The sequence below is a fragment of the Silene latifolia genome, chromosome Y (genome assembly GCF_048544455.1).
Source record: "Silene latifolia isolate original U9 population chromosome Y, ASM4854445v1, whole genome shotgun sequence".
In the NCBI taxonomy this organism is placed as follows: domain Eukaryota; kingdom Viridiplantae; phylum Streptophyta; class Magnoliopsida; order Caryophyllales; family Caryophyllaceae; genus Silene; species Silene latifolia.
The window spans coordinates 142,537,848-142,609,936 of record NC_133538.1 but is presented as its reverse complement, the minus strand read 5'-3'; the positions used below and the strand labels follow the sequence as shown (position 1 = coordinate 142,609,936).

The 72,089-nt window shown below is 36.9% G+C and overlaps 2 protein-coding genes and 1 long non-coding RNA gene across 3 annotated transcripts; all 3 read right to left on the bottom strand.

Annotated features, from left to right (window-relative positions):
• Positions 1-38,183: 38,183 nt before the first annotated feature.
• Positions 38,184-40,104, bottom strand: LOC141629090 (protein FAR1-RELATED SEQUENCE 5-like). The gene is made up of 2 exons (XM_074442152.1): positions 39,477-40,104; positions 38,184-39,382 (listed from the first exon to the last, which is right to left on the bottom strand). Exons 1-2 carry the CDS (start codon positions 40,102-40,104, stop codon positions 38,184-38,186), a joined length of 1,827 nt encoding a protein of 608 aa, XP_074298253.1.
• Positions 40,105-41,627: 1,523 nt separating this feature from the next.
• Positions 41,628-42,567, bottom strand: LOC141626984 (uncharacterized). Its single transcript, XR_012536548.1, has 2 exons — positions 42,337-42,567; positions 41,628-42,243 (listed from the first exon to the last, which is right to left on the bottom strand). It is a non-coding gene; the product is annotated as an uncharacterized LOC141626984 (long non-coding RNA).
• Positions 42,568-50,479: 7,912 nt separating this feature from the next.
• LOC141629089 (uncharacterized) lies at positions 50,480-51,729 on the bottom strand. The gene is made up of 2 exons (XM_074442150.1): positions 51,000-51,729; positions 50,480-50,904 (listed from the first exon to the last, which is right to left on the bottom strand). The coding sequence occupies exons 1-2, from the start codon at positions 51,727-51,729 to the stop codon at positions 50,480-50,482; spliced, it is 1,155 nt and encodes a 384-aa protein (XP_074298251.1).
• Between the last annotated feature and the right edge of the window lie 20,360 nt (positions 51,730-72,089).

Genomic DNA, 72,089 nt, shown 5'->3' with positions numbered 1-72,089 from the left:
GAAGAATCTCTCAAAGAATTCCCTGGCAAGATTTATCAAAGAGAAGGTGGCCATTCCCGTGTGATGATGAAGAGACAATGTAGAAGCCTTCTGGCAAGGAGTCTTGCTTGACAGTGACATCTATGCAGATTTAACCAAAAAAGCATGCCCAACCTTTACCACTGTTCAATCCATCGCCTTAGAGCATGTCGATTGGAGGAAGATCTCAACTTCAGGACAAACTCATCCGGAGGAAAGCAAGGCTATGGACACACTAACGGAAAAGCTCCTACCGTAAAGGAGGCAACCCCAGATCGCACCCTACTCCGGGCCCGAACGATCCAAGTCAACATGACACAAGAACACAAAGGTAACCTTTCTAGCCTTCCAACTATTCCCGAATATAACTTCTCTATTAATACTGCAGATTAATCAAATGCCTGAAAGCCTGGCGATACGGTCGATGGCCCAAGAAATCCGACAACCCCAGGAAAGACCCAACGAGATGGTGTGACTTCCATCGGGACATCGGGCACACCACGTAAGAAGGCACCCAACTCAGGAAACAGGTGGCATATCTCCTAAAGAAAGGCTATTTGAAGGACTTAATCCAAAGAACAAAGAACAAAGATGAAGGACAAAACAAGAGAGATTCAGGGAACGGCTGAGATCCTCCTCCTCCTCCTCCCATCTATTAAGTCAAGTTCATAAATGGAGGATCGAAATCGTGGTCCGACTCAGGCTCTACCGCCAAAAGAATATCCAGAGTCTAGAATTCAGCCCCCTTCCAAGTCCAAGTCATTGCCTGCTATTACTTTTGATGACTCGGACCTGCAGGGAATATCAGATCTACACCATGACAGCTTGGTAATCACCATGCAAATTGGCACAGCTAAGGTATCAAGAATCCTGATAGATGGAGGCACGTCAATAAATTTGGTGATGCTTAACGTCCTCAAAGCTATGAAGATAGATGAAGAAAAGATCATCAGGAAATCCAGCGTCCTGGTTGGATTCAGCGGAGAAACAAAGAACACCCTGGGAGAAATTAGCCTGCCAACCTAGGTGGAAGGCGTGGCTTCATATGAAAGATTCGGAGTAATGGATTGCCTGTCCTCATATAACGTAATCCTGGGCAGACCATGGATCCACAATGTCAAGGCAAACCCATCAACATACCATCAATTTGTGAAAATACCAACCGAATGGGGGATAACCACCATCAGGGGAGAACAAAGGACAGCTCAGGAATGCTACACCCAGGCTTTGAAACCCTCAAAGTCAGGTAAGTCCCTTGCATAGCAATTAAAGTCACCTGTCAGGGAAGAATATATTGCACAAACACATATGGAAACAGGAGAGGCCATTTTGGACCCAGAGTTCCCTAACAGGAAGGTACTTGTAGGGTCAGATGCACCGGACTCGGTCAGACCCGATCTGGTCAGCTTTCTCAAAACTAAAATGTCCTGTTTTGCTTGGTCACATTTTGATATGACTGGTATAGATGCTGATATTATAACTCATAAGTTGAATATTGACAATTCATTTAAGCCTCAGTCAAAGAAAAGAGAAGAAAATTTGCTGCAGAGAGGCATGAAATCATCAACCAAGAAGTTGACAAGCTATTGGACATGGGAATGATCAGGGAAGTAATGTACCCTGACTGGCTTGCAAATGTAGTAGTCGTCCAAAAGAAAAACGGCAAATGGAGAGTCTGTGTAGACTACACCGACCTAAACAAAGCCTGCCCAAAAGATCCATTTCCCCTGCCACACATCGATGCAATGGTGGATGCCACCTGCAGCCACGAGATGTTAACATTCATGGATGCCTCCAAATGGATTCAATCAAATAAGGATGCACCCTGCAGATCAGGAAAGCACAGCTTTCATCACTGAAAGAGGAATATATTGTTATACTGCTATGCCCTTTGAATTAAAAAATGCAGGTGCAACCTATCAAAGGCTAGTCAACATGATGTTCAAAGACCAAATAGGAGATACCATGGAAGTCTACATAGATGACATGGTAGTCAAGTCAAAAAAGGCAGAAGACCACGTCAAAGACCTGGAAGTAGCCTTCCAAATACTGGAGAAATTCAATATGAAGCTCAATCCACAAAAATGCCATTTTGGAGTCTCAAAGAGCAAATTCTTGGGCTATATGGTGACAAAAAGAGGAATAGAAGCCACCACGAATGGATCAAAGCTATCCTGGAGCTAGAACCACCAAAGACGGTCAAAGACATACAAAAGCTGACTGGAAGAATAGCGGCCCTGAACAGGTTCATTTCAAGATCGTCAGAGAGGTGCAAATCATTCTATAGTCTTCTAAGGAAGAACAAAGACTTTCAATGGACCCCGATCATCAGTCGCTTTGAGGACCGAAAATATATCTATCCTCTCCTCCCTTGCTGGCAAAACCAGTCATAGATGAACCCCTGACAATATATCTGTCAGTCACAGAAACTGCTGTCAGTGCAGTCTGGGTCAAAGAAGCAGACGGACAACAACACCCTGTCTATTACGTAAGTAAAAGTCTACTGGATGCAGAGATCAGGTATGGCCTACTTGAAAAATATGTTTTAGCTTTAATTATGAGTTGCACAAAATTGAGACCATACTTTGAAAGCCACCCTATAATAGTCAGAACCAATCTTCCTATCAAGTCTGTACTTAGGAAGCCGAATTGTCCTGGACGAATGTGCAAATGGTCGACCAAATAAGCACATACAACATAACATTTGAACCAAGGACAGCAATTAAGTCACAAGCACTAGCAGACTTTGTGGCTGATTTTAGTCCGACCCTAGAACCCGACCTAATAAAAGAAGTAAATAAACTCACCAGCGACCAAACAGACCTAGAATGGACCCTATTTGTCGATGGTGCAGCCAACATGAGAGGCACGGGCACAGGGCGTACTAAAATCGCCACAGGGGGATAAGATAGTACAAGCCATAAACTGTGCATTTGAAACTACCAACAATGAGGCAGAATATGAAGCCCTAATAGCCGGATTAAAGGTATGTATTGACCTTGGTGTGCAAAACCTAAAGGTACGTACTGATTCCCTTCTTATTTCCAACCAAGTAAACGGAATATATACTGCAAAAGACTCAAAAATGATGCTTTATTTGGATGTTGTTCAAATTTTAAAATCAAAATTCCGCAATTTTTTAATATTGACCAAATTCCCGTGGACTTGAATACCTGTGCCGATGCCTTAGCCGGCCTAGGATCCAACTTCAGTCCCCTTGACTTCGACAAAATACCCATCGTACATTTATTAGGACCTGCAATAAATAAACAAGATGAAAGTTTCCCAATTTATGTTGCCAATTCTTAGACAAAACCCTACTACGATCTACAACAGGAATCCTTCCCTAAATAAGCAAGATGCCGAGCACTAAAAATAAAAGTCGCTTCATATATTATTATTAACAACGTGCTTTTTAATAAATCGCAGTCGGGCCGTACCTCGATGCCTGGAACCACAAGAAGTCGAATGATATTATCGTAAATCCATGAAGGATACTGTGTAAATCATAAAGACGGAAGGAGCCTGGCAAGCAAGGTACTCGAACAGTTATTATTGGCCCACCTTGAGGGCCGATTGCCTAGAATTCACTCTAAATGCAAAGCTTGCCGATTCATGGACCATATATCCATCACCATCCGAGGAACTATATTCCATATCCGCACCCTAGCCATTTATGAAGTGGGGCATGGATATAGTAGGGAAACTACCTCAAGCACCCGGACAAAAAGTTTTCATGCTAGCAATGACTGATTACTTCTCCAAGTGGATAGAAGCTGATTCATACAGACAAGTCAAGGAAAAGGATGTCATAGCATTCATCAAACACAACATCATATGTAGATATGGCATCCCCTCTGAAATAGTATGCGATAATGGCACGCACTTCGTGGGAAAAAGAACAATGCGACCTTCTCGTGCTCAATGGAACATCAACCTGGTAACCTCCACACCAGGATATCCAAAAGCTAACGGTCAGGCGAGAATCCAAAAGAACAAAGTAGTAATCAGCTGCATAAAGAAGAAGCTAGAAAGAAGGAAATGCAGATGGGTCAAGAGCTCCCCCGGTCCTCCTGGGGTGAACCACGCCTAAAACATCCACAGGCCAAACCCCTACTCCTTGGTCTATGGATGTGAAGCGAGAATCCCGGAGGTCAACATTCCATCACCGATGATGCGGCTGAACACAATAACAAGCAATACACCTCTATTGGAGGACAACCTGACTTAACGGAAGAGCTAAGAGATGCACGACAAGATTAGATTGGCGAATATCAAAGAAAGAGTTGCAAAAAGCTACAACAAGACTGTCAAAGCCAGGGTATTCAGGGTAGGAGACCTTGTCCTCAGGAAAGTCTTCCAAAACACAAAAGAAAAGAATGCTGGCAAATTGGCCCCAACCTGGGAAGGTCCCTACCTGATTGACTCAATAGTCGGCCAGGGAGCTTATAGATTACAAACCCTGGACGGCGAAATGATCCCAAGAGCTTGGAATATTGCACACTTAAAACTATTGCTCATATTTACTTTTACCAAGTAGAATCTTCAATACTTGTTTTACATACTGCATTTTATTTAAAAACAAATATTAAGAATTGGGGGCCACCCCACCAATATCCAACTGATACCCAATTTTCAGTTGCAAAGCAGGCCTTAAAATATTGAGCTCCATTATACAAATCTGGAAAACCTCTTCCCGACTTGTATAACATAGATGGGTCATAAGCCCTCCAGACAGGCATGGGACGTAAGCCCTCCATACAGGCAATAACCCCACCCATAACACGATGAACTGGTCAGATCCAGCATAAAAAACTGGCCCGATCCAGTCGAATAACTGGCCAGATCCAGTAAAACATCCAATACTACAAAAGTACCTTATCGAAACACAAAAAGGAACCAACAAAGACCAAATATTTATTCATCCAAAATAGCCGGCCTTGCCTCATACCTAATAATTATCCATTCCAGGGACATCCCCCCTGGATGGGCCAAAAAATACCTATATATCCATTCCAGGAACATCCCCCCTGGATGGGCCAAAACAAAGAAGAAAAACATAAATCTAAGTAGGTTTTGAGCCAGTAACCGACTCACAACCATCAACCATTTCCTAATCACCAGATTTTTCCTTGGAAGGAGGAGAATCCACTTCTTCTTCTTGACTCATGTTGGCCAAATCAGGATACTGAGTGTCCAGTGCTGTCTCATCCCGGTCCGGATCCCAATTAGCCCGGTCAGATTCCGGATCCCTCATAGCATCAACCCGGCCTTTCCCAAAGAAGTACTGAGCGGCATCAGCAAGCCGCGCCTCCACTAATTCCTTTTCAGCACCAAGCTCTTCATTCTTCCTCAGCTGATCCTGTATTGCCTGCTTCTCAGCAGCCAACTCTCCCTTAACAGCCTCCAACTCTTGCCTGACAACCTTCTCAGCATTCTTTGCAGCCACCTCACAAACTATAACAGCCCTGGATGCCTCTCTAGCTGTCGCCAGCTGGGATTGAAGTACTACTTCATTACCCCTGGATGTGTGCAGCTCGCGGTTAACCTTATTCAGTTTTTCTTCCAGCCTAGAAACCCTGGCCTGGGCATCCCTGAGTTGACAAGCAGTAGCCAACCCGACATCCAATCCCTACAAGAAACAAAATTAATCAGCCCAATATAAAGCAACACAAAGAGCACATAAACAATTAAAACATCCCTTTACAACCAACCTCCTTAGCTTGAGAAGCAAGTTCAGCAGCCTTTGTCACAAGAGAAGTTAGGATAGAAACCACCTTAGTAGAAGACTCAAGGGTATTAGCAGACAAAAGCTGGCCGTCCATTTTTGCAGAAAATTTATTTATCCGTGCCCGGGCAGCGTCCATATCGTCAATCCTAGCAGACACCTGCCTGATACTCCTGATTGGTTGAGCTTGAATAGGCTCTTTCTCTCCCCCCCTCCTCTTCAGGAATAACATCTTCCCTTCTCCTTTTAGAAGCCTGAACAACCTCTGGCGATACTAGCCTGGGCGGTTCTTGGGGAGGCTGGGCATCAGAAACCAAAATATCAAGCGTCTTATCACTCCCACTAGCCTCCTGGCTCTTGGACTGTTCAGCAATTCTAGCCACCCCAGCCTTTAAATCTTTTCCAGTAAAGTTGGCCAACCTAGCAGAAGACCTGAATACTGAATATATAAAGAATATACAAAAATATCAGATGAGAAGCGATAAGAAGACAACAATTGACATAAAGACATATAGAAGACGTACAAGAAAGAGCAGTGGAGCTAGGCTTGCCTTTGGGTACTTTGACCACACTCAGCTTGGTCTTCATATACCGGGGCAATAGATCTCTGCCCAGACTAGCAGGCCAGGCCCTCTCCTCCTCAGGAATAGCAAGGAAAGCCTCTATCCTGGAAATAGCTTCCTCGTCAAGAGGATCAGAGTTCCAATCAGGAGCTACAAAAGTCATCAAAAATACACAGGTGAAACTCAAAATATCCTAATTTTGTATAATATATATTGCAAATTAACAGTACAGGAAACCTACCACTTTCTAGAGGGGGATATCTCAGGTAATCAAAGCCTGACCCCAGACTCTCAGTCCGGATAAACAGGAAAGTCTTTGCCCAGCTTTTATCATCTCCAGAGTCCAGGTTAGTGATTAACGGAGACATTTCCGACTTGATTCTCAAATTAAAACGACCATTAACAGGATTTTTCATATGATATATTGCCTTGATATCATTAATAGTAATTACAAGATTGTGTTTAGCACATAAATTTTCAATGGAATGAACAAGTTTCCAAACCATTGGCATAATTTGAAAAGGTGATACTTCCATAGCACGAATGGTGTCAATCATTAAAGGAGTAAAAGGTAACTTACAGCCTGCTTTGAACGCCCATTCAAAAATACAGAACCAACCAGGTGACACCCAGTTAGCTCTGACTGGACAAGATTCAGGAATCCATACCTCAGTCGAATCAGGAATAATATTTTTCTCCCTTAAAACCCTATCATAGTTCATCTTCAATAAATTTTCTTCAAGGAAATAAGGATCCAGAGATTGAAGAGCAGAAAAAATAGAATCCTGATATTTAAAAGCTATAGCACGAGCAGGAGGATCAACTTCAATCACCTCTTCCTCCTGGACGTCTTTGGGTTCAGGTTCAGCAGCAGCTTTCTGGGGTGTAGGACGCTTTTTGGCTCCCATATCCTTTATTATTTAGTTTATTGTGATGAATTTTATTTATTGAAAAATTATAAATTGGCAGAGTAAGACTCCTGGAAAATAGGGGAGAATTTTAGAGAAAGTTGAGCAAGGAAAGTGGAAGAAATTTTGTGAAAAACAAACTCATCGCAAATACCATATTTATAGAAGAGAAGTAACGGTGCAAAAACCCTAGAAAAATGCAAAACTGTCAGCGTGACATCACACAACTTAGCCGTTGCAGTGTTTAACGGTAACTAGGAGTCTAAGAGTCATTGAGTAAATATAATTCCTTTTATTAATTAACCCGGTAAAGTTGACATCTCACCCCTGGCCTGATCCAGCACGCGTAAAATGTCAAGGGGCAATTGTTAGGCCCAGTTTAGCCTGGCCTGACTCTAACCTGGCCTGACCTTACTAGGCTGATTAAGGCAACCAGAGACCGGACAAATCTAAACACTATTTGGCAGATGAAGAGTATTACAGGATGAGTAGGCTACTAAATCCCAGAGGAAAAGCCTGATGGTAAGCACGGAATAGCCTGTCAGCACACCTAAGCTGGCTGGATTAAGCTGAAGAGCAGCAAAACGGTTATATGAAGATAAATGTTCATGTCCTATTCTCAAGGAAGACCAAGTCTAACTATAAGACTATATCATCCATGAATCTAGACGAGTAAAAGAAGAAAGGCTAAAGAATGGTTAAGAGTAGAACAAGTCAACCGGATTAATAGGGAGTGTGCCCTATTAATCCGGTAACAGCTCCGACAATGGGGAAGGATGTTGAGATCAATGCAACGTTAATATTTGTACACCTATAAATAGCATAATCAAACATTTGCAAAGATATTCATTATTCATTGATTTTTATTTAGCTACTTCACAATTTACCTTTCATTATTTCCCGAGTATTCAATTTTGTATTCAGCTTATCAGAATAATATAAGTGATATTCTCTATACTTAGTCTTCCTTTATTATTCATTCACAATATTCCAAACTTATAGAACTAGATACCCAAATTACTCTTTAAATCAAGCCGGACCTATTCAGGGAAAATCCTGCTAAAACATCTATCATTCAAGACTGCGTACTATTCTCTCCTTCACTGTAACTTTACTTTGGGATTTATTTCGCTCGGATTTGATAGTTCTTTACGCCGGATTCGCACGATTGTAATCTCTTTCTCCTTTCTTAAAAATAAACTTCATTTCATTTGCTTTAATTCTTCGTTTTGCTTTATTTACTTCTTGCCCTAATTTACTTTTTATGCAATTTAATCATCGTTTTAATATGTTGAATGCTGGTTATTTATCAGCTGTTAGTCTTGATAATATTAATAGCAATATGAAAAGCTAAACTTCTTTCGTGTTGGGATTAGGGGATCTACAGTATAAATGTGACGATGTAGTAAATAGGTTAGATGAATTAATTGTGAGATTCTGTCACCATAGAAATTTAATTGTATTTTACCGACTTAGTTGAGTGCACGCTTCTGAGTCATCCCTTTAATCTGGCTAAAATTAATCCTAGATCGAAAGATTGGACTAAATAGGCCTGCTATGAACAGTAGACTACCCTGACGAGGATGAAAGTTAAGTTAGTGGTAATTTAGGATAGAAAGTGGACCGAAAGGACCTTTCCTTATCCGTCTCGCATTAATCTGTCTAAGTTGTTTACAGTCGAGTCACTGGACTACCGTAGTGAACCGAACTCCTGACATGACCTTTCTCTATTTGATAGTTTAAATCTATTTTCCTGCTTTTACTGCTCTTTTCCATACTTCTCTTCCTTTAAACCTTTAGTTTAGAAAACAATTCAAGCAAACCCCCCATTTGTGACCAAATAGACGGACTTCTACAGATATCTTGCCTCCCTGAGGAGATCGACCTGACTTCCCTAGCTATATAGTTAGCTTAGTTAGTTTATTTTTGATAGGTATACGACAGACGTATCAATTGTTAATCTGATTCCCTTGGGTTCGACCCTTATTTCCGCTTTACTACTGTTTAGTATTTGGATTTAAGTGATATAAATTGTTAATTTGAGGCATACGACTTTAGCCTGTCAAATTTTGGCGCCGTTGCCGGGGAATTGGCATTAATTATTTTTGTTTTTTAGTGTAGGTTTATGCATAATACTCGTATTTCTAACCTGAACCTCGAGCCTTTCGATCCATAGATTGAGCATACTCTTTTCAGGTTATGAAAGAACAAACGAGGTGCAATAGTGGCTGTTCCTGAAGGCAGTGAGTTCGACGATCTACATTCAGATTCTGAATATTCTGAAATTTCTGAACAACCCGAACCTTTGAATATGGATAGAGAAACCCGCACTCTAAGGGAGCTCACAGCTCCAAACCTTAACGTTCAACCATTGTGCATCACTTTTCCAGCATTAGATAATGGAGTTACTTTTGAACTGAAATCTGGTTTGATACATCAATTACCAAGTTTCAGTGGTATAAGCATTGAGGATTCGAATAAGCATCTTTCAGACTTTCATATTGTATGCACTGGTATGAAGCCACCTGCTATTACTGACGAGCAGTTGAAATTGAGAGCATTTCTTTTTACCTTGAAGGATAATGCGAGAGACTGGTTAAACTATCTCCCACCGGGAAGTATCACTACTTGGGTAGGTATGAATAATCGTTCTTGGAGAAATATTTTCCTCCTTCTCGATCATCTCAGCTGAAAAGAGCTATCGGTAATGTTGAACAGCAAGACGGGGAAACTATGTATGAGTATCTTGAGAAATTTAAGAAGCTCTGTGCTAGTTGCCCTTACCATGGTTACTCTGATCAGGATCTCATTATGTATTTTTGTGGTGGACTGAACCAAGATGACCGTCGCATGATTCACTCTGCTTGTGGAGGAAATATAGCCAACAAAAATCTAGATGAGGCTTGGGAGGTTATTTCAGAGCTAGCTGAGACCTCTAGACAGTTTGAGAGGAAACCATCACGAAGAGGAGTGAATGCTATGGGTGTTAGTCCTGGTTTAGAGGAAAAGGTTGATAATATTGTTTCCACTCTCCGTGATATGTTATCTGGGAGATAAATGGCTACTGTTTGTGGCATATGCGCTACTGAGGGTCACCCTAATGATTTGTGTCCTTACTTGCGAGAAAATGGCCAAGAAGAAGTGAATGGTGTTTGGGAGAGTACTACAAATAACAGGAAATGGGATCCATATTCCAAGACCTATAATGAAGGATGGAAGGCTCACCCTAACTTTCGTTGGGGAAATTCTCAAGCCGGTTCATCGTCTGGCCCTCCTAGAGGTCAGTTTCTCCAAAGACCACAAGGACAACAAATTAATCAACAAGTACCTCAACAAGCAGCTGAACAAGCACCACCAAGTTCGTCAATGTCCACGGAAGATATGATTCGGGCTCTTACTCTCAGTGTTACTCAAGATAGAGCAGATAATAAGCAAAGTTTTAAGAATCTTGAAAATCAAGTTAGTCAGCTGGCTACTGCAATTAATCGGTTGGAGGCTACAGATTCTAATGCACTACCATCTCAAACGGTGGTGAATCCAAAGAGTGTGAGCGCAGTCTCTTTGAGAAATGGGAGACAACTAGTGGAGGCTGAGAAAGTGAAAAGAAAAGTCAAGGAACCGGTGATTCATGAAATAGAGGAAGAGATAGTGATCAAGGAAGGTGAAGAAGCTTCTATTGTTAAGTAGAAGGAGCAAATTCCCTCTTCTATACCGGTGGTGGAACCGGAGGTACCCTTTCCTTTTGCACTTAAGAGGACTCACCACTTTGAGCATGACAAAGACATGTATAAGGTATTCAAGAAGTGTGAGGTAAACATTCCCCTTCTTAATCTTTTGAAAAGTATTCCTAAATATGCAAAATTCTTAAAGAAGTTGTGTACTATTAAAAGGAATAACAAGTTGAAAGGGGTGAAGAAAGTGAAGGTTAGTGAACATGTGTCCGCTATGTTTCAAAGAAAATTACCCACTAAGTGTGGTGATCCGGGCATGTTCACTATCCCTTGCACCATTGGAAACACTAAGATTCAAAAGTCCATGCTAGATTTAGGAGCTTCTATTAATGTGATGCCTTACTCCTTATATGAATCTATGAAACTTGGTCCTCTACATTCTACTAGTGTTGTTATCCAGTTAGCTGATAGATCAAATGTCTACCCGAAAGGGATTGTTGAGGATGTGCTTGTTTTGGTTGATAATCTTATCTTTCCTGCTGATTTTTATGTGCTAGACATGGAACATGATAAACATGCGGCTCCTATTCTGTTAGGTAGGCCATTCTTGAAAACTACTATCACTAAGATTGATGTATCTAGTGGGACTATGACTATGGAGTCTAGTGGTCAAGTGGTGCAGTTTAACATCTATGATGCTATGAAATATCCTGATGATTGCCACTCTTTGAATTTTATTGACATTATTGACCCTTTGGCCCAAGATTTCTTTGGTTTTAATGGTGATGATGAGTTGCAGGTAGCTTTGGAAAATAGTGTGGATGGTCAAGAGATAGAATATGTTTTTTCTGCTGACTTGAAGGAGGTTGTGGCCGATTTACATAAGTTAGAGGAGCTTCCTTTGGATTTTAATAATAAGTTGCCATTAACTGTTCCTTCGAAGAAATTGTTGCCATCTGTTTTGCAGGCACCTGTGGTAGAACTTAAGGCTCTACCTGAGCATTTGAAGTATATCTTCCTTGGTGAGGGAGAAACACTTCCTGTTATCATCTCTAGTAAGCTCACCGAGGAACAAGAAGCAAGGTTGAAAGATGTACTTGTGGAGAACAAATTAGCTACTGGTTGGACTATTGCTGACATCAAGGGCATTAGTCCAAGTACTTGTATGCACCGGATTTTGCTAGAGGATGACGCTAAACCGGTAAGGCAACCACAACGTCGATTGAACCCTCCTATGATGGAGGTAGTGAAGAAAGAAGTTCTCAAATTGCATCAAGTAGGTATGATTTATCCTATTTCTGATATTAAATGGGTGAGTCCTACCCAAGTAGTCCCTAAAAAGTCTGGGGTGACCGTAGTTGAGAACAAAGATGGTGAGCTTGTACCTACTAGGATCCAAAACGGGTGGAGGGTTTGTATAGATTATCGTAGGTTGAATGCGGTAACTAGAAAAGACTACTTTCCCCTTCCCTTTATTGACCAAATGCTTGAAAGACTAGCGGGTAAGGCGTATTATTGCTTTCTAGATGGGTATTCGGGGTATTTTCAAATAGCTATTTCCCCTGAGGATCAAGAGAAAACCACATTTACTTGTCCTTTTGGTACCTTTGCGTATCGACGTATGCCTTTTGGACTTTGTAATGCACCTGCTACCTTTCAGCGATGTATGGATAGCATATTTTCTGAGTATGTTGAACGCTTCATTGAGGTATTTATGGATGATTTAACGGTGCATGGTGATTCTTTTGATACTTGTTTACACCATTTATCTCTTATTCTTAAGCGCTGTATTGATACTAACCTTGTTTTGAATTCTGAGAAGTGTCACTTTATGGTGGAACAAGGTATAGTACTTGGACATGTTGTGTCTTCGAGAGGTATTGAGGTAGATAAAGCTACGATTGATACTATTTCGTCTCTACCTTACTCTACTAATGTTCGCGAAGTTCGATCTTTTCTTGGTTATGCAGGTTTTTACCGCAGGTTCATCAAGGATTTCTCTAAGATCGCTTCACCCTTATGCAAGCTGTTACAACAGGAGACAGATTTCATCTTTGACAAGGCTTGTAAGGAGGCTTTTGATGAGTTGAAAGGTAGGCTTACTTCCGCTCCAATTATTCAAGCACCGGATTGGTCTCTTCCCTTTGAGATCATGTGTGACGCGAGTGATTATGCTTTGGGAGCGGTGTTAGGTCAAAATAATAGGAGGGCTTCCCATGTTATTCATTATGCATCCATGACCCTAAATGAAGCACAACGAAATTACACCACAACTGAGAAGGAGCTTCTAGCAATTGTTTTTGCTTTGGAAAAAATCCGGTCCTATTTACTTGGTACAAAAGTGGTGGTATTTTCAGATCATGCGGCACTGCGCCACTTGATGGCGAAGAAAGAATCTAAGCCGAGATTGATAAGATGGATTCTATTGCTTAGTGAATTTGATTTGGAGGTGAAAGATAAGAAGGGAGCAGAAAATGTTGTAGCGGACCATTTGATCAGGTTAGTGGATGTTGATGCAAATCCACATGAGAAAAATCCGGTGAAAGGATTATTTCCTGATGAGAGCTTGTTCGCTATTCGTTCCGTAGAGCCATGGTATGCCAATCTTGTAAATTTTCTTTGCTCCTCTAAATTTCCACAAGGTTTTTCTAAATCTAAAAAAGACAAGCTTCGTTGTGATGCGAAGTATTATGTGTGGGGTGAGCCTTATTTGTGGAAGCATTGTTCCGACCAAATCATAAGGAGGTGTATACCGGAGAATGAGATGTCCTCTATCCTTACATTTTGCCACTCACATGCTTGTGGTGGTCACTTTGGTGCAAGAAGAACTGCGAGAAAAGTGCTAGATTGTGGATTTTATTGGCCTTCTTTGTTTAGAGATGCTCATGGATTTTGTCAAACTTGTGACAATTGCCAAAGAGTAGGCAATATTTCCCGAAAGAATGAGATGCCGTAAAGTTACATGCTTAAATGTGAGATTTTTGATGTTTGGGGGATTGATTTTATGGGTCCTTTTCCAAGTTGATATGGAAATCTTTACATATTATTGGCGGTAGATTATGTGTCTAAGTGGGTGGAGGCTATTCCCACTAAGACCGATGATTCCAAGGTGGTGGCGGATTTTATCAAGGCTAACATATTTGCTCGATTTGGAATTCCAAAGGCCTTGATAAGTGACCGTGGAACTCATTTTGTCAACAAGACAATTCGTGCTTTGCTCAAAAAGTATTGTGTTACTCATAAAGTTTCCACGGCATATCATCCGCAAACCAATGGACAAGCTGAAGTGTCCAATAGAGAAGTTAAATCTATCCATGAGAAGACGGTGAATCCTAATCGGAAGGATTGGAGCTTGAGATTAGATGATGCATTATGGGCATATCGAACGGCCTATAAAACCCCAATCGGTATGTCACCTTATCGACTTGTGTTTGGGAAAGCGTGTCATTTACCTGTAGAATTGGAGCATAAAGCATATTGGGCAATAAAAAGCTTTAATATGAGCTTGGATGACGCGGGGTTGCATCGGAAATTGCAATTGCAAGAGTTGGAAGAGCTCCGACTTGAATCATATGAGAATGCAGCTACTTACAAAGAAAGAACGAAAGCTTGGCATGACAATATGATATTGAGACGGGACTTTAAAGTTGGTAAAAAAGTCCTTTTGTTCCAATCCCGCTTTCGTCTATTTCCAGGTAAGTTGAAATCCCGTTGGATCGGTCCACTTATAATTACTAATGTTTATCCTCATGGTGCAGTTGAGGTACGAGATCCGACGACGGATAAAGTGCTAAAAGTAAATGGGTAAAGACTGAAGCTCTATCATGATGGTGTCGAGATTGAGGTGGTAGAGTCATTAGATCTCTATGACCCCGTTTATGAAGATTAATTTCACCAATAAGTCGAGCAAACGACTATAAACAAAAGCGCTAACGGGAGGCAACCCGGGTTTTTTATCCTTTTTTTTGTAATATTTCTTTAATTATGGTTTATAGTTAGTTAATTTATTTGGTTTAATTAGTAATTATAAATATTATTGTGTTCTTTTTATTACTTGTTTTAATTAATTTTATTTTGACGGTTTATTATATGTAATAGGAATGATGAATAATGCTTCGAGACCGAGAAAGAAAGAAATACAAGTCGTGAATGTAAAGTGTGCCTCAGTCACATTAATTGGTCGCGCATATGCAGTAAAAACACACGCGGCAGGCCCTATTTCGCGCTCTACATTCACCCTATGCGCATCTGACGCGTGCTCGACTCCCACTCAAGGCACACTTTACATTCACATCAGGTACTAATCCTTTCCTTCGACGAATCCCCTTTCCTTTCTTCTTCCTGTTTCCTAAAACTCAAATAACTCCCATACAAATCCATTTTATTTCCAAATCCCTCCCACAAATTGCTGCTCAATAAATCACAAAATAAAGAAAGTTGTATCAATTGTGTCGGTTTCATTCATTGTGCAATTTGGTTCAAAAATTTGGGGTTTTGTAACCCTAATTTCTGAAAAATTGGGGATTATAGCTGCAATTCCCAAGTCGTGTTCATTCACTATGATTTCAACAACAAATTCGTCCCAGTACTGCTGAATCTGGTGCGAAATTCGTGTTCATCCATTAATATTTCGAAAAATTCGTCCCCTTGTTGCTGAAGTTGATCCGATATTTTGGGGATTTTTCGAACCCTAATTCTGGAATTGCATATACCCAATAAATTCTTCCCCAATTCGAGTAAAATCGTTCCATTATTGCTGAAATTTCTTCCCTGTACTGCCAATCTTGGGGCGGAAATCTGGGTTTCACAAGCCCTAATTTTTGAAATCGCAAATTGATACTTCAATTGACGATTTTGGGGTGTTGTTTCAAGCTGCTTACTCGCCTTCCCAACTGCTTTTATTGGTCTGTAAGTACTCATAATTTCGTGCTCTACTTGTGAGTCCTTCTACTTAATTTCGATTTATTTGCTGGGAACTGTTGTTGAATTGTCGACTGTTGTACGGATTTGGGGTTGTGAAGTGTCGTGAGTGTTGAACTGGGCTGTGTCGGGTTTTGTTGTGAGTACTGTAAGTGTTGGTCAAGGAGGTTGTGTGTGAATTGAAGGAGTGTGTTGCTGAGTTCTTGTTAAAGTTGTTACTGCAGTGTTGTTGTTTTTGTTGCTAGTTACTGCTGTGTGTCGTGGGATGGCCCCGAAACGAAAAAACCCGCCTCGAAAAGCTATAAAAACTACCCCAAAGGCCAGCACTAGTACCTCACGTGCTAGTGCCAACCGTCTAGTTGTCGATTATATGGGATGTACTCTAACTGAGGTTCAACAGAAATACTGGAGAGCCCTTATACTTCCCAAAAGAACCATCCGCGTAACCAAATTTCTTGACAGAGAGGCGTTGAGACAGTTGGGAGTCCTTGAGGCGGTGGAGGTATTGTTAGAACGGGCTGGGTTGAGTGAGTTTTTGAATAAGAAGGCTGAGACGTATAAGAGATTAACGCTGGAATTCTTATCCACCGTTGAGCAGGTGCCTGAGAGTGACCCCCTAGCATTAAATTTCAGTTAATGAACAAAGAAACCGTCTTGTACTATCCTACTTTGAGGGAAACATTTGGTGTAGCCCTTAGAGCTGATACGGAGAGTTGGGCTGGTTGTTCTTGGGCAGCTACGAATGAGTTTTGGTATGCACTTACTCATCAGTGTAATGATGGTCACACTCAGATTAGTTCTAGGATACCTCACCCGGCATTTCACTTTATTCATCATGTCCTTGTCATGACATTCTTGTGCCAAGGAGAACCTACTAATATCAACCGGAGTGAGATTAACATGTTGTGGGGTATGGGACCGGAAGGAGTAGGTCGGCCAGATTGGGTGAGTGAATTTGTTCAAATGTGTGTTGATATTCGGAGTGTCAAAACTGTTAAGATTCCTATGGGAGGCATGGTGACTTTGCTTGCTATGCATTTGGGGTATGAGTTAGACCCACGAGATCGCGTCCGCGGGATCTCTTCTTTGACCATTGTGTCCATGTGCTGCCATATGCAGATGTTGGGTCGCATTGATTGTGAGGAGTTAGCCTATGCTTTGCTGTTGGGAATTGTTAAGAAGGAAGCTTACTTGAGACTACCTCGCCCGGAGGGAATGCTAATTCCAGTGGGACCGCGTCACATCGATCTATTCATTCCCATGGACCCTCCGGAGCTGCTTGTTCTAGTCACCTCAAAAAAGAAGAGTAGTACTGGAGTTGCTAGTACAGATTTAGTGATGGCGGAAGCTGATGGTTCGGAGGAACCTGGGCATGATGACGACGAGGAGGGTCATGATGGTGAAGGTAGTGGTGATACAGAGGCGTTTGGTGATGTTGCTTGGAGGGACCATGTAGAGCTTGAGTTAGAGGAATTGCGGGATGAGATTGAGAGTGTTCATGATGCGACCAGGGAGTTTTTGGCACTTCATCGTGCCATGAGTGACATGTTCACAACTATGTACCCGAGTTATTACACACCCCCTGATACTACCTTGTATGAGGAGTTGGCTAAAAGACGTCTTGACAGAGAGGCTCGTGCTAGAGCCCGACAGACCCGTCGCTTCGGGTCTCCTTCTTCCTAGCTAGTGGTATGCCCTTTCCCTTTTCTTTTGTGTTCCCGTACAACATTGGGGACAATGTTGAATTAAAGCATGGGGAGGGGTATATACACTATTGTACATATTTTAGTCCGTCACTTGTAATTTATTTCGCTCATAATAAATAAATAAATAAAAACAGAAAAAACGAAAAAAAAAAATGAAAAAAACAAAAAGAGAAGTACCCGGCTAGGTGAAAACCCGAAAGGGCGCTCCAGGTAAAATGAAGAATTGAGATACGTGCCACGAGAGTAGTGTGAGGAAAATAGCTAGAGTGAAAACCCGCAAGGGCGGGCGCTCTAGGCAAAATGAGAGATTTAGGAAAAAAAACCATTTCACACTAATTTTTGTGTCCTGTTTTTGGTGTGGCGTCATAAGAAGGGTGCTAAAGAAGGTCGGTCGGGTAGGACTAGTGGCTAAGGTGAGAAGAATCGTTGTGCTTCATTGTTGTTGTTTGCACTTTCTTTATGCGGTTGTTGGTTTAGTGCTAGTGAGTGGAGTAGAGGTGTCCAGGATTATACACATGGCTAGTTGGTTTTTGTTGTGAGCCTTGTGAATTTTTGGTTAGGATGGAGCGATAAGGGGCGTAGCATTATTTTCTATTGCTGTATTGTGGTGACTACCGTCACTAATTATTGTTACTTTGCTCTTTTGTATTTTGAGGATGTGGGTGTGTTACTCTTTGTTAGGCGGTGGAAATGATTACACTTTTTGAGGGTGCTTTGGAGGGCCTGAGAGGGAAGTGAGCATTCTTGTTGTTGGTCATTTTTCTACCATGTGCTGGGTTTGAGCTGGTGTTGGTATGCTTTTTCATTGTGTCCTTTGGTTTTACATCGAGGACGAGTAAAAGTTCAAGCATGGGGAATTTGATACGACTCATTTAGTCTTAGTTATTTGGAGCGAATTAGTATGGTTTTGACGGTTTGAAGTAGTGTTATGGAGTTTAATTGTAGGTTACTTGTTAGTAAGCTTTGGTTAGCTATTGCGCCGGCTTTACAAGTTTAGAACGGAGTCCAAGTCCGAGGAGAGATAGGCCCGGATACCTATGGAGATACATGAGACGTGTGCGCTTAAGGTGCGCTAATTGAGCGCGCATAAATCAAAAGAAAAAGGCAGCGGCAGCACCTATTGCGTGACCTGCGTTCAACCTGCATTCGACCTGTGCGCGACCAAGGCGCGACTGAAGCGCGTGCTGCTGTGTGTGCGTCCAACTTTGCGTCCAATTAAATTCTCGTGTTTTGTTTCCTTAATTGACTCGGTTTGTTCCGATGAATTTTATTATTATTATTATTTTTAGTACTTTATTTCCTACTTTAATTATTTACCTTATTACTATATAACTTATTATTTTAGTTTTAGAAAAAGATAGACACAACTTTGAGAAGAAAAAAAACCCTATTATTGTTATCAGCAGACGATGTGTAACTAATCTTTCTTCTTGGATTCAAGCAATTGAAGAACTCTTAATACGATTGTGAGTTTGAATATTTTAATTTCTTGTCTTGATTATTGTGAATTGCTTAGTTATTAATTTTATGAATGTCGATTGATTATTGCTAGGTGTACAACTAGTGATTGATTTCTTCATTCTATTGTTAGTTTTGTTAATTGAATAGGATTTATTGATTAACTCTACGCTAGTAACAGCTAGGAATTAATATTGAACGGGATACGTTGATATTAGTACTTAGAAGCGATTCACATAAATATCTAAAGTGCAACTGGATTGTATGCATTATTTATTCTCTATCGAGTTCTCTATTTTATATTGCTGTTGTTGAATTAAATCTTGAACTGGATTGTTAAGGTTGTTTAACAGTTAGGGTTGATTAAGAATGGGATTCGTTTTAATTAACTATTCTTAAGGAGAATTGGAATTTGTCATTCACGATAGAGTAATCAAGATTAGTAATTGAAACTGTCTTACAGTGATCAATTGTTATTGAGTGTGGATATATGCTTGGCTCTAAGACCCTTTCAAATTATTTGATACACCGAAAGTCATTAGTTTTATTACTCAATTTGCATTAGGTATTAATCTTAGTTTATTAGAAAATCAACTCAAATCCCCCCCCCCCCCCCCCTTTTGTTACTACGATCTTTAATTACATTAAAGATCGTCCTTTCCTACATTTTAATTTGCATAAATTGTTAATCTGATTCCCTTGGGTTCGACCCTTATTTCCGCTTTACTAATGTTTAGTATTTGGATTTAAGTGATATAAATTGTTAATTTGAGGCATACGACTTTAGCCTGTCACACATCAACAACGATCAGCAGATAAACAACCGTACAACAATACAAACATATACTTATAATGATTAAACAGTAAACCGAGTAGGGAAACCCTACCTTTTCGCAATCCGCTACGTTGAAATCAATCATATAAATGCATAACTAATACCACATCGTCACCTACAACAATGATAATCAACAATCAACACACATATGATGACCAAACCCTAAACCCCCAAATTAACCCAAACTAGGGTTTACCATAACTCAAACTAATCTAAACTCGAAAAGCTAGAGACTTACAACAACGATAGATGCAACCCGAAATCACAAAGGCTTGATCCTTGCTTGGAAAATGATTAAGAGAGTTGAGAGAGAGTCGTAGTAACTTTTAGGGATTGTAAAATGATTTAGAAACGGACGAAATATAATAAATACCCCTCAACTCTTTTAATCGAATCTCCGGAAATTACCCGTACCTGACCGGGTACTCGATCGAGTACATGGAGTACTCGATCGAGTACACCCAACTAGACCGAGTATCTTCATACTCGATCGAATACTGACTCACCAGAACCCAAACTCATAATACCCAACACCTTACTCGACCGAGTAAGGCCCACTCGGTCGAGTAACCTCTATACCGAAACTTGTGGTATTACAAAGTCAAACATCGAGCCACAAACTCAGCTGTGTCCCTCTTCATCCCAGGCCACCAAAATGTCTGCTTAAGATCCTTATAAAGGTTGTCACCACCTGGATGCACTGAATACAGAGTGCAATAAGCCTCTGTCATGATCATCTTTTTCAACTCCCCATCCTTAGGCACACACCATCTCCCATCAAATCGAACACTCTCATCAGAATGAACCGAGAACCGACACACTGTCCTCTTCTCTACTCCAGCCCACGACTCCAGAATCTTAGGATCAAGAGCTTGTTTCCTGCGAATATCATCATAAAGATCTAGTTCAACTGTTAAATCTGCCTTAGCATCGCCCTTCTGGATCACATGTATCCCCATCTTGGTCACTTCATCCTTTAACCTCATCAGTGACATAGCTGTGCATAGAGAATGCACACTCTCCCTACTCAACGCATCAGCCACAACATTCGCTTTCCCTTCATGGTATATAATATCCATGTCATAGTCTCCAATGAGCTCCATCCACCTCCTCTGTGTCATGTTCAACTCCTTCTGAGTAAAGATGCACTTTAAACTTTTGTGATCAGAAAACACCTTAAAGGTCGCCCCATATAGATAGTGTCTCCAAATCTTGAGAGCAAAAACAACTGCACCTAACTCTAGATCATGCATCGGATAGTTCTCCTCATAAGACTTCAATTGCCTAGAAGTATAGGCAATGACTTTCCCGTTTTGCATCAACACACAACCCAACCCGTTCTTCGAAGCATCTGTATACACCTTGAAATTCTCACTCCCTTCAGGTAAAGCCAAGACTGGAGTTATGGTTAAACGCTCCTTTAATGTTTGGAACACTGTCTCACAACTTTCATCCCAACGAAACCTGTTCTCTTTCCTCATCAAAGTTGTCATAGGTCTGGTAATCTTTGAAAAGTCTTTCACGAACCGGCGATAGTATCCTGACAAACCCAAGAAACTCCCGATCTCGGCCACATTCTTTGGCGCCTCCCAGTTAGACACCGCCTCAATCTTGTTGGGATCAACAGATATACCCTCATTAGAAATCACATGGCCCAGAAGAGCCACTTTCTCTAACCAGAACTCACACTTAGACAACTTTGCATACAATTGGTTGTCACATAGAGTTTGCAACACCAATCGTAAGTGCTCCTCATACTTCTCCTTAGTCTTAGAATAGACTAAGATGTCATCTATAAACACCACCACAAACTCAAACGGCATCACCACATACTCATAGTAACCATACTGCGATCAAAAAGTTGTCTTTGGTATGTCTTCATCCCAAATCCTCACCTGATGGTACCCGGACCTTAGATCGATCTTTGAAAAGACACCAGCTCTACTCAACTGGTCAAAAGGATCATCTATTCTTGGTAAAGGATACCTATTCTTCACTATAGCATGGTTCAACTCTCTATAGTCGATACACACCCTTAAACTCTCATCCTTCTTCTTCATAAACAAGACTAGTTTAGTTCAAGGCGATACACTAGGTCTAATTTACCCCTTGTCAACCAAATCATTCAACTGTTTATTTAACTCCACCAACTCCTTAGGACCCATACGGTACGAGGCCTTAGAGATCGGCCCCGTCCCTGGTTTCAACTCCACACTAAAGTCGATCTCACTCTTCGGCGGTAATCCCGGTATCTCATCCGAAAAAACATCTTGAAACTCTCCCACCACTGGTATCTCAGCTGATGTCGGTTCTACAATACTAGTCTCTTTCACATGTCAAAGTATCATAGGACACCCTTTCCTCAAGTAAGACTTTAAGGTCACTGCTGCAATCACTTTGACTTTGGGTTTGACAACAAACCCACGATAAGACACACTACCCCCCTTAGGACCTCGTAAAGACACTTTCTTTTGGTGACAGTCTATTCTAGCTTTATACTTACCCAACCGGTCTATCCCGACTATCATCTTAAAACCATCCATAGGATACTCCAACAAGTCAACTGGAAGATCAACTTGCCCAATAACTATAGACACCCTTTTATACAGTTTCCCACATGACACTGACTCCCCAGACGGTATAAAGACTTCATCTTATACAGACACAAACTTCCCCAAACCCATAGACTTAGCATGACTTGACGATACAAAAGAGTGTGACGCCCCTGAATCAAATAAAACAAAAGTAGGAACGTTGTTAACAAGAAAAGTACTGGTGATCACGTGAGCATCATCCTCTGCAGCTTGCTTATCCATCATGAAAAGTTTGCCACTGCTCTTTTGACCTCCCCCTTTTGAACCGTACTAGCTGATTTAGTAGGCTTGGCAGCTGACCCCTGATTGTTATTAGCCCCCGGTCGCTGATAAGAATTACCACCATTGCGGTTGGAACCACCATTGTTATTACTTTGCCCACCTTGGTTATTCCGCGACTCAGCTGACCGATTACTTGCATAGCTTTGCATCGGTCCCTGAGAAAAGCTCCCCTGAGACTGTCTCTGGAAACCCCTCCCAACTGCACTAGTACACTCATGTCTCTTATGACCAATACCGCCACAGTTAAAACATGTGATACTCCAGCTGCTGCTACTACCGCGACCACGCCCGTAAGAAGATCCTCCACTGAAACCCAATCCAGAAGAAATAGCCTTTACCTGATTGTGGTTACCACGCTTGTAACCAGATTGGACACCGCCATCACTCTCAGCCTTCCTCTTTTCCGAGCCCTTCTCTCTAGTTTCCTTGGCCATTTCGACCAACTTTTCAGCCCGTCCAGCTCTCTCATAAACCTCTTTCACATAGGTAAGAGCCCCCGCTGGTAGCTTTTCCATAAAATCCACTTCTGTCACATAAATATGCTCTTAATCATGAAATTCATACTCTTAGGCAACATGTATTTCACCTTTTTCCAACCAAATCATCCATTCAACCACACACTTCATCCAACATATGCATATGAAACAACATTAAAGAAGTAGCGATCCCATGACACCCCATAGTGACCGGTTCAAAGTTGCAAGGGCAAAATCGCGACTTTAGGACGTCTCCCAAGCCTTTGCATTAACTCCTAACAACTCCTACCCGAGTTTATTATAAGTTGACTCTCTACATTCCTTAGGTTCATAATTATTATAAAAAAAAAATATTAAAGAAAGACGAGAAAATATTAACTTATCTTACGGTTATTAAATATAGAATATTAAATATTAATGGTAAATTCTCATCCATTAAGATTAATTAAAGAATTAAGTAATATAATTAGGAAATAGAATATTAAGACTAATAATAAGAATTTAAAGAAAATTAAAAGAAATTTAAGAAAAGAACGAACGAAGGCATAAGGAACTGGAGCAGGAAGACGAGTTAGAATATTGTTGTATGAACAGGTCTATTGGTTGGCTTTAGTAGCTGGAGCTGAAGCAAGCACTCTGCATACTGTATAAGAGAGTCATTCGAGTAGACACGTCAGCTGGTGGATGTAGGATTTCATAGGAAGACCTGTGATTTAGAAGTGGTGTAGGTTTGATAACAATAAGAGCCGTATGCAAAGCTTCTGTTCAAAGATACATGGGAACCCCAGAATTAAAAAGCATAGAAAGGCCCGTCTTGGTTACATGTTCCAAAATTGTCGCTCTGATACCACTTTGTAACACCCTTATACACCAAGGTGCCTTATCAAGACCACCCTAGCACATGGAGATGCTACCATCTCGGTTACCCGAGGTATAGTAATCAAAAGAGACCATTAAGAAACGTACTTTAAGTATAAAAGTTTAATGTGCCTACATTACAAACCAAAACTGAAATATAAATACAACTGTCTCAAACGGAAATCCAACTAAGATAAAACTGTCATGACAACACAGCGGAAGACAAAGACTCTGACACATCGTGACTCCATTCTCAGCTAGATCCCGCGCGTACTCCAAAGATATATCTGCTAATCAAATGCTCACCATCCCCGAATGAATCACCACAATTTTCAAAACAATTAAACGGGGCCAGTTACCGCATAAACAAAATAAGTAATCAACAACTTCCAATTACACAAACACATTTCTCCAACTCCATCTCATCACCAATCACCTGACTACACACTAACGTGTGTAGCCCTGCCAGAATATCCATCGCAACAAATATTCCACACCGCCAATGGGGACCGCAGCCGTACCACCTAAGCCCCGCTCAACACCATAGAGTGAATAACCCATGTCCATTAATATGCACATCCCCCTTGTGACGGGAACCACAAGGGGCGAATCAAAGGCATGAAGCCACTCCTGCAACTGACTCCACTCAGCCGAGGGCGCCCCTCGAGAACCATAGACAAACAACCAATCCACAAAACCAATGTAACATGCCAAATCCAAAGTACGATAATAATAATCATGCTAATCAAACAATCATGCCATCTTATATTATTTACGCAGTCAGCTGAGTAGGGAAACCCTACCTGAGACGAAATCACCAACAATCAAATCAGCGGATCAAAAAGGTTCCTCTATGAAATCACCTCCTATAATCAATAATCACATAATTACAAATCTACACATAATCACTCACAAAAACCCCCAAAATCACCCAATTAGGGTTTAAGAAACATTAACTATTTGACATAAAAACAATATAGAAATCTTACCCACAATATGACGATCACAAAGGTATGACGATCTCAGAAATCCGACACCCCTAGCCTTGATTTGATAGCAAAGAGAGAAGAGGATTGAATGTCGCTTTGTTTTTCTTTTGTAAAAGGTTTAGAAAGTGAAAGTAAAAGTAAAAGAAACTGTCGAAATAGCTTTAAATACCTCTTCACGCATTACTATCAAACCCGGCCGAAAACCGTAAAACACGACATACTTGATCGAGTAACTAACGTACTCGATCGAGTACCGCCTACTCGATCGAGTTACCCTTACTCGATCGAGTAACTACGAAGCAGAACACTCTCGAGAAAGCGTCAAAAACTTACTCGACAGAGTAAGCCTTACTCGATAGAGTACCCAGCAGCTCAAATATCTGAGGTATTACAAACAATACTCGGGTAAAGTTCACGTTGGTTTGGATGAATTCATGGAATTCGGTCAATTTCGAATCTTGGGTTAACCTTTTGAGCTCAAGTTAGTTTTATGACAATATATATACCCAATCTTTGTTTAAAAGAGATCAAATATATTATGAGTACTAAGTTGTACTCCGTATTCCTTCGTCTCAATGGTGCTTAAATGTGCAATCTCTGAGGTAATTTTCTGCGGTTATCGACATATTGAAGCAACTAGTGACTGTCTAAACTTGGTCCTTCAAGTCTGCGGTTATGTTGATATGGATCAAGACGCTAAAGCAATTGTTTTATCCTTGCAAACTTTGGTTTTTTCACTTCATTGTATTTCGATAAGTCACCGTCCTAGGAAACTTGATAGGGTCGCTCACTCCATCGCTAAATTAGCAATGGTCTGACACTATTTTCTTTCACTGTCAAAAAAATAAATAAATTCTTTAATTTTAAAAAAAAGGTAAACAAATGACAATAAATAGAGAGAGTATTCGTTAATATTATGGTAGCTTTTATAAGAGTTGGAAGTTTTATTATTAGGTTATGATGCACATTTCTTTAAGAGTTGTCTATCTAATTTTAGATACGTAATTTTCACTCATTTATCAAAATAATTGGAGAAAGAAGCATATATGGAAATATGGAATATGAAAAGAGTGAAAGGGAAGAGTGGAGCAATAATGAGAGTGCATGGATGAAATTGAGAAAAGAGAATAATGCAGACAAGTGAAGGAAAACAAAAAGAAGCCGGCTGCAGGCGACCCCTCACGAATCTAAGATATACTTTGTGCCTGAAGATCCTCTCTATTACCTTAAAAATAATAGATGGTCCATTATTCTTAATACACCATTATAAAATTATGGAATATTTTACATGGTATTCCTCAATTTTTCGACATTCTACATAGTACCCCTACACTTTGTAAAATATACATGGTACCCCTAATTGTTGTCATTATCACTAAGTGTACCCCTAAACTTTATTTTTCCTTCAATTAAACTCAGTTTTAGACGTTAAGTGATTACTTGGGACGCGTAACCAAGCTTGTCATTTATCATCTCATGACATAAGGACTCTATTAGGCTTAATATCCATCTTTGGATGTGATAATTTGGGAAGGAATCAATAAATTTTCCGTCAAAAATTTTGTAGCCCATATATATCAATAAATATTAGGACCGAGATGGATATTGAGCCTAATAGAGTCCTTATGTCATGGGATGATAAATGACAAGTTTGGTTACGCGTCCAAGTGATTACCTAACGCGTAAAAATGAGTTTAATTGATGGAAAATAAAGTTTAGGGGTACACTTAGTGATAATGACAACAATTAGGGGTACCATGTATATTTTAAAAAGTGTAGGGGTACCATGTAGAAAGTCGAAAAATTGAGGGGTACCATGTAAAATATCCCTAAATTAATTATATTCTTTTTACCTCATCAAAACACTTTATCCTTAAATGGTTCTGATAAAATTCGGACCGTTAAAAAGTAATGAAAAATAATAAAGAGAAGAAAGTAATAGAGTGAATCATGACCGCCATTTTAACGGACCTTAAATCATAGTATCATCCGTTTCTAAAGCTTACGAGACTTCACCTTATCTATGTTTCTAATTGTCATTTCAATTCGTCCGACCAACTTGTCACTATAAAAGCGACATCTATTGCCAATTTGCCACACAGAAATAGCACAAATTCTCATTATAAATGAGTGATATTCGTCTATAGCTATAGACGGGTCAAATATATTAAAGTGGTGACATTTTTGGAGCTCACCATGCAAGTTGTTGCTTGTCAAATATATTTGACCCGTCTATAGCTATAGACGGATATATCCGTCTATAACGAGATTAATTGCAGAAATAGAGCGATTCATGAATCTCTAGTCTAGTTTAAAAAATCGACATCTTCTCTTCAGGCGATTTTACAAAAATTTATTATAAAATACTATTTTCTTTTTCGAAAATATTAGTAACCATCTTTAATTATAGGAAAAATTGACGGGAAAATCCCACCTTTATGACCTCTTCCAAGTAATTATCCTATTTATTAAAGGAACAGCCACAGAGCCTATGTGTCGCTCTGTGGTTAAAAGTCAAAAAGTCAAAAGTAGAATTTTCTTTGCTGAAAAATCGGGTCACGTTCTATGATAGAATTAATTACACATTTGATATTTGATACCTGCGAGAAGCAACAGGCTAAACTTTACAAAAGTTTACAACAATTCACAGTTTACCTCAATACAAGTTTATAATTTATTAAAAACATTATTTACAATTTTTTATAATTGACAAATTATTAGTTATGAATCGATTATATAATTTTCAAAAAATAGATTTCATTGCATATATAGCATACTACAGCAGTCTTATACTTTTTATATTGGGATTTAACAAAATTTGCACGAGTTTTGTATAACGGATTTAACAAAATTTGCACGGGTTTCGTATATTTTTTTTTACAGTAAAAATAATAATAATAAATTATTATTAGTAGTAATTAATTTTTGAAAATAAATATAGCTAATAATTAACCAATATAACTAATAACCAAGTGAGTACATCTTATTTACACCCAAAAATCATAATTAAAATTTAAATAACCTTCAGTTAAAAAGAAAATTTATAAAATGATCATATAAACAAAAAAAATGATTTTTTTTTTATAAAAGAAATGCACGTAAATTATCCAGCTCAATTGTTAATCACCAAAAAAATAGATTTTACATTATCAAAACGAAATCAGTATAACTACACAAGTAAATAAGAAGGATTCAGTCTAATATGAAAATACCTAATATATAAGAGCACTAGATTTGGATTGTCACATGCTCAGAAGTAATTTTGCATAAAAGACTGATGAAATCAATAATCAAAGATTGGGTTTTTTTTTTGGGTAAAGTTTAAATCAAAGATTGTTGAAATTAATTAATCAAAAATTGAGATGGAGAAGGATTAAAAGAGACAAAAGGGGTAGAGGAGCGGCTACTTACTAAGTTGGAGGCTTGGAGGCTGGAGCAACTGATTGTAGTGGCCAGGGCTACTTTCTTTTGCATTTTATATAAAATTTAATTGATAAGAAAATATAATGGGCATTTGATGTGTTTATGTGGGCCATTTTTTCTGAAATTTGATTTAGATGGGCCTTATTAAGATCGGTCTACTTAACACCGTCTTAATTTAAGACACTTTATAACTTTTTTATTTACAACTTTACTTTAGTCGGATGAAAGAATTGTTTTAAACTAAAACCGTCTTTATACGAATTTGTATATTAAGATATCTCATATTGTTATTCGTTCTATATCTCATAAATTTGTTCCTCTTATGAGAATACTCTCACAAATAATATAAATTGTGAACAAAATATAGGAGTACCAAATCTTAACTTGAAACAAAAATTATCATATAATCACTTTTTTTAAAATATTAATCTTATAATACGTATTTTTCTATTTATATATACATATACAGATTTAGCTAATTTATCTTATTTGTGAGTTAGGTCACATATATTAACCCCAAATTAGCATTAAGTAGGCTATATATCTGATGTATTACATTATATGGTATAGTTTTTGGGTTTAAGATAAAAAATTTGAGTTTTATTTTAAAAATTATGAGTTTTATTATAAATCTTTTGAATTCATACACTTAAACATTAAACTCGAAAAATTACAACATAGCTAAAAAACATTAGATATAAACTCAGAAAAAGTTTAAGGTAAAAAAAACTAAAATGTAACTTATAAACTTTATAAAATTCAGAAAAAATACACAAAAATTCAATTATATATTAAGTGATATAGTACATCCGATATATAATCATTTTTCCCCCCAAATTTTGGGGTTATTTTGTTTCGGGCCTTTTAAATCGCAAGTCAAGATTTAGCGGGTCAATTTAACACGTCCTCCCGAATTTTTCATCTTCACCTGATTGTATTGTGCTATGTTCCTATTATTAACTTAGAGTAGGTCTCCTGAGAGACGATCTGCCAATTCAGTTTTTGAGAGACCGGTTACAAATTGATAAAAAAATGGTACAAAACACAATAAAAACGAGTATAAATAGTATACAATGAGATACTAATAAAATGATTACAATATATAATAAAAACAATTGAAACTTGCACGGGTCAATTCTTATTTTGTTCCGTCTACCAAGTAACAATTTGTACTAAATGAAAATTAGGTCAGAATTTACATTTTAAGATATGTACGGGTCAAAACTTTCATTTGGTCATGTGCACGGGTGCAATTAAATGGAAAAACGGATTAACAATTTGTAATTTCAATTCACTAATTCTATGGTAATTTTCGTCTGAATAATTTAGTTTTATCTATGTAAGTCAACTTTTTTTGAGGCCGCCTGAGTAATAAGGCCGAGTAGAGACTCAAATTTAGCTAACAAGAGTCAAGATGGCGTATTTTACCATGATAATTATCCGGCCAATTGACACTAATATATTATTTATACTAATTGCACATGAAATTTTTAATTCAAATCTAAAATCTTCTTTATAACTCAATTGTCTATATAGTTAAACAAAAAATAGGGAAATTTGATTACTTTATTTTAAAACTTACTCTATAATTACAATTTTTATAATTCCTTCTCAAATAATTGCACGGGTTTAAAACTAGTATGGGTTTAAACAAAACAAAAAATTGGTTTCAAAATAACATTTTTTATTAAACGATCTTTCACAAGTATTTAACTATTTGTGTAAGAGATTAGCCTATTCGACCAACTTTTTTAACGGGTTTAAACAAGGGCTTTGGTGATAAACTGATAACAATATATGAAATTTAATTAATCCAAATAAAATTAATCAATATATCTATCTATATTAATAAAGGAAGCTTTTTTCGAGCGATTATAGAGAGTCCAACTTACGTAAATGACTTTCAAGTGATTTATATGCACGCTAATAGTAGACTCCTATATCATACCTACAATTGAAAGTATATCAAGTTCTCAACAGTCTTAGCAGTGTAGCTTTTATTTTATTATTATAATAGTGTTTTGACAAGATATGTAAATTTATTTAATAGAATTCTTCTTTAATTATAAGTCTATTACTTCAAGAAACCCCTAAATTTTTTTACTATTTATAGCTCAGACATCCAAAATAACCTCTTGACATGCTCTCTGCCTCCCTACCTTTCTTATTATACGTTCATGTTCTATACGCAATAATTGATAGTAGCAATTTTTTAGCTTTGTTTAATGTTTAGTTCACCTCTTTGTTCTTAATGTTTTATATGTCTTTTATTTTGCAGGGCTAATAATAGTAGATTGTGCTGGAAGGAACAAGTCTTGAAGGCTATATTAGAGGTTTTACCATAAGATTTTTTTGAAGTTACATTTAAAGTTGTATTGTAATATTTTTCTTTTAGCTATATTGTAATTGTAATCTATCTATATTATTGAAGGAAGTTTTTTCATTAGAATTTCCGTCTTTCACCAATGATGTATGTTAATACCCAGTTTCTAAATATGTGGTGACAATATTAGTGTTTTTGTAAACTTAGAAGATAATTTGAAACTAACTCGACAACTTTATAGGAGTTGGAGTTATGTAATTTACATCCGGTTGTAATCACAACGTTTTGTAATATTTAATTTTTTTCTTCATACTTTTAGATAAAGTGGTGACTTAGGTTAAGTTTCAATTTTCAGTATTATTCTAATATATATACCATGTGACAATTGAGCGAGGAGGAAATTGTTATACATATGATTTAGTTAGAGAATTTTGTTCGATCTTTTGGTAAGAGATGAAGATCACTAAAGAATAAACCAATACAGTTATTAATTATGATGCTGCCGAAAAAAAGTTACTCGGTATCATACTAATCGGTCATATTTAATTGGTATTGTTGCTTTTCGCCCGCATTTACAAAGTACGATGGTATTATGGCATTGAAATTAGGCTATCTCCATCTACTACCTGGTATGTATGATCATGGACATTATCGGACTGAGCTCTAAATTAGTTTTTTATCTCTACTTTTGTTATCATGTATTCCCTCCGTCCCGGTCATTTGTTGTCCATTTTCATTTTTGTGTGTCTCAGTCATTTGTTATCCTTTCTAATTTAAGAATGCATTTGGTGAACAATTTGGTCATTCACACTCAATTTAGTCCACATGTCAATTAGTAATTGACTCTCTCCTCTTTTATTAGTCTTTGTTTCAAAACTAAAGGACAACAAATGACCGGGACGGAGGGAGTATGATTTTATTATACTCCGTATTAAAGAGTTTAACCTTTGTAAAGAGTCCATGCATAAAATTTCGAAGAGAGTATCTAAAGTTTTGCACGTTAGCAAGTGATTGAATTTGGAGGGTAATATTTATGGATTATGAATTTTTATGCTTGTGGAATGCCTTTTGCAAGTGGGGTTATTGTTAAGATTTTGAAATTAATTTTTGTTATTATATTATGCAGAACACGGTTGGGAACTAAAAGGGTCATAATTGGTATTAAAAATAATTCTTAAAGACACGCTAGAGTCTCGAAAAACATGATCATAGTATCGTCTTATTAGTGACCACATAATAATTTTGTGTTAATATGTGGACGGGTCGAATAACTCGAGGTTTTACATTCTAAATCTGAATTTTTCTAGGTTTATAAACGTAGAATACTAAAAATAGGCCCGTGCATCGCACGGGCATTAAATCTAGTATATATATAAAAGAGGCTTTTTTCAGGCAATTCTAGAGTCTCCAACTTTTGTAAAACACCTATGTAGTTTAAATATTAATATGTACGAAAAGATATAAATTTAGCCAAACAGATAATGCAAAAGATATAATAATTATATTATAATTAATCACAACTGATAAAAGATCTAGAGGCTTTTTTCAGGCAATTCTAGAGTCTCCAACTTTTGTAAAACACCTATATAGTTTAAATATTAATATGTACGAAAAGATATAAATTTAGCCAAACAGATAATGCAAAAGATATAATAATTATATTATAATTAATCACAACTGATAAAAGATCTATTTTCCATTTGAATTTATTAAGAACTAAAACACTAATTACAAAGTAGGTATATATATATAGATTTAGGATCCTATGAGAACCCCCCTTCTCATGAGAACCATGAGAACCACTGTCCACCGTCAGATCTATCAATCCAACGGACCTTATGATGACGCGCGTCCAACTTAGTAAGTGAAGGTTATTTTCGTCAATTGCCATATTCTTATTATAACAGTCTTATTCCTCTTATTTCTACTGTTCATTTCACCATTGTTTTTTCTTCCCCAATTTTATACAGATTACTTCTTCAATCTAGCTACTCTTCCAATGAAATTAAGGTAAGATCCTTCAATTTGTTCTCCACTTCATAATTGTTTCACGATTCTGTTTCTTTGATTGCATGTTCCGCTTTATTTTCCCTTCTAATTTAATTCTTCAAGTGATTTGTATTGTTGTTTGCATGTTCGTCTTTGATTTTCAGCTCGTTTTACTAATTACAGTTAAATTAATTGTATTTTCGAGTGCCTTGTATTGTTCCTGCTGTTCTTTATGTTCATCTCTGATTTTCACCTCGTTTTACTAATTACAGTTAAATTAATTGTATTTTTGAGTGTTTTGTATTGTTGCTGTTGTTCTTCATGTTCGTCTCTGATTTTCAGCTCGTTTTATGTATTTTGCCTCTATTGCTATGTACCTTTTTCATCTTATGTATTTTCAGCTCGTGTTTGCTAAGTTTCTGTAGAAGATTTTAGTTACTCCAATTAGAGGCCAAGTTATTTACAAAATACTTTAGGTGGAGTACATCTTATTTCTACTGCACGTTCAATTCTTCATCACTATATGTACATTTCATATCTTCACATAAATTATTGTCCTTCTATGCTGATAATAGGTTGGTTGGTGATGATAATCGCCCGAGTAGTTCTCGTCCTTCTAAAAGGCAGAAGTCTCGTCATCCTGTGTTTCCATCTGCTGTTACACGCATGTCTCCAAAGGGATTATTTTACGTCATTCATTGTATGACGTATGAGCAATGGAAGGATATTAATGCAATTGGGTTTGGTGGTTTATTTTCGTTGGGTGTTGATAGGTTACCTATGCGTCTCGGCTATTGGCTTATTGATAATTTTAATCCAATAACAACTACTCTTATGCTCTATGGTGGTAAGGAGCTGCCTATTCGAGCTTCTGACGTACATGCGACTTTGGGTCTTCCTATGGGTCCTAAACAAGTGCAGTTAGCTTCTTATATTGATGAAAGTGAAGAATTCTCAGACTTCTACCACCATTGGAGAAGTCAATTTCCTGGGACATCTGGACTTGTCTTAATCACAACACTCCAAACTTATATTGCAACAAATCAGGAATTAGGTGGTGATCAATTTAAAGTGAACTTTGTTGTTCTTGTTGTCTCTCTTATGATGAAAAACAACCAAAGATCTTATGTGAATCATCATGTTCTCAAGTCTTTAATGGATGTGAATGATATTGCTAACTACAATTGGTGTGAGTATATTTTGGATAGTTTGAGGAATGCCAAGCTAAATTGGGCAGTTAAGAAGAACTATTTCGAAGGCCCTTTGTTGTTTTTAATGGTATAATATTCTATCTATTTCTCAGCGTGTATTTTATATTTTTCGCTAATTAATATTATCCTTTTAATTTTATACTGATTTTGATGTTCTTGTATAAACTTTAGCTGTTTTACGTTGATCGGGTTGTTCACAAAAAGCGCACTGTTGATCGAGATTTTTTCACTCTCATGGGTTGGACCACTGATGCTCTCTATGCTAGACAAAAAGAAGAGATGAAATCGTTTCATTTTGGAGAGGGGACAATAGAAGATATAATGGTAGAGCATGTTAATACACAATCAGCCTCAGGATCGCCTAATACACAATCTGACTGTCAAGCAACTATTAAGGTAATCACTATATTTATATGTAAGAAAAATATTTGGTTTTGCTGTTCATAACCAATGGTATTTCTGCTGGAACTTATATTACACCTTTTATGAACTGATATTTGAGATTTTACTTGAGTCCTTATTTTCATCTGCTTGTGTAGGATTATATTCATGAACTTGCATTGAAAACCAAGGCTACTGCAGAGCATTTGGTGTCCTTAGAGACCTTAATAAAAGATCGTCCGCCTAAGCTATATGAAAATCCGGACATGAAAAAGTTGTGTAATGTGGCAATGAAGCTAATGAATGAGCCATATGATGAAGGAACATGTTCTCAGTATGTTGAAGTGATTGATGTTGCTGTGCCTAATGTTGCTCCAGATAATGCAGAACATGAACTTGGTTCTTCTATTCCTACGAAAGTAACCTCGAATGTCACTCTAGATGATGATTTTTATGGCAGCGATGAAGTTTTACTTGCTATTCAAGCAGCTGAAAAGTATTGTTCAAAGAAACGGGTTTCTTCTAGGCCAGAAACTTCTCAAGTGATTCCATTATTGTCTATTTCAACAGCTTCAACTCAATGCTCTAACCCAAAAGTACATTACTTTTTCATCTTATATTATTTGATCAATTTAATTCTTTCTTTATCTTTTCAACATTTTTTTATGTGATTATTTTTTGCTTAATGTGTAGGAATATATACATGACCTTGCTATTAATTCCGCACGAATGGCTGAAAATATGGTTATACTTGAGAACAAGTATGAAACTGGAGCTACAAATTTCCCAGAAAATGAGACTATCAAGCAGCTACATAGCTCTACATCTTTATTATATCGTACCTATGGAGGATGCAATGAGGACGCCTCTCCCTCTTCTTGGGTCACTGATTCAAAAGAAGAAGCGGATTTAATAGCTTTTGCCCAGGCAGTAGAGGATGCGTACAATAAAAAACGTGCAGTAATTTCAACGAGGCCAATCTTTTCAAATCCCTTGCAATGTGATCGTTATTCACATGGTGGTGTTAGTCCTCCGTCTTTCAGTCTTGGTTTGTCTCAAGATGAACTTTTTAATAATTCAAAAGTTCCATTGCTGTCACCAAATGCACTGCCGATCATGATACGAAGAGTGCGGAACGTTTTGTTAGATTTATCTACTGAGAAAAAAGATGAACAAGTTGATACAAAAGCAGATCAGGAAGGTGATGATCTCATTCAGAAAGATGATAAGTCGTGTGAAAAGGTGCATGAGGAGGCTACTGAACAAGCTGATACAAAAGCAGATCAGGAAGGTGATGTTTTCATTCAGAAAGATGATAAGTCGTGTGAGAAGGTGCATGATGAGGCTACTGAACAAGCTGATACAAAAGCATATCAGGAAGGTGATGATAGCATTCACAAAGATGATGACAAGTCGTGTGAGAAGGTGCATGAGGAGGCTACTGAACAATCAGATTCTGAAAAGACGATTTCGGATGGTGATTGTGAACCTGATGCTGATTCATTTCCTTCTCCTATCTACCATATGGTTACAAGGAAGAGGGGTAGCTCAGTCGCACTTGTACCAGAACTCCGATCTCCTTTTATAGTTAGGGACGTTGATCCAGCAAGCAACCTCACAAAGTGCAAAGACTTGTGTGTGACTACATATACAAAGACTTCGGACAAAATAGCCCTCTTTATAAGTAATTTTTCCTTAATTCCTTTTTTTACATTTGTTGCTACTGTTTTTATTCGTGATCCACTTGTATATTCTTGCTTGGTGATTTAAATGATGTATTTTCAACAGTGAGCAGGTGTTCATGTATAAGGGCATTACTGTTACTCGTCCTCTGTTTCAGAGCCTTAAACCTCGAGAACTTGTGTCAAGTGTTATCATTGATTGTTGGTCGGCCTACTTGAATCATCGAGAGATAACAAAGAGCGATTCCAGTCCATTGAGATTTTACATTGGTACACATGTGCTTGTAAGTTCACTGTTTGGTTCTTCCTATAATTTTTAATATTTATGTTTGCATTGATATATTTGTGTTATATTTTAATCTTGTTGTCCTTACAGATCATGTTTTCTGATTATAAGAGGAATAAAAGCGCTGAGAGTAGGTACAAATATTTCAAAAATGCAATGAATGATGAGTTGAAGCAATTTCCTAGGATTTCATTGAAATCTATTGACATGGTGATTATTTAGACGATAATTCAGTACTTTAATGTATCAAATTCTAATCACTGTTTTGTCCTACTTACTGTCATATTTTCTTTTTGTTAGTTTTTCTTCCCGGTTGCATTTAACGGACATTACTACCTCATGGTGTTTGACTTGAAGAACCCTGCATTTCACATTATTGATAATTGGCTTACTCGCGCCAAAGTTGAAAACAACTATGGTGATACCCCCATGCTAGTGGTAAGGGTTGCGTAACGAAATGTGTACATGTTTTCTATTTTTTGTATATTCTTATGCTTGTTGCCTTTGCAATAGGCTGCTGCTTTGGGGAATTTTTTAAAAGAAAACAGAGACATACATTCTAAAGGAGATATGGTCTGTCAGCTTACTCCCGTCAGAGTTAATATGCCTTGGAGGACAACTGAAAATGTTGAGGATTGCGGAGTGTTTACCATGAGACATATGGAAACGTTTATGGGTGATCCAAAATGGAAGTGTGGTCTTAAAAAAAATGACGTAATGGTTCATTTTTTTTAGTTTTTCCTCTTAATTTGGTTGACTCGGTATTTTTATTATTATTGAAAATCATTTCATTTAAACTAATCTATACATGTAGGTTGCAACACTTACCAAGCTGAGAGACAAATATGTTTCAACTTTGATTCTTTTCAATGGGAACGAATTGTCTACTGACATTCTTGTTCGAGCCAAAAAACATCAGAACCAGATTCAAGGACTCGAGAAAGATGTTGAAGAATGTGTTGATGATTCTAATGAAGCATAATCCTTAATTTGTTGCACCATATGACTTTTGTAACATCTTTTGTTAGCACATGCTTTTAATTTCACATACCTATGGTATTGTATACACTATCTGAAAGGTGGCAACAATCATTTAATCATGCAATGTATGAATGATTTTTTGAAAATTTCTCAAGCGTTTGTTGTCGAACCAATTTCTTGGTTTATGTTTGGTATCTGTAAATTACATAGTTTATAATTTGAATCCCTCAAAAATTCTTGTTCATAATTGAATTGTACTCCCAAGATTGTTAGAATGAACGTTGGGGTATTCTGAACATGTACCACAAACATTCGGAATCATTCAGACATAAGTTCTGAACCTTTGGTGTATACATCATTATGTGAATCTGATGGAAAACAATTTTCCCAAGAAACTCCTTTTATATATAATTTCAAAAATGAGCAATCTAACAATCGTAAATCATCCGTAAAATATAAGCATTCACCAAAAACCATAATCCATGTTTAAGTATTTAAAAGTGTAAAACCAATCAATCTTAATGCCATCAACAATCAATGCCATCGACAATCAATCTTCACTGTCTTCATCCTCATCCTCTGAATAAGATTCTTCAACCTTTTTAGAACATGTTCTTGAGTTGTGACCTTTTCTCCCACAAGTCTGGCATACTCTTTGTTTTTTCCCGCTTTTCTCGAGCGCTTTTAGAACACTTGACTGAATTCGCTTATCACTCCCCTTATTACGTGATTTTTGTGGAACTTGGATGTTTATCTCTTTAGGAATGCTGCACCCAACATACCTTTCCATTTCCGAAATCGTGTTGAGGATTGGTGGCTCGTTGCTTCGATGTTGCTTTATCTCCATTTTGACTTCTCTAAGTTTATCTATTAACATTTGTATGTCTTTCTCATTTTCTTCTCAAGTAAAGGTGACACAAGAGTACATTTCTTCCCAAAGCTCATTTGTCATACTTTTTTTGTTGTCTGATTTCCCAACATCCTCCATTTTATTGTCATGCTTATCAAAGACGGGCTTCATCAACGCATTCTTCGTCCATCTATTAAGAACAAATTTGTCTGGAATCATTCTTATGTTCTTATGCTTTAACACCCATATGACATGCTTACATAGCATACCCATTCGTTGATACAAACAACAACTACAAGTGATTTCTTCTCTACTTGCTGTAAATGCAAGTTCCCATGTCTTTCTTTCTCGCTCTATGTCGTTGATAATATATACCTCTGTGCCGTCTGTAGCATGTACGTCCACCATGCCACAATTGTACACTGCTGCACATAACTCATTCTGGAAATCCTTAAAAGTTGCATGCGTGTAAATTTCTGAAGCGTGTTTTTCTAACTGAACTGGAGTTTTCAAGGGAGATGTTGAGTGTTTATTTTCCGAGTTCAGTTTTGATTGTTTGTGGCATTGTGCATCCATTGCACTCTCAAAAGACATCCAGAATTCAACAAGAGTCGCATGAGGTGTAAGAAAACGATCGAAGAAACTATTTTCACTCTCTGATCTTGATGTCACCCTCATAATACCCGCCATAAATATTTCTTTAAAATATGCAGGAACCCAATCTTCTTTAGTTTCGTAGAGAGACGAGAACCAAGGATGGTCTACCAAATCATAATCAATCATGATATTAGCCCAAGCTTCTTCAAATTCATCAGGTTCACAATGATTGTTCCAAACGCATGCATTTAAACGCTTCTTGAAATCCTCGTCTTGCCATAAATACGCATCAACTTTTTCACGAAGTTTCTTCATAATATGCCACATGCATAACTTTGTGAGATGTATCCGAAATACTTCCTCAATTGCTGGTTTCATAGAAGGACATTGATCAGTTATAATTGCTTTTGGTGCACAACCCCCCATTGCATCAAGAAATGCTTTGAAAAGCCATGTATATGCTTCAATGCTCTCGTGTGATAGTAGCCCCGCTCCTACTGTTACACACCTTTTATGTTGATCAACAGCAGTAAATGGTACAAAAACCATGTCATACTTATTTGTACGAAAGGTGGAGTCGATGGAAAGCATGTCACCAAATAAAGCATAGTTTTTCCTAGATATGGTGTTCCCCAAAACAGCCCTGATAGACACTGTTTTTCATCAACTTCGAAGTCAAAATAAAACGTGCTACACGTCTCTTTTTTTGAGAAAAATTATCTACCACCATTTGTGCATCAGACAAACCGATGTACTGTTTCATATTTCTCACAATGTTCTTGAAATCAGTCTCGGTAGCACCAACATTACTATAACCTCCCGTCAACTCTTTCCAACCTCTAAATGCTTTTACTGGCCCCATCTTTAACCGTGCTCCTTTTACAACAAAGGTCTTCTGAATCGATGTCATTTTCCTGTTTTCCTTCATAAACAACATTGATGATGGTGATGCTAAAATATGGTTGTGTCCTTCATGGAATCCAGTAACCTTATACTTTCCATCTACTTGCAGTGAGAATTGTACCATAGCTTCACATTCAATACGAGTAATCAACCGCACACGATCTGTTTTTTTATCTTTACTCTCCTCCCTTGTTCCAGCCTTGTTGCATAACACTCTCCTTAAAGTAAATACTTCAGCATTTCCTTTTTTCCTTTTTATTGTACCCAATCTAGTTTGAAAGCCACAATGTTTTGCATATTCTTTGTAAAACTGAACTCCTTCTTCTATGGTATTGTATAAATCTCCTAGTTTAGGCTTCTTCTCATCTACGCATGGCGGAAAGTACTCCTCAGGTTCTTCTGGCAGAATAGTGCAAATTGGTGTAGACAATAGTGTCGAAATCGCTGAACTAACTTCATCATTTGCTTCCATTTAATCTGCACAACTGGAAATTGAAAATATTAGTACACACCCATTGTTAAAACCAATCAAGTTTTCTGAATCTATGATATATAAGTTCTGCACATTTAGTATAAATTTCCTGAACTTATGCTATATATTTTCTGAACCTACAGTACAAATTATATTGGAAAAATGCCATACAACATTGGAAAAATTCTCTGAACATACAGTACAAATTTCCTGAACTTAGGCTATTTATTTTCTGAACACTACAAAGAAGTTACAAGTACAAATTATCGTGGAGTATCTCACACCTAACCCAGTACAAAAAATTATCTGAACCTACAGTACGCAATTCCTGAACTTATGCTACATATTTTCTGAACACTACAAAGAAGTTACAAGTACAAATTATGGTGGAGTATCTCACACCCAACCCAGTACAAAAAATTCTCTGAACCTACAGTACAAATTTCTCAGAACCTATGGTATATATTTTCTGAACCTACGGTATACATTTTCTGAACAACTTATATTGTACATATCATCTCTAATAACTTATCTTCCAACTGTGATCTTATAGAAGTTGTTCAGAAAATATCCACACAATCAATCAAATATCTCTTTTCCCAGGACCGATGATAGCAATTCATTAATCTAAGATAATAATTACTGAATCCGTACAATTTCATCAATCAAATACCAATTCAATTTGTAAAAAAAATCGATGAGAAAATATGGACACAATCGATCAAATCTCTTTTCCAGGACCCATGAAACCAATTCATGAATCTAAGCTAACAAGTAATGAATCCATACAATTTCCTCAATCAAATAACAATTCAATCCACAAAAAAAAAATATCGATCAAGTTTAATTAGTTGTTACCTGGATATAATCGATTACTTGCTGTCAATTACTTTGATAATCTTGTATGCAATTGGTTTGATCATCCTTGTTTTTCGATTACGAAGAAAATCTGGGTGTTTTTTTGGTGGATTTGTAATTTCGGTGACAAGGTTAGGAAATTTAGGGGCTTTTGACAAATAAACAGTGGTTTTGTAAAAAGAAAGGTAGCTTAATAATTGTTGCGCGCGTTAATCTTAGCCGTAGGTAGTATTCATCTAATGGTGAGCAATGGTTCTCATGGTTCTCATGGGAAGGGGGTTCTCATGGGATCTTAACCCTATATATATAAACCATAAATCAGCTTAGGGTTACGTCTCGTGCTTTATTGGGGTCTCCGCTTTTATTCGGATATAGGCACCACACCTTTGTTGTTCCCTGTAAATCAGAGTATAAAAATCAAGATGGCGCAATAGGATGTCTCATGCAATTTGACACGCCACTAATTGGTGATTACAGTGCCTATATCTTGATTTTTATACTTTAAAGATGATGGTGCCTTCACTACATGTGCTAAAGCTTTTATACAGCTTCTACTGTTGTTTTACACACCATCATCTTACGACTCCCTAACTATTGTTACCCTATCACTTCCAAATACCGCACCAAACAGGAATCGTGAAACCAATGAGTTTATGGTGAATGTATACACAAAGAACAACAATTTATTGATCTTTCAAAAAAGCATTTGATTCGAGTAGCTGAGGGTAAAACCAATCATAAGCGCCACTACAATCAACGCCATCTTATCCATGAATCAAGGCAAAACACGTTCAAAGGTAGCAGTTGTCTAAGATTAGTCCTCAAACGTGATTCGTTTTAACGCCATCCAAGGAGTTCGATGGTAAGAGTATAAAGTAGTTTCTCAGCCAATGATATAAAGCTCTATATAACATAAGCCGATATTTCAGTTGTGGAGACCAATATTTCAAACAATTGACTAGACATGAAATCTTGCTAGCTTAGTAATCCTCGAATACGTCATCCTCATCTGGCAAGGGCATCATAGCTGCTTCATTGGCTTCTCTCTCAAGCCTGAAACAAACAATTAAATTAATACCTCAATTGGAAGTACAGTTGGCGAAAGTGCGGAATATATGAAAAAGATGCGGGGAACTGACATATACAACGGCTAAAATTGGGGTCGGTTGACATGAATGATTCCAAAACAAGCTGGTTGTAAGGCATAAAAGTGTTGCGCGAAGACTTACTGTTGTTGAGTTGCTGGGTCAATAATAACCTCTGGTGGAGCAAGAGCATAGTCTGACTCAAATTTAAGTGCAGTATTAAATCAAAAGTTCAATATATTATAAATTAACAAGGAAATAGTACAAGAGAATTAGCCATTAAAATTACCCAACAAGCTTCCGGGCGAGGTACAAGAAAGGTTTCTCATAGTTGTAGTTGCTCTTTGCAGAGATCTCATAGTACGGCAGATTCTTCACCTTCAGATATAGTTTTAACAAAGTTAAGGTAGAGAAAGGAGTCGTTTGGTTGATCAAGGAACTTCAACTTCCTAGGAACTTGCAATTCATAGGAATTAAGTTTCATCATCTAATTCGGGTGAATTTGGCAAAGTTGTTTGGTTGCCCATGTAGGAATTAAATTCCACAGGAATTTCCAATGACAAGGGAGTAGGTAAGCCCATCGCCTACATCACGTAGGCATTGGAAGTTCCCTTAAGTTCCACCTACATTCTGCCCAAAAAATGGCAACCAAACAACCTTGTTTTTTTAAAATCATGGGATTTTCTAATGCCTGTGTTTTTCAAGTGGTAACCAAACGACCCCAAAGAATAGGTGTCCAAAGAATGAGAAACTGACCGGCAAATATCACGGTGCCAGGTTGGAACATTGTATGTCAGTCGTGCTGTGACGTCAAACATGATAATAGCACATTGCCCATGGATACTGCAGTCAATATAAGAAACAAGTTCATACAGAAATTCTATTTCAAGATTACTAAGGTACTCCTTAATTAAAGAAAAGCCGAAGGTCATGATGTTTCTGTTGTGTTTATTTCTTCTCATGTAAAAATATAATATAAAATTAATAAATATTGAAAATCGTTAATTGTGGACTCTTATCTTTTAACTCATAAATTCCTAATCTTAGAGAAATATATACTCTATGGGGATAGCGATCGACCAGAGGATATATCTGCCTCCATCATTCACGGGGAGCCCCAGATACATGCAACAGATGCAACAGAACTGAAGTGTTTTCAAATCGGCCTATTATTCAATAATTTCATTTATACAACTATTAGTATACAAAAAGAGGTTAGTTAGTATTTGGCCGTTATGAATCAATGTATAATTTAATAAGATACCGTATTCCAATATTTCGCAGTAATTTATTCAGTTTTACAAAATATATTTGAAGACTATGTGCAAGTAAACAAGCATGAGTCTTAGTTTTACGATATATGAGATAATCATGCAAATCCCATGTGTTATTGTTTGACATAGTTATTTACTTTAAAATTTAATTTCGAAAATTTAGGAAAACGGTACAAAGTACCTTATTTGAGTAATTGAAACACAACTGTTACGTATCATTTAAAATGATATTGAAAGGTCCAGAAAAATTAAAGGGAAGACAAATTTGAAACCCGTGCAACGCACGGGCACAAAATCTAGTTGACAATAAGAGAAACAATCTCCTTAATTTTTTGTTGATAAAATAGAGGAGCAAGCCCGGAAAAAACGAAAACCAGCTACCTAATACCCAAGGGGTGAATCGGAGCTCGAAAAAGGGGAGGGGGTGTCCAAAATGACTAAATCTGTTGAAGATGTTACTCCTTAACGAGCCAGCCACTGACTTGATTAGCTTCTCTGTGTATACATGTTCTATCTTAATCGACTAGTTCTCGCTCTTATTGTTGGTGATTTAAGAGTAATTACCGGTTCATTTAGCGTAATTAAGATTGGTTCGTAGATGGGTAATCTCTAAATAATATAATGTGAGTTCGGGAAGTACGGAGTGTACACTTGCATAATTATTTACGGAATTACGGTATAGTTTTCGGTTCGAATAACTATGACGGAGGTTGGTAGTAATTAAATTACTCGGGTTTTAATTAATTGAAACCGGAATTTCTGAAGAGTTGTAACTCTTCATAAGTGCATCTCCCAATCCCCTGCTTTCCAGTTTCTTTGTCATTATAAATAGACAAAGGGCAAAGAAGAAAAAGGGAACAGAACAATCTTCTTTTGCATCATAAAGAACGAACAACATAACATCCTACAATAAAATACTTCTACATTACGTCTCTGTTTTTTGTGCCAAAAATCAGAGGGCACTGTCTTATCTCAGTAGAAAGTTCGATTATACCTAGGCACTGTTAAGGGTCAAATTATTCTATTTGGAAAGCGGAGTCGATTCGGTGCGGCGTTATTATTGTCAATCCTTATTCATGCATACTCAAATTTCTAACAATCTAATAGAATAATTTCGAAATCTTTAAAGATGACGAATCTAAAGAGAATGACAATGAAGGATCCTTAAGAGTATTTCTGTTGTGATATCGATTCGTAACGGTGTCAAAATCTGGAATTGGAGCATGTTGATAGCAAGTTAATGGAACAGTTTCAAATGACTGTGTTGCTGTTCGAATGGGGTTCGGTTCAATTATTGGGTGGTTATATTCTCCGTGAATCATCACCGCAGATAAGTAAATTATTGCTGTTTTGGTAACTGTGCTATAATTAATAATTTGATGGTGATTGTGTATGTAATATTTGCCATGTTTCTGCAATGCTCGGTGTTCTTCACAAAATTCTCATCTTTTATGGTTAACCATGGTTTTAAGTGCATTTTAAGTATTGCACTGCATGATGATAAATCATAGAGTTGGTCTTGCTTAAGACGGGTCGAATATTGAAACGGGTAGTTACACTCACAAAACAAATAGGGGGGACAAGGTGGGGACAACCCCATGTGCCTCCCACTCACACCTATTTGGGCATTTTGTCTCACAAAATGGTATCCGTCTACACTTTAAGACGGATAGTGTGCGTCTTAAGTAAGAATTTGTGTAAATCATATTGGTACACTAATATGATCAATGCACTGTGTTTCTATAAAAATTAATGACAGTTGTATTTGTATATAAGTTTGAGATCACTTGATTTTATGATGTTAAGCATGATTTTATATTGTTTGATTTATTTGTCAAAAATGCTTTTGCTTATCATGTATATTTAATTTGAAGTAATGATGATCATTTTTTTTACGCGGTTTATACATGATCCAAAATCATGTTATTTATTGTCATATTTTAATGGAGTATCATTTTCATACTTGGTAATAAAACAATACAATCAAACATTTACTTTGTGGATTAATGACGTTTCATTGATCAATTTTGTCGAGTATGCTTTTTACAGTAAGAATTATTATTCTTTGATGGTATTTGGCATGTATGTTTGATTTATGATAATGATGTTGAACTTTCTTTGATTATGGGTTCTTTGAAAGATCTAATATGCATATTGGGTATGTATGTATGTTTTATGACTATTGGGTGGCAAATGATGTATTCGTTGAGTAGTTGCCATGTTATATTAGTTACATATAAATTAGGCATGATGGCCATGAGAGTGTGGTTAACATTTCCACATGTTCGTTGTAAGAACTACTACTCTGGTTTTCCACTGTTTAAAAGCAAGTTTTGTATCTTTGATGGTATTATTTATAATACCATGATTATTATGTCATTGGCTCTTTGATCGGTTATTTAATAATGTTGTTAGAGTTCTAACTGTTTTGTAATGATTGTTTAACATGTTAATAACTTGTGTAAAGTTTTTTAAAGATTGATTATGTAATTGATTTTACCATAAAATCTCGGGAATGATGGTTTTTAATAACCATGGTGAGATTCAAGTCATGATGGTATAGCCATGTAAGAGGTAAAATAACTATGTTTAATGTACAACTATTGATTAGTCCGATTATGGAGTTGTCATTTGTTGTAAAATTAATGACAAGTCAATCTCTGGTGTAGATCAAAGATGATTACCTTATAAAAGGTGGTTCTGTCATCGTGTTCTTCTATGAAGAACATGAGGGAGGTAATATGATCCTTGGTATTAGGATCAAGAGTGAGAGTATAATTATTATATTTGGGTTAATACTCTCAAAGGTCAAGTATGACATTTTATTCAATAATAAAAGTGGAGTTATTACTCGGGTTTTCACAAGGGCTTAATTATTGCGGTTTGACAAGTTGAGTAATTATACTAGTATAGCTAGTACTCATCTTTGGCAAGGGATTAAGCAAGTGTGACAATGTATAAAGTAAACCATGAATTATGGTTTGTCCTATGTCATTTTCCCCTCGGTTTTAGTGGGATAGTATTTTGCAAATTGAAGTACCAAATGTAGAAGGTGATTTTCTACTGTTGATTGTCTATTTTACTTGGGAAAGTACCATGAGTATATGGATTTCCAAGAAGCAGATTTGCATTATGAGTTTGACATTGGAGTTGGAATGCGTAGTATTAGCATAGCCGGTTAAGGCGTAGCTAAGGAAATTAATCTACGGTATTACTAAAAGTATTAGACCAATTTCATCATTGATTTTTTGATAGTGAATAACGGTGGCGCACCGGGGTGTTTGTTATAACATGGTTTATGGACTATCATAAATGGGAATTGATATTGGTTGTTTGGTGAAATCTCATTTTTTAGTTGATCACTTTGCATAAAGGATCATTTAGGGACTTGGTTATAAAGTCGGTTGACGGGATGAGACTAAAACTCGTATAAGATCCTTGGCGATAGGATACCCAATTCCCCTCTAATACAATGTTAGAGGCTGAATTCAATGTGGAAGGTCTATTGTTAAGAGATTGAAGCACACAATAATTTATATCCCGAGGTGCATGTATGCTTAGACTTGCATGTTGTATGGTTGATCTTTTGAAAAAGTGTGTTTGTAAGGACACGATGAAAAGAATCAACCTATATGAACATGAAGTACAGCCGCTTCAAGGGAGTATGGGTTTGACTCCTGATATGTTCATGAATAGATATGGGACACTAGGCTTGTAATTAAGTGTCGGTTTATGTAATTTTTAGAAGTAAATTAGTTTATGTGTGAGTTATCTTCATGTATTCAAAATGGGTAGAAAGGGTTCAATGCTTAGTCACACCCCGATACTCGAATATTTGGAATGTGTAATTTCACTATGTGAAAATTCAATCTTCGTGACATTTTCATTTATGCATAAATTGGTATGTTTGTTAGGTTATTTAAATTCTTGAATTACGCTTAAATGGGGGAGGAATGTTGGTGATTTAAGAGTAATTACCGGTTCATTTAGCGTAATTAAGATTGGTTCGTAGATGGGTAATCTCTAAAGAATATAATGTGAGTTCGGGAAGTACGGAGTGTACACTCGCATAATTATTTATGGAATTACGGTATAGTTTTCGGTTCGAATAACTATGACGGAGGTTGGTAGTAATTAAATTACTCGGGTTTTAATTAATTGAAACCGGAATTTCTGAAGAGTTGTAACTCTTCATAAATGCATCTCCCAATCCCCTGCTTTCCAGTTCTTTATCATTATAAATAGACAAAGGGAAAAGAAGAAAAAGGGAACAGAACAATCTTCTTTTGCATCATAAAGAACGAACAACATAACATCCTACAATAAAATACTTCTACATTACGTCTCTGTTTTTTGTGCCAAAAAATCAGAGGGCACCGTCTTATCTCAGTAGAAAGTTCGATTATACCCAGGCACTGTTAAGGGTCGAATTATTCTATTAGGAAAGCGGAGTCGATTCGGTGCGGCGTTATTATTGTCAATCCTTATTCATGCATACTCAAATTTCTAACACCTATAAAATCCTTACAGTGTTGCACCATCGGACGAAGATTATTGCTAATTAATTGATCTTCATTGACCATATTATTCACACAGAGCATTATCCATGTAAATAAGTAGTTTCTTTACTCGGAATTGTTGTGATCTTCACAACCCAGTGGCTAAAGCTAATAATTGCATCAGCATCGATGAACAAATACCACATGAAAAGTAGTAAGCCAAGACAAAGTTATGTGTTTCATCTCTAAGTATTCCTCCACTTTCCGGCCCGTTGATTTATAAAGTGGTACAATCACTCGTCTCCAAACAGTTTGAAACTCTCACGTGTGAATTTTATATTTCAACATTAAAAAGTACTCTAATATCATACTCAAAATTATATTACCAAAAAGTTCATCAACGGCAAAATCACATATAGTAAGAATTATCCCTAATCAAAGAAAATTTAGTTTCAACTATATGCCTAATTAACCAAATTAAAGTCTAACTAAATCATTATTATGTCAAGTTTAAAAAAGTTTTACTAATATAAAATGGAGGAGACTAACCAAGTTAAAGTAATATTTTGTCCCTCTTATACTACTAACCTTTCTCGAGTTATAATTAAAAAGTAAAATTGAAAATATCCCCTATCTAGTAAAAGAATAAGTGAACTCTCAAATTTTCTCTCCAAAAAGCATATCATCTTAATTGTATTCACTAAATAAGATTAATAATTATAATGTATTTCATTATATAATTCTTTTCATTAAAATTAATCTTTTCATCAAATTATATAATTTTCACTAATTACTAAACTATAATATTTTAATTAAAATATAAATAAAATAAAAATATAAGATATTAAATCTTTTATTCATGCTATAAATCATTTTGATTACTTTCATAACAAAAAAAAAAAAATTGAGAAAATCTATAAATTGGAATCATTAGTTTTGTGGTATAAAAAAATACTTTTTTAAAAAATAACATTTTAACACATTACTCAATTCTCTTGTATTAATTTTTCAGTTTTTTTTTTCTCGAAACAAAATATAATAACGAGAAAAATGAATAATTAATGTGATGCCACTATTATTTTACAGTTCAATTTTACTCAGTTTTCTTGAATAATTTTACAGTTCAATTTTTTTTTCTCTTATCAAAATATAATGACGTGAAATATTAAAAATTAACGAGGGGTTAATTTAGCATGATTAAATAATACAAAAATAAAAAACTATAAATACCGCACATTCATTGCGCGGGATCTAAACTAGTAATTTCTTAAACATTTATATTGCATGTGTGATACATGATATATTTAAACTACTCTCTTTATTCCATTTTTATTGTCCTATTTTTCACAAAATTTATCCCAAATTAATTGTTTACTTTCTATATTTGCTAGTCCCTCCTATTCCGAATAAGTGTCCCATTTGGACAATGGCACGAAAATTAAGGAATATAGTTAAAATAATGGAAATTATTGTATAGGGGTAAGAATATATGAGTTAAATAATGAAAAGTATTGAATATGATGGGTTATGGGTGGTTGGGGTGGTAAATAAAGAAAAGAGAGGGTAGGAAAGTAAAAAAACCATGTCCAAATATGTCAAATGAGACAGTTATGTGAATAGACGGAAATGGCAAATGGGGACAGTTATTTAGAATAGGAGGGAGTATGTTAAAATGGATGGACAACCAATATGACTCCTAATCTTTTAACTACTACTTACCCTATCAAAATACCTTAATTTTTTTGGTGTAAAGGTAGCTACAAGGACGATTTTAATGCTGACGAGATTAAACATAAGTCATGAATACCACCTTTTATAACTTTAATTAATAACTAATTAAACAGAGACATGTACACATATTTAAATCAATGGCCATATGCCCGTATACAAAATTAAATATAGTGAATGATTAATAAGTTGTGATGAGGATTCCACCGTGTTATGTTCATGAGTTATGTGATTTTGACTTCTGTTTATGTAAGAAGTCTATCATAGACCAATACACGACAGATTCATTATTCTACTAACTCCTTGAATGTGCATGGCTTTAGGAGACCTTAGACTGAATTGCTCCATGATAATAATGCACTAGCTATGAGAGCATTGGATTGAATTTAACTTGTTTTACTGCTGTATTTGTTGGTTAGTGCTTAAGTGTTTTGAGAGTTCAATGATAATAATGCAGATTGCTTTGAGAACTCAATGACAACCACTGATTGTTTAACATTTAAGCAGTAGCTTACGTTTACACCATACACATGTTTTATTCAGTCCATATATAAGAGTTGTGATGAGGATTCCACCAAGTTAGGTTCATGAGTTATGTGATTTTTGAGATTGGTTTATGTAGGAGGTCTTTCACAGTCCACCACTTGACAGATTCATTCTTGCACATAATTCTTGAATTAGTAATTTGGATTTAGGAGACCTTTTTCATACTCAGTAAAGGCTCAATGATAAAATTGCTAATTGCTTTGAAGCTGTTTTCATTAAACTTCAAAACATTGTTCACCACAATACATTACTTGTCTATATTACAACAAAAGTTGACTATCTTAGTGATGTTTATATTGTAAGCATTCTATGATTAGAATGTTTCCAATATAAACATTCATCTCATTTCAAAAGACTGTGGAGCACATTACATAAGTTGTATGCATTACATTTGATGATTTAAAGTCATTGGCACAATAATTTCTTCTAATCCTTGATCCTTCCCTGCTGCATTTAAATCTTGTAGACATTCCATTGCAATATCCTTGTTTGCATCTAAATTTCTTGGCAAAGTACCTGCTGCCCTTTGTGCTTGTTTGCCTAGATGTGGTAACTTGAAATCATTGTGTCCCTTATTCTTTAGAACCTCCAACATCACAGCTTGTAGACTTAACCACACATCATCTAAACATAAAGCAGGCTCTTCTTCCCACGCTTGCACAACATTGTTGACTAACTGATCAACTGTTTTTGCCCTTAGCCTTTGCTGTAATGACTGAATTGACCTGAAAAACCCTAAGTCTAGCACATTTAAATCAGGTGAGTTAGGGGGTTGTTGATTCAAACTGATGTTAAAACCATCTGCAGTGGCTGCATTCAGAAAATCATAATCTGTGCATTTAATATGTGGCTTTACATTGGCTTGTTGTATACTTATATTCTTAGAGCTGATGCTGGCCACTTGCTTTTAATGGCTGGAAGAATCTTAGAAATAAGCATATCCTTGACAACTTGTTTAGTGATTGATGTTATTGACTTGGTCTCCAAAGTACCTACCACCCTATTTTTTGAGTTCCTTTTTGCTGGCTCTTTGAATGTGAATGGAAAAATCCCAATTTTTCCATCAAATACAAGGGTACCATTACCATCATACATTGGCCTAGAAACTGCTGCCATGAACATGACCTTTGTAATGAAGCTTTTGGATTTGCATGCTCTATATGGATTTAACTCTTCACATAGAAGAAAAAACTTAGCTTGGTCTTGAGTAATGTAAAACCACTTCTCATCCATATGAATTTCAAATGACATTTCTTTAAATCTTAAGGAATTAGATACTCTGTCATACCTTAACTTAGAAAGATCAAAGTACATCCTCTTGTACTTATTTTCATCAGTGAGCATTGGCTTCAATGCTGATGTATGTGATCTGATGAGTCCAACTTTAACCCATTTCTGGACAGTAGATGGTGAAACTCCTATTGCTTTACTGAAAGTGATTAATGACCCTCTTTCACTCATGGGGATTAATAAAATCTTCTGTACTAGAAGTTCTATTATGGCCCTGCCTTTCTTCCCCTTTATTTTTGATTCTAGATGGAGTGCATCTCCACTTGGTCTCTGATTTTGTGTAAGACTCCATATCCTGAATATGGTTTTCCTGTCAACATTAAACTGGTCAGCAACTTTCTGCATTGTTCCTCTCTTTGGCTTGCCATGTACTGTGGCTTCGAGTAGAATACAACCTATTTTATGTCTGTCATCGTTTGAAAGGTTTGGACCACGCATTTTGTTTATGACTTAAACAGGTAAGTTTGTATTCTGATTATATTATGGTTGTTTATATAATGGATATGAGACTAACTTTTTTTTCAAGTGCAGTTCCTTGGATAACTGTCAAAGAAAAAAGAGAAGAGAAGAAGAGGAAAGAAGATATGGAGGAGCTGAAAAGGAAAGAACTGATGGAAGAGGGAAAAAAGGAAGAAAATATGTGAAGAAATTTGGTTGTGTAATCTAGATATTTATGTAAAGTAAGCAACTGATGTAGTTTTTGGTGGGAGAAGAGGGGGGGGAGAGGGGGGGGAATATTTATGAGTGTTTAAATCCCCCTCCATTTTGTATTTTGGGGGGAAAAATACTTGCTTTATTACATCTCCCAATAAGTTTGTAATCACTTATTAACCTCTAATTAACTTAACCATTCCCATAATACTACTCAAAATTTTTAGCTTAACAAACATCCACTTGCTTTCTTTTCATTACTTTTTCATTGTTTATTACTTACCTTAATTTTTGTGCCCAAATAAAATGGGGCAAAGATAGTAATTTGGAGGGAGTAATTAAGATAATGAAGAACCAAAAGTTAAATGATCAAATAACTGTGGATGTTAGATTGTTTTAAGTGCACCAAGTTGAGTAGTTATTGAGTTTGATGCGAAATCTACCTTCTATTAATACAAAAGCAAATAGAAGCATGAGAATCAACCACGTCACCTACAAATTTTCCTATTTACAAATTGAAAAAATACAAAAAGTAAAAAATTGTGTAAAACTGACGTAACCAATTCATGAAAAGTACCCCACCACCAATTTTCTATGCGCACACTCTCATTTATAAGAAGGTTGATATCCGTCACAAGCTTGTAACGGGTTAAGTAAAACTCATATAAATAAATAAGATAAATCATTTGTGATTTCCTAGGCGCTTTAATTTTTGTCTTCTCTACTCATATGAGTAATTGTTGACCCGTCACAAGCTTATAACGGATAAACCCGTCACAAGAGAGACTCATTATTTTCTATGTCTATAGCAGTGGATAATTGCCAAGAGAGTATTTTTTGAGAAAGAGAATTGCTATTTTGGAACTGCTATAACACTAACAAAAAAATAATGGATTATGAAACTAAAATTACATAATTAAACTGTCAAGACTCAAGAATATGTAATCAGTTGAAATTAAAAGACCGGGATATCATTACAACCAATGACACATTGACACCGCCTGGCCAAACTTCCTAGCCTTCCCTCGCTGTAATTCTCAAACTTTTCTATACAAGTTATAGATTAAGACGGCATTACATTTTAAGATGGTCCATTTATATAAGAATATTACTTCCTCCGTTCTCATATGATCTACCCATTTGTTAAATATATGAGTGTAGTATTTTAATAAAATGGGTAGATCATATAAGAACGGAGGAAGTATTTATTTATTGTGCTAATAAATGATTTTTTTTTAAACTTGATCAAACTTTCTCATAATATAGTAAACCTCTCATACAAAAACTAATATCCTAACTCATTATATATTAACTAAAGATATGGGACTAAACTCGATGACTACACCATTTACTTAATTAATGGTCAAAATTGACCTTTAGCCACTTTAGAGAAGATAGTAGTAGTAAAATTGGGAAAAAAAAAGTACAGTTTGTTTTGCGAGGACGATAAACAAGAGTCAAGGTCAGTCTTTATCTCAGGTCAACATCTATCTTTCAAGACCGGTGTTTACTCATGGTCAGCTTTATGTGACACTTTCCAGGGTCAAAAAAAAAGAAGGCTTGAAAAATCTAATTTGTGATTCAGATATGCGTACATCTAATACGACTACTAATGTAGATTTTCAAATTTTTTTTATCAATGTCCAAATTTTAGAATAATTTGCGTATGTTATAAGTAGATTCTCAAATTCTTTTCCTTTATTCGGGTTGTAAAGTTTTTTATATTTGCAAATTGTATTTACAATGGTATATTACGTTTTTCAGCTTAAATCATTGCATTTCAACACGTCTTTGAAAGATGTGTAAACATTAATCATGTAGATCACGGATTTACAACTATTATAATTATAATAGAAATGCAAATTAAAATATTCATTAAAAAAATATTTATACTGACCTAAATACATACCCGTACAATTTTGCACGGGTTTAAAACTAGTAATCTTTTAGTCAAATTATGAGGATCAAAGAACATTGAAGCGGGTCACTAATCAGTAATCATTACTCACTCGCGAATAGTAGAAACTTGAAAGTAATAATAAGCGGATGGCTGTCAACCTTTGACCTCAACAGTTTTAGTCACCAGGTAGTGACGCATTCGGTGACGTGTCAACTATTTTTCAGCTGCCTCTGATACTTTCCAGGAACTGTCACAGTGTCACCGTATGTCATAAGACCGAGCCAAGATTTTAAGTTAGACCATCCCCAAGTAAGGTCAATTGCTAGGTCATGATCTTGCTTGGTGTCACACTAATCATCAATTAACAAAAAAATTATGGTGACCTTTGGAGAGAAGAGGTCAATTTGTGACCTTTGGTGGTAAATTTGTGACCTTTGGTGGAGCAAATTGACCCAATTCATGACCTATATGCGGCGATATGTGATTGGTTGACAATATTAATAATTAATAAAAAAATATATATATGAAAAGGTGATATAATGTGGAGAGATGTAATTGGTTGGAAAGTGAAAAATGATTAGATTGATGACTTAGGTCGTGACCTTCTGCTTGAGAGAGTGAAAGTAGGTCAAGATAAATAAAGTAGGATTAAGAGTAAAACAGGGTCGTGACCTAATTAGCGCGACCTTTGCTTGGGGATGGTCTTAGGGATGAAAAAATTCGAAAATTTTAAATAAAATTTTTGAAATTTCCAACCGCCAGTCGGGGCAAGTTCCCTCCACCACTGGTCATAGGCTATCTTGAACCAACATTCTTCATCTACCTCACTTCGAACTACGGATGTTAATGGCTCGGATAATCGGATTTGGAGTCGGGTGATTTTCTATCCGTTCATCGCTTTAACCTCATTTAAGCCCATTCGTCATTTGTTAAACTATCATCCGTCATTCATCCATCCATCATCCATTACAGTTACATACTTTCTTTTATTTGAAGTATTTAGTGTGTACGTTAACCAATAAGTATTTTGAAATTACAAAAATTAGAAAAGTTGAATATCTTTATATGTATTTTAGATGTGTTTTTAAAAAGAGAGATACTCCGATCGATCCGTCATATAGGATCGAGTGGATTAGGCTCTTATCGGATGTTGGGTGAATAAACATCCCTATTTTGAGCTTTGCCCGTCTTTACCTACAAAAACTAAGAAAAATGTAATAGGTTATAAATATAATAGTTGGGTATCAACCATTAACTTAAGGTTTTGGTTGAGATGATTCATTTATCATGTAATACCACAAGTTTATGGGTATAGGGAACTCGGTCGAGTGGGGGATAGTCGACCGAGTGGGTCATCAGATGATTTGAGTTTGGCTTCTGAGTGTTAGCACTCGATCGAGCTTGTTGGTACTCGGTCGAGAATGTCAGGTACTCGACCGAGTGCCCGATTCAGTTACGTTATTTTCAGCGGTTTTAGTTAAGGTGATTAGAGAAGTATAAATATCGTGTAATTAGTTTCTAAAATCATTTTTTTACAAACCTAAACTAAGTTTCATCCTTCTCTAATCATCCTCATCATCTCCTAACCTAGATTGATCAATTGTGGGTTCTTGCATCTAGTTTTCGTGTCGATAGCGTGGGTAAGTCTCTAGTATTTCTTATTTCAGTTTATGGTTGTTATTTAGAAATGATGCAAACCCTAATTTTGGTTGTATTGGGGGTAGTGATTGATTGTGTTGGTTGTGATTAGTATTGTTTGATTACCATTGTTGTAGGCGACGATGTGGTACTCGTTGTACATTTGTATGATTGGCTACAGGGCAACGGATTGCGAAAAGGTAGGGTTTTCCTACTCAGCTGGTTGTATAATTAATTATAAGATGTGATTATGGTTGATTGTTTGGTATTGTTATCATTGTGATTGAGATTGTACTCCTGATTGGTTATTGTTATGGGACCATTTTTGGGAGATGGTTCCAACCCCATGTTCGCCTCTTGTGGCTCCCGTCATAAGGGGGATGTGCACATTAATGATCTGGGTTCGTTCATTGCGATGAGCGGGGATTAGGTAGGCAAGGTTGCGGCCCCCCACTGGCGGTGTGGGTTTCCTCTTGCGATGAGAACCCGACAGGGCTACACATTTCGGTGTGTAGTCGGTTACTGGTTACTATTGGAGTTTGTAGGATGGTTACTACAGTTGGATTGGATTGTGTATTGGATTGTGTATCTGTGATTTCTTATTTTGGTTATATAGTTGACTGACCCCGTTTATTGTTTTCAAAACTGTAGTGATCCATTCGAGGATAGTGAGCTGTTGGTTTAGCAGGTATTGGATGTGGATGTAGCTCGCTGGATATGGACGGGGTAGAATCATCACATGTCCTTTAGCTAGCTTCCGCTGTTGTCTTAAACATTAGCCTTTTCTTTGGTTTCTTTTCGGAGTTGTAAACAGTTTTGGTTTGGTTTTCAGTTTGAGTTTGGTTAAACAGTTTGTACTTTTAATAGGCGTTCTATTATGTTCCATTTGATATATTTTACCTCGGCCAACCGAGATGGTAGCGCATCCATTTTCTAAGGTAGGCCTTGGTAAGGCACTTTGGTAGATGGAGGTGTTACAAAGTGGTATCAGAGCGACGATTTTGGAACCTAAAACCAATTAACCAAATGAACATAAGGTGTCTAATTAAAATGAACACAGGTAGGAATTGTTTGAAGCTACCGCAAAGGTTTGAGAGACGTCTCGAAACCGCAATGTTGCCCACACAAATTCGAGCCGGTCACTACGGAGCTTGTTTTGGGGAATAGGTGTATGTTTGTGTTTATATCTGTGTATGAATAGAGTCGATGTGCATGTTGTGGTTCGAGATAATATGACATGAATTGGATGCATATGTTGTGGAGTAACTGAGGTGATATAGAAAGGCATGATGTATGATTGGTTGTTTACGTTTTGTCGTACATGTTTATAGAAACATGAGAATATGCTATTGGTTCGTATTTATGTACTTATACTTGTTGGGTGTGTGTTTGGGGGAATCGTTTTTAGCATGATTTGGCCGAGTGTGGCAGGTACTTGACCCAGTATAGGGTACTCGACCGAGTAACATGGCACTCGACCGAGTGAGGGCATTTGTGCATTTGGCAGTAGCTACTGGAATATGACCACTCGGCCGAGTAGAGGCAATACTCGACCGAGTACATGAATATTGTAATACCTCAGATTTATGAGCTGTTGGGTACTCTATCTGTAATACCGCGTATTTTGATAAGAATTTATGAGAATAATTTATGTACATTAATAATTGATTAAAGACATTTCTAATAATAAGTATAGGTAAGACGTTAATTAAATAATAAATTAAGCATCCAAGTCGGGAATTGGGCTTAGCTTATATTTGTGCTTTGGGCCGTGTGCCATTATTATATGGACCGAAATTTATTAGTATAGTATGGGTGTGATCGGGTTTTTATATCGGGAATTAATAATAAATAATATGGAAATAATAATAATATGGGAAAGTAATAATAATTATATTAATATCTTAATAAGTAAATTAGTAAAAGAGATGTATGGTAATCCTACTTATGGTAAGACTAGTATAATAATAATAAAGAGAGAAAGTTTCCTAAAATAATACTACCTTACTACTCCCTCCGTACCACACCAAAGGTAACGTAGAGAAAAGTGGAGTATTTAAGAAAATGTGGAAAAAGTAAGGGTAAAGAGGGAAAACATAGGTGGGGTATGTAATTGTTGGTTTAATTGTGGGTTAGTAGGTGGGGTATGTAATGACATTTTGTGTAAATATCAAATGAGTGTAAGGATAATTTGGTAATATTGTGGGCCAAATAAGGAATGTTACCTTTGGTGTGGTACGTCCGTTTATAGTAAGTGTTACCTTTGGTCTGGTACGGAGGGAGTAGTATATAAGCAAGGCTAACCTAACCATAAATCCTTTTTCCACATAAAAACTCATAATATCACATAAAAGAGAGAGAGAGAGAGAGAGAGAGAGAATTAAAGGGAAAAAAAGAAGTTCATCATCTTTTATTTTGTAAGTTCATCTTTAATCTTTCAATGTTTAGTATAAAGTTACAGCAATGTAATAAATCTGTAAGTTGTCTTAAACGAACTACCAGACTATCTTAAAATCGTTGTCTTCAAAAACGTAAAGAATAGACTTAGTTTATTTTCAAGTCTTGTTGATGCCTATAAAATTCCGTAGCAATTGAACGTGTAGATTTTCCAGAATAAATTCGTTATGAACATGTCGACTGAGAATCCGCGAATGCACTAGTGGTCTAAAGTTTATTTTGAAAACCTGATTTATAAATTGAAATTGAGTTGAGTCTTTTGCAAACATTAAAATTGGAGAGTCTAGATGATGTTAGGCTTTTGTTTCACTTGAAAAGGATTTGTTAAACTTATTTTAGAGGTCAATACTTTTTAAGCGACGGAATTCGTCAGTATTTATGATTCCTTCAAGAAAACCCTGATAAGTCTGGAATTTGAAGAAAGTCTATTTCACAAGAATTGTAGATATGTGTCTTAGGGTTCCAACCTCACTGGTCTTGCATCGTTTTGATTTTTGATGAATTAATTATGAATTTTATAGCGAGACTGAACCGTGCTGTAAAACGGTAGAATTAGAGATTTAGCTTTGAAGTTGTCAAAAGTATTAGGACGTGATGGGAATAGGATAAGTGCATGATTAGTTGGTTGATTATTGGTTATAAAGTAATTGTACATAATTATGTTATGTAGGTTATGAATTGGTAAAGAATCAATTTTGATTGCTTGTGTGACTCACGTGACTCGAAGATTTGCGAAAAGGTAGGATAACTACTCAACTCGTCTTGTCTTTGTTGGTTTGTGGAATTTATAAAAGTATTGTGAAATTGGATGGATTAATGGATGTGGATTATATATCGTTGGATTGTTTATTATTGATTATTTATATTGGAATTTCGTTTGCATTGGATACCTCAGCTCGTGTCTGAGATGGTTTTTATAACTGGCATGGTGTATAATTAGATACCTCAACTTCGGTTGGGATGGTGAATACCTCAACTTCGGTTGGGATGATGAATACCTCAACTTCGGTTGGGATGGTGAATACTTCAACTTCGGTTGGAATGTTGAATACCCCGGGCCAGGGATTGGCGGGATGAACGGGTGTTTCGGGTGATGAGCATGTTTCGGGTGATGAGCACAATTGTGTTTGCATTATATATCATATCATTTCACTTTGACTTGTTGTTGGTTATTCCTACTCAACCTCGTGATTGACTGTGTATTCGTGAACACCTGCGGTGAACCGTTTTATGGGGAGCAGATTTGACAGGTACCAAAGATTAGCTGGCTTGGGAGCATTGGGATGAGAGCCAAACTTGAAACCTTAGATGAAGTCTAGATCACATATATAGTTATATCACTTATTTATTTTCCGATGCGAGTTGTGAATATCTTATATTAAGTTTTAGTTGGTTAATTTGTAATAAACATGTAATCATTAAAGTTTTTAATTTAAAGTACTTTGGTGAGTTGGTCATTGTTATTCACTACCTCGGGAAACCGAGATGGTAACGGTCCTATTTATTTGGGAATATCTAGCTAAAGGCTCCTAAATAAATGGGGGTGTTACACTATCAAGTAGGACTTACTCTGTCGAGTAAGTTAGTTTTGCATTCTGGAGTACGTTCTGCCTGATGGGTACTCGATCGAGTAAGTGCAACTCGATCGAGTAGGCGGTACTCGATCGAGTACCATAGTTACTCGATCGAGTATGTCGGGTTTTACGAGTTTTCGGCCGAGTTTGATAGTAACGCGTGAGGAGTTATATAAAGAGTTTTCGTATGTTCCTTTTTACCTTTACTTATTTCTAAACCTTTCTACAAAAAAAAAATAAAAATAAAGCTACGTCAGTTTCTCTTCTCTCACTGCTGTCAAATCAAGAGCTAGGATTGTCGGTTTTCGGAGTTCTTTATACCTTTGTGATCGTCGTATTATGGGTAACATCTTTGTACTGTTTTTATGTCATTTGGTTAATGTTGTTTAAAACCCTAATTGGGTGATTTAGGGGTTATTAGTGTAACATCCCCACATACCAAGGTGCCTTACCGCGACCACCCTAGCATGAGAGACTGTCACCACCCTAGAAATCAAGGCTTGAAGCCACTCCTGCAAGTGACTCCACTCAGCCGAGGATGCACCTCGCGAACATCATCAACCATCTCAACACCAACACCAACACCAAAATCCAATCCAACAACAGCAAACAATCACAGTATCAATCGTACAAACAATTACAACACATATCTTAAATCAATTAAACAGTAAACCGAGTAGGGAAACCTTACCTTAGCACAAACTGAAATGAGACAATCAAGCAGGCTAAAACGGCTCCTCTACGAAATCTTCACCTAACAATAATCATACAATTTCAATTACAAACATGTCAAAATCCCCTTCCCCCAAATCACAAATTAGGGCAAACCCTAAAAGACAATTTGATAGAAACTCATAGAACTAGAGGCTTACCGACACAATTGATGCGAAAGAAGGATGAACAAGACTCACAAAAGATCCACGAACTTGAGAGAGATTTGGAGATGATTAGAGTTACGTTGCAAGTTTATGTTTTAGTAAAAATGATTAAGAAACTGTAAATCTCGTTTATATAACTCTAATCCTCTCTAAATAAAACCGCGAAAATAAACAGCGTCAGACCGGATACTCAGTCGAGTATAGAGTATACTCGACCGAGTATTACTGGACAGTAGCCTGACTAAAAACACACGACGCACTTACTCGACCGAGTAAGCCATATTCGGCCGAGTAACAGACTTAGAAAATCGTAGTATTACAGTCTTCCCTCTTTAAAAAGAACTTCGTCCCTGAAGTTCACACTATACAGACAAAATAAAACCAAGCACTACAACACAACTCCTCAATAACTACTCCAGAACCAAACAACTCAAACTAAAAAGATTACAAAAACATAGCTAAGCTAACTCAAACTAACCCAAAACAAGCATGTGACCATCTCCTACTCCCTTAAAAGACAACGGTTACGTCCCCGTAACCAAACATACTTGATAAAAAAGGTGAGGGAAACGCTCTCTCATCAACTCCTCCGGTTCCCATCTGGCCTCTTCCACATTGTGATTAGACCAAAGGACCTTTAGTAAGAAGGTCTCACCATTCCTTGTCTTGCGCACTTTGCGGTCTAAGATCTCCTTAGGAACCTCCGCATAATTCAGAGACTCATCAAGCTCTATGTTCTCAACCTCAAGCACATGTGATGGATCACTCACATACTTCCGGAGCTGCAAAACATGAAATACGTTGTGGACTCGATCCAACGCTGGTGGTTAGGCTAGTCGGTAGGCTACTTCTCCTACACGATCTAAGATCTCATACGGGCCGATAAACTTCTGGCTCAACTTCCCTTTCTTGCCAAACCTCATCACCCCTCGCATCGGTGATACTTTCAAACGGACCTTGTCACCCACTGCGAACTCGATGTCCCTCTGGTGCAAATCTGCATAAAACTTTTGGCAATCTTGAGCTATTTTCATATTTTAACGAATCAGACGAACTTGCTCAATCATATCTTGCACCATCTGTGGTCCTTAAACCACCGCCTCTTCCATACAAAGCCTCGAACGGTGCCATTCATATGCTGGTGTAATAGTTGTTGTTGTAAGAAAACTCAATCAAGTCCAGCCTATCTTCCCAACTCCCACCGAACTCCATGGCACAAGCTGTTAACATATCCTCCAAAGTCTTGATAGTCCTCTCAGTCTGACCATCTGCCGCCGGATGAAAAGCTGTACTCATCTTTAAGGTCATTCCCGTCAAATTCTACAACTCTTGCCAGAACCGTGTTATAAACCTCACATCTCGATCCGACTCTATATCCTTTGGCACACCATATAACTGAACCACATGCTTCCTATAACCCAAAACTAGCTGTATCTTGGTCCAAGTATCCTTCATCGGAATGAAGTGAGCTGACTTTGTTAGACGATCGACGATCACCAAAATCATATTGTTACCTTGCTGCGTCCTTGGTAACCCCACTATAAAATCCATAGAGATCGACTCCCACTTCCACTCGGGTACCTCAAGTGACTGAATCTTACCTTGCAGTCTTCGTTTCTCCCCCTTTACTCTCTGGCATGTTAGACACTTAGCCACGAACTCGGCCACATCCCTCTTTATATTAGGACACCAAAACGTTTTCTTGAGGTCCTTATAAAGCTTGTCACCACCTGAGTGAACTGAATAAGGGGTGCAATTAGCCTCTGTCATGATTACCATCTCCCATCAAAATGAACACTCCCGTCTGTGTGGATAGAAAACCTTGAAACCGTTCCACTCTCTACCCTTGACTTCCATTCTTAAATCTTTGGATCAAGCTCTTGTTTCCTCTTTATGTTATCATAGAAGTCTGGCTCGATCGTCAAGTCCTTGATGGTATCCCTTTTCCGAATCATATGAATCCCCATCTTGGATATCTCATCCCTCAGCTTCAGCAAAGACATAGCTGTACACAATGAATGGACACTCTTCCTACTCAAAGCATCTGCCACGACAGTGGCCTTACCCTCGTGATAGATGATCTCCATGTCATAGTCCCCAATCAGTTCCATCCATCTCCTTTGTCGCATGTTAAACTCTTTTTGAGTGTAGATATACTTCAGACTCTTATGATCTGAAAACACCTTAAAAGTTACCCCATAAAGATAGTGCCTCAAAATCTTAAGAGCAAAAACAATTGCACCCAGCTCCAAATCATGAGTAGGATAGTTCTCCTCATATGGCTCCAGCTGCCTCGACGCATAAGCTATAACTTTCCCATTCTGCATCAAAACACAACCCAACCCATTCTTTGAAGCATCAATGTATACTTCAAAGTTCTCACTTCCCTCAGGTAAAGCTAGGATAGGAGCTATGGTCAAACGCTCCTTTAAGGTTTGGAACACCGTCTCACAACTCTCATCCCAACGAAATTTGGTCTCTTTTCTCATCAAAGCTGTTATAGGCCTCACGATTGTAGAAAAGTCTTTCACGAACCTCCTGTAGTAGCCAACTAAACCCAAGAAACTCCGAATCTAAGCGACATTCTTCGGTGATTTCCACTTGGTCACCGCCTCAATCTTGCTAGGATCCACCGACACACCTTCTTTAGATATCACGTGACCCAGAAAAGCCACCTTCTTTAGCCAAAACTCGCACTTGGATAACTTGGCATACAACTGATTATCTCCCAAGGTCTCCAAAACTAACCTTAGATGCTCCTCATGCTTCTCCTTAGTCCTAGAGTAGACCAAGATGTCATCAATGAAGACGACCACAAACCTATCCAAGAACGGGCTGAAAATTCGGTTCATAAGATCCATGAAAACTGCTAGTGCATTCGTCAACCCAAAAGGCATCACCACGTACTCATAGTGACCATAACATGACCGGAAAGCTGTCTTAGGAATATCTTCATCTGCTATCCTCAACTGATTATAACCTGACCTCAAATCAATCTTTAAAAACACTCATGCGCCACTCAGCTGATAAAAAAGGTCATCGATCCTTTGCAACGGATACCTGTTCTTCACCGTAACATGATTCAGCTCTCTATAATAGATGCATAGCCTCATGCTCCCATCTTTCTTTTCACAAACAATATTGGTGCTCCCCACGGTGACACACTAGGCTGGATATACCCTTTGTCTAACAGATCATGCAACCGTTTCTTCAATCTTCCAATTCTTTAGGTGCCATACGGTACGGTGCTTTAGATATAGGACCTGTCCCCAGTTTGAGCTCAACATTAAAGTCGATATCTCTCTTAGGTGGTAACCCTGGTATCTAATTGTTGGAATATGTGTCCTCAACAATAGTGCGATCACATGATTTAATATCAAAATTAAATCTCATGTTAAGAACACGTAAGGGATGATTCATTTATATAGTCAACTGATCATCATTAATCGGTAATGATTGGCTAACTAGAGTTTGACATTACTGTCATTTGACGGTGGTGATCAGTTGAACCCTTAAGGTCACACCTAAAGGACAATTCCCTTAATAAACAAATTGATTAATTGTATGACGATACAAGTTAATCAATTCTTTAAAATTGAACAATTCAATTGTGAGAGAGAATATTTTATATCTTATTGTAATGGGATTAAATAAGATTTATTTTAGTAATTGAAATACTTTATTACTAAAATTGATTATTGTTTGTGAAACAATTGAGATAAGAATGAATGGTTAATTATAATTACAATATGTTGTGAATTATAATTATATGACCCATTTTATTTATGTGATCAAGTATCACTAGTCAATTTGTTATATGTAATTTAATTAATTTGTAAAATGATATTTATTTGATAAATATGCATTAAATTAATTAATAACATGTAACATACTACATGTGACATATTGTGTGACAAATGATAAATTGACAAAATAAAATGGTAGTCCATTTTATGTGAATGAACCGAATTGGAGGGAGTAGTAGTGGGTTGTGATTATATTATTTTATGTGATAAGAATATATTAATCAAGCCTACACTAGCTATTTCTTACATACCTATTATGTTGAGAAGAGAAAAAGAAAAAGTGAGATGCTAATTTTTAGCACTACTCCCTTGACCCAACCGGTTTCCCCTCCTCCTCTTTAAGAGATTTTTGTTCTCTTATTTTCAACCATTCACTTCACATGCAAAAATACTCTATGTTTCTTTCAAACTCTCTAAAAACAGTTTTTAGAAGCATGAAGTTGTTCATCTAATATCTTAAAAATCTAAGATTATTAGTGTAGTAATAGTGATAATATTAGAATTAATTTTAAGGGCACTACTATATTAATCTAGTTAATTAATATACTAGTTTAAGGGATTAGTCTTGGGTGCAATCAAAGGAGGATCTCTACATTGGGATTTTAGAGGATCATCCATTATATTTTAGCTCAAGAACAAATAAGGAAGGTGACCTTATTTGTGCTCTATTTTGAGCCATAATACAATGTAAGGGATATTGTTTTTCCTTATTAATCTCTTATTTTGTTATGCATGCACTAGATCTAAAGAACACAAATTAAGAAGTTAATTAGTTCACTATTAGAAGAATCTAATAATGGATAAAGAAACCTAACAAGTGGTATCAGAGCATAGGATATTGCATGCATAATCGGTTTGTTTTTTCCGAGTTAAATGTAACTTAATTAAAACTAAAAATTTATGATTTATAAGAGTAAATCACGAAATCATGATGCATGTTATATATTCTGGTCCTAAAATATTTTTAGGTCATTTATATGATTTATGGTAATTTATTGATCATTTTAATGATTTTTAGTGAAATAATTACATTTTTATGAGTAAAATGAACTTTTATTCACTAAACTAAGTTAACCTTCACTACTGGCCGTGATTTTTTAGTATGACCTCACATGAATATTTTATGTATTTTATGTAATATTTTATATTAATGTGATTAATATTTCATGATTTATGATTTTTATGAGATAAAAATGGCATAAATGGAGGTTAAATGACTAAAATAGGTTAAACTTAGTTTCTGACCTTGAAACTTTTATATGACCTCACATACATATTTTAAAAATTGTGTGTAAAATCTCGTGTTAATGTGATTAATATTGCATGATTTATGATTTTTATGAGATAAAAATGGATTAAAAGAGGTAAAATGGTTACAAATAGTTAAACTGCAAACCAGGCTATGAAAATTTAATATGTTGTCAAATGCATGATTTAAACATTGTATGTAAATTTTTAGATGAAATGATTTCATTTTGCATGATTTATGAATTTTTAGTGTAAAAATGGCATAAATAGTGACTATTTTAGCATAAATAGCTAAAACGAATTACATGGCATGAGAAAATTATTTTAGGTTGAATAAATATCCCAATTATCAAATCTAAAGTTATAAAATTGATTGGATTAATTTTTAGATACTTTAGATATTTTATGAGATAAAACCGATAAATTACAACTATATTTTCTCAAAATTAATTCGAAAATTTTAACCATGATTTTTGACATTATGAGTGTCATGAAATTATTCCAGAATGTTAAAAAAATTAAAATTCAAAATTTGAAATTATTGTAATTTAATTTGGATTTATTTCATAAATGTTATGATTTTAAGGTAAAAAATGAGCATAAAATTAAATCAAGTTGACTTATTGTCAAAAATTGAGTGATGACTAATTTTTGAGTCCTAAGAGTGTTAGGATAATTAACTTGAACTAAAATGTTATTTAAGTGTTAATTTGTGATTTTAAGAAGTTATTATCACGCATTTCCATGCAATCAAGGAGGATCTCTACATTGAGATTTTTGAGGATCATCCATTATATTTTAGCTCAAGAACAAATAAGGAAGGTGACCTTATTTGTGCCCTATTTCGAGCAATAATACAATGTAAGGGATATTGTTTTTAATTTCTTTATTAATCTCTTATTTTGTTATGCATGCACTAGATCTAAAGAACATAAATTAAGAAGTTAATTAGTTCACTATTAGAAGAGTCTAATAATGGATAAAGAAACCTAACAAGTGGTATCAGATCATAAGATGTTGCATGCATAATCGGGTTGGTTTTTCCTAGTTAAATGTAACTTAATTAAAACTAAAAATTTGTAATTTATAAGAGTAAGTCACAAAATCATGATGCATGTTATATATTCTGGTCCTAAAATATTTTTAGGTCATTTTTATGGTTTATGGTAATTTATTGCTCATTTTAATGATTTTTAGTGAAATAATTACATTTTTATGAGTAAAATGAACTTTTATTCACTAAAATAAGTTAACCTTCACTAATTGCCGTGATTTTTTAGTATGACCTCACATAAATATTTTATGTATTGTATGTAAAATTTATATTAATGTGATTAATATTTCATGATTTATGATTTTTATGAGATAAAAACGGCATAAATGGAGGTTAAATGACTAAAATATGTTAAACTTAGTTTCTGACCTTGAAAATTTTATATGATCTCACATACATATTTTACAAATTGTGTGTAAAATATCCTGTTAGTGTGATTAATATTGCATGATTTATGATTTTTATGAGATAAAAATGGATTAAAAGAGGTAAAATGGTTAAAAATAGTTAAACTGTGAATCAGGCTATGAAACTTTAATATGTTGTCACATGCATGATTTACACACTGTATGTAAATTTTGAGATGAAATGATTTCATTTTGCATGATTTATGAATTTTTAGTGTAAAAATGGCATAAACAGTGACTATTTTAACATAAATAGCTAAAACGAATTACATGTCATGAGAAAATATTTTAGGTTGAATAAATATCCCACTTATCAAATGTAAAGTTGTAAATGATGCGTGTCCTAAATATGTTGTTTTACACCCTATTTTACACGCATTTCAGAGCTCATTTGTGTAGTTTAAGCTACTATTTTCCCTATTTCCGTCTACTTTTGTGTTTTTTGTGTAATATTGCAGAAATGTGAAGAATTCAGCGTAAATCAAGCCGAATCCGCCCCCGAGTACTTAGCATTGCATTTGACATGGAGTAAAGACTCGGGAAGCAAACTTGGTGCGCGTATCGAGGCTCGAGAGACGAATTTACGAAGCTTTTGGAGCAACTACCTGATGAAGCAGTCGATAGACTGGTGTTTTCAGTCGATCGACCAGAGCACGACTTACAGAAGCTACTGTTCAGTACATTTCAGTCGATCGACCGGTTCCAGTGGTCTATCGACCAAACCGTTAATCTGACGGGAATTAAAAGACGAGAAGTTAGAAGCCCATTGTAATTAGGTTATGAGGATTAGGTTACGTGATAGTTTCTATATAACGTAACTCCTCCTCAGCATCTATCATCCAGTTTTATCATTGAGTTCTTAACATACAATTCAATATTCATTAGTTTAGTTTAGTTTTCGTCAATAAAATTTACCTTTCGCATTAAGTTTTGGTTCTTTCCTCTGCAATTCTTCTTACGGTATTCTTCTGTTCTATTATTTAATTTCATTGCTTTAATTCTTCCGTAGTTCAGAATTGCTAGATAGGATCCCAAAGCCGAGTTATCGTTTTATGTTAGTTAAATATTTAGTTATTTCTATCATGAATTCAGTAGCTTTGTTCGTTAATTTTATTGTTGTTTTTATCATAATCATGAGTAGCTAAATCGTTCGTGCTAAGATGTAGGGAATCTGTAGTGTAGGCAGTGTAAATTGGTAGACCTGAAATCACACCATGGTCGATCGACTGGCCTACCTGGTCGATCGACTGGCTCCCGTGAGATTAACTTCGTTTTAATTAAATTAATTGCTATATTTGACGAATCGAGTGCACGCGACTAGTTGAATGCTTAGGAATTGACCGACCCGATAAGATCGAAAGATAGGGGAGGAAGATAGACTACTTAATTAAGACGACTAAATTAATAAGATCGAGAGATAAGTTAATTTAGACTTTTAAATCACTTTTCAGGACGAGAGTTAGTATTAGTGATATTAGGGACCCGTAGCTAGATCGAAAGATGCTACCTGTTAAGAATGGACCGAGAGGACTTCTTATTTTCCCGTCTCACGTGATTGACTCAGACTTACCTAGGATACCGCCGCCGAAATTACAGTGAACCGACCATCTTAGCATCCTTTTAAAATTTGATTTCATCTAGTTCTTTTATCATTCATTTATTTGCCTAAGTTTAGGTTTAATTTGATTGCCTTTAGTTATAGAACTATTCAAAACAAACCCCCACACATTTGTTACTTTAGACTAAAATTAGACAACTATTAATTGAATCGCCTCCTTGTCGTTCGACCCTGACTGCCGCTATCTATAGTAGTAGTTTGGATTATAAATTTATCTTTGGTACTCTACGACGGTATCAAATTTTGGCGCCGTTGCCGGGGAGGCAATTGTTTAATTTTTATTTGTTTTTTATTTTAGTCTTTTTCTTAGTTTAAGGGACATCTGTTCCTTAAACTTTTCTCATATTCTACTTGTAGTTTCCTCTTATGCGCAGATCACAGGCTGGTGAATTGAGACCGTTAGATCCTGAGATCGAAAGGACTTTGCGCGAGTTGAGACGATCATCTTGAGTATTGCCGACAGAGGAAGAGCTGAGTACGCTGTCCAGTTACTACGAGAACGAGCTATTTGAGGAGGATCCACCTTCATCTCCTGTTTCTACTTCCTCAACTGAGACCGTTATATCTCCAGATATGGCTGAAGAAGCAAGTATAGCCAGTCACTCCGAGCCAAAAGATGAGAATCTCTATAAGGGATTCGCATTGCCAGCCGGGACGGAAAGGAAATTCGAGCCAAAACGGTCTTATATGAACTTGGTTGAGAGAAACCAATTCGGGGGAGCTGCAAATGAAGATGCAGCTAAACATATGGAGACATTTATTGACTACTACTGTTCCATACCCCCACCAGCAGGTGTGACTCAGGACCAGGTGAAGGAGACGATGTTCATATTCTCGCTTCGTGATGCTGCAAGGGAATGGTACCGAGATTTGGATCGAGCTGCTAACGGGATTATTGATTGGAATTCGCTGGCCCTAGCATTTTACAAGAAATATTTCTCTTCCTCGAAGACCAATGCGATTAGGGCTCAGATCACGAGCTTTAAACAGGGTCCTGATGAAGATTTTCATGAGGCATGGGTCCGTTTTAAGAGACTAGTGCGAAACATTCCGCACCATGGGTTTGAGAAATGGTTTCTGTGCAACCAATTCTACAATGGTCTTTATGACAATCAAATAGCTGTTCTAGATGCTGCAGCTAATGGGAGATTTCAAGAAAATAGTGGCGAGACAAAGGGGTGGAAAATCATTGATGACATAGCCATCCATAAAGCTGAGCATGGGAATTCTAGAGGAAATCAGAGAAGATCGGCTGAATCTCCTGCTGTAGCTGAAATAGAAGCCCTTACTGCGAGATTCGACAAAATAGATTTTGGGGGATCCCAAAAAGGAGGGATTTATAAAGTTAATGCAGTTTCAGACGGTCCCTTTACATGCAAAAGATAAGGAGCAGAGGGACATGTTTCGGAGTTCTGTCCTAGTTTGAATGAAACATGTGTTGCCTTTCAACATTATAGGCAGACTGGTACTTATCCCGATCCCTCCAATGTCCACCCCAATTTGAGGTGGACTAACCAGAATGTCCTTAATTCCAGTCCACAGCAGCAGCAGCAAAGCTATGTGTCCCCTCATAAGCAACAACAGTTTCAAAAGCCTCCCTATGTGCCTCAGCAGCAACAATTTCAAAGTTCTGACATTTCTGAGTTGAAAAACATGGTTCAGAACTTGTCGGGTTTGCTGCAAAAGGAGTCTCAAGCTAGAGAGACTTCTACAAAAATGTTGGAGAGTCAAATTGCCCAACTGACAAGCAAGAGTGCGACTAGAGATCCGGGGCAATTACCGTCGCAGCCGGATCAAAAAAAGACCCTAAATGCAATCACTTTGAGGAGTGGGTCTACCCTTGATGGCCCCGCTATGGTCGAAGATGTCACTGAAAAAGATGAGGCGGGAACAAGCAGGAAAAAGTCCGTGATGAATAGTAGCAAGAAAAAGACGATCACAGTATATCGCCGATCAATCGACATACCCTTGGCCGATCGACCGATCCAGCAAACAAGACAACTTCTCGGTTTCGAGAAGGTCAGTCGATCGACTGACCAACATGGTCGATCGACTGAGGATGCTGCTGATCGTGAACCTTTTCGTCCTCCAATGCCAGATAACATGAGGGACCACTTATTTCGGGGTACGACGACTCCGAAATTATTAAGGCAAGATCCAAATGCTGATGGGTCTGTTCTGGTTCCAAAGTATGACCCAATGACGATTAATGGTTCTTTCTTGAGACGGTCTGAAGAAGGTTCGAGCTACAACAAGGACAAGGTAGTGGATTTTCAGCCTAAGTCCACTGATGCCGGTATGAGAGACCTAGAGGAGAGGGCTAAGTTGCTTCTTACAGCCCCTTATCTAGAGAGATTGGTGCCGACAAAGGAACATGTATCGTTTAACAAGTTTGAAAATGTTATTCGTAGTTTAAATGTGCAAGTTCCTTTCCTTGAATTAATTAATCAAGTGCCTGCTTACACGAAATTTATGAAGCAACTTTTGTCTAAAAAGAAGTCACTTGATACTGTACAATCTGTCGCGCTAACTGAGGAGTCATGTTCCTATTTGACTCATACTACACCTCATAAGCTAGCAGACCCAGGTAGTTTTTCAGTCCCATGTAATATTGGCACCTTTTCTATTGAGAAGGCCTTGTGTGACCTAGGGGCCAGTATTAGTGTTATGCCTTTGAGTCTTGCTAAGAAATTGAAATTGACTAGGTTTGCAGTCAGTAACATGACAATACAGATGGCTGATCATTCTGCGGTCCAGCCTATAGGAGTCATAGAGGATATTCCTGTGCAAATAGGAAGGTTCTTTTTCCCAGTTGACTTCGTTGTACTAGATATACCCGAGGATGCTCATATTCCTATCATTTTGGGTAGACCATTTCTGTACACTGCTGGTGCATTTATAGATGCTGGCTCAGGGACATTGACCTTTAAAGTAGGGAAACAGTCTCTTATTTTTGCCCAGACCGCTAAGAAGAAAGATCCTATGTGGCCAGTCACTTGTAATACGATTTCTGAGAAGAAATCTTATTTTGTGATTTCTGACATGCCTGCCCCTATGCCTATTACTGCCATAACACCTCCGCCCCAGTGTGGGAGCAAATTGGAGGAAGATTCTTCTGTTTTAGATATTGCAGGAAATGGTTTGGGGAAGGAAGAGCCGCATGTTGCTCCAGCTGTGAAGGAGCCAATCGTTCAAAGAGGCGGGTTAGAATGTCTTAGCTATGACACTGATGAGGAGCCTGATGAGGAGCCAGTCAAGGTGACGGATTCCGATTTGGATTTTGATGAGCCAGGCAAGGTTATTGATTGGGAAGATGTTGGAGATGCTGATCCGTTGAGTTCTGCGGATATTGGAATTGATAAGAGTGCAGCTGAGGAGATGAGCACTGTAGAGGCTACTTCTTGTAGCCAGAAGCCGAGCAAGTTGGCCATTCCGTGGCCATTCTTGATCAACTATTAGTTGATTAAGACTTTT

What these genes read in the sequence shown, in the direction of transcription:
- LOC141629090 (XM_074442152.1), bottom strand. Translation starts at nt 40,104, where the DNA reads ATGGAAGCAAATGATGAAGTTAGTTCAGCGATTTCGACACTATTGTCT. An exon ending in AAATATGAAACAGTACATCG is followed by an intron (nt 39,383 to 39,476) that starts GTTTGTCTGATG and finishes GATGAAAAACAG; the next exon opens with TGTCTATCAGGGCTGTTTTG.
- LOC141629089 (XM_074442150.1), bottom strand. Translation starts at nt 51,729, where the DNA reads ATGCAGAAAGTTGCTGACCAGTTTAATGTTGACAGGAAAACCATATTC. An exon ending in GATTCTTCCAGCCATTAAAA is followed by an intron (nt 50,905 to 50,999) that starts GCAAGTGGCCAG and finishes TTCTGAATGCAG; the next exon opens with CCACTGCAGATGGTTTTAAC.